This window comes from Plectropomus leopardus, chromosome 6 (genome assembly GCF_008729295.1).
Source record: "Plectropomus leopardus isolate mb chromosome 6, YSFRI_Pleo_2.0, whole genome shotgun sequence".
In the NCBI taxonomy this organism is placed as follows: domain Eukaryota; kingdom Metazoa; phylum Chordata; class Actinopteri; order Perciformes; family Serranidae; genus Plectropomus; species Plectropomus leopardus.
The window spans coordinates 2,290,116-2,362,204 of record NC_056468.1 but is presented as its reverse complement, the minus strand read 5'-3'; the positions used below and the strand labels follow the sequence as shown (position 1 = coordinate 2,362,204).

General features: G+C 39.6%; 2 protein-coding genes across 3 annotated transcripts in view; both read left to right on the top strand.

Annotated features, from left to right (window-relative positions):
• golga1 (golgin A1) overlaps positions 1 to 26,237 on the top strand; it is a 29,344-nt gene extending 3,107 nt beyond the window's left edge. Inside the window, exons 3-24 of one of the 2 annotated variants that reach the window (XM_042488305.1) lie at positions 2,540 to 2,630; positions 5,532 to 5,606; positions 8,127 to 8,224; positions 8,306 to 8,338; positions 9,780 to 9,908; positions 10,217 to 10,386; positions 10,623 to 10,734; positions 10,856 to 10,939; positions 12,033 to 12,158; positions 13,118 to 13,213; positions 13,633 to 13,728; positions 14,102 to 14,197; positions 15,650 to 15,790; positions 16,516 to 16,590; positions 16,910 to 16,999; positions 17,865 to 17,967; positions 19,637 to 19,797; positions 20,559 to 20,717; positions 20,848 to 20,907; positions 22,498 to 22,722; positions 22,870 to 22,956; positions 24,720 to 26,237. In XM_042488305.1, the coding sequence (XP_042344239.1) occupies positions 2,540 to 2,630; positions 5,532 to 5,606; positions 8,127 to 8,224; positions 8,306 to 8,338; positions 9,780 to 9,908; positions 10,217 to 10,386; positions 10,623 to 10,734; positions 10,856 to 10,939; positions 12,033 to 12,158; positions 13,118 to 13,213; positions 13,633 to 13,728; positions 14,102 to 14,197; positions 15,650 to 15,790; positions 16,516 to 16,590; positions 16,910 to 16,999; positions 17,865 to 17,967; positions 19,637 to 19,797; positions 20,559 to 20,717; positions 20,848 to 20,907; positions 22,498 to 22,722; positions 22,870 to 22,956; positions 24,720 to 24,800 (2,388 nt within the window). In that variant the 3' untranslated portion in view covers positions 24,801 to 26,237. The remainder of the gene's footprint in view (positions 1 to 2,539; positions 2,631 to 5,531; positions 5,607 to 8,126; positions 8,225 to 8,305; positions 8,339 to 9,779; positions 9,909 to 10,216; positions 10,387 to 10,622; positions 10,735 to 10,855; positions 10,940 to 12,032; positions 12,159 to 13,117; positions 13,214 to 13,632; positions 13,729 to 14,101; positions 14,198 to 15,649; positions 15,791 to 16,515; positions 16,591 to 16,909; positions 17,000 to 17,864; positions 17,968 to 19,636; positions 19,798 to 20,558; positions 20,718 to 20,847; positions 20,908 to 22,497; positions 22,723 to 22,869; positions 22,957 to 24,719) is intronic. The other variant, XM_042488306.1, reaches the window with a different exon arrangement.
• A 2,787-nt stretch (positions 26,238 to 29,024) lies between these two features.
• Positions 29,025 to 32,787, top strand: rpl35 (ribosomal protein L35). The gene is made up of 4 exons (XM_042489101.1): positions 29,025 to 29,108; positions 29,598 to 29,734; positions 31,713 to 31,794; positions 32,596 to 32,787. The coding sequence occupies exons 1-4, from the start codon at positions 29,106 to 29,108 to the stop codon at positions 32,743 to 32,745; spliced, it is 372 nt and encodes a 123-aa protein (XP_042345035.1). The 5' UTR covers positions 29,025 to 29,105; the 3' UTR covers positions 32,746 to 32,787.
• Positions 32,788 to 72,089: the final 39,302 nt, after the last annotated feature.

The following is a 72,089-nucleotide window of genomic DNA, read 5'->3' as shown; positions in this document are numbered from 1 at the left end:
CACTGCCTGTTTGTAGGTGCTCTGTGTGTCCCCTGGAAGAAGCAGCACTGTGGTATTTGGGACAGGTGTCTCAATGCCAGAGACACTCTGGCGGCTCCTGTTGATGCTGATGGCTGTGGACCAGGGGCATTAGTAATTTCCTCTGTGGCATGGCCCAGTGTGCAACACCACTGCCAAATGTATAGATGTCATCAGTATCACATCTCTCTCAGTGATGTTCACAGAAGAATAATAGCTTTATGATGAGATAAATATTTTAAACTGCAATTCTAAAAATACAATAAAAAATGATATGCTACTACTACTAATAATAATTATGATAGTAATAATAATGACTTTTATTTATATAGCAGCTTTAAAAACACACTTTACAATAAAACAGTAGATGCAACAATAGAAGTTAGTCAATAATACCAAAGTCTTGACAAGAGTTAAGGTAGAATTAAACAGAGGCAGAAACATGTAAGAGAAAATACACAGAATACTAATAAAAATAATAATAAAAAGCAGAATTAAGACAGAATAAAAACACAAGTTAAAAGGTCAATTAAAAGATAAAATTATGAGACGAAAAGATGAGAATGAAGAAGAAGAGAATGAAAAGATGACCTTACATAACAGCATGCCTATAAACATGGGTTTTCAGAAGTGATTTAAAAGAAGTCACTGATTCTGTAGCCTGATGTCCTCGTTCCAGAGCTGAGGGGCTGTGATGGCAAAACCAAGGTCACCTTTAGATTTAAGCTCAACTTTGGAATGACCAGAAGGGCCACGCCTGAGGATCTGAGGCTGCGGACTGGCTCATAAGGGGTTAACATTTCTGTCATGTAGCTTGGGCCCAGACCCAAACAAGCTTTCAAAGTGATCAATGAAATCTTAAAATCAATTCAAAACGGACAGGGAGCCAGTGGAGAGAAGCCAGGATTGCAGTTATGTGATGTCATCTTTATCATCATTATCATCATCATTTCTGTTAAAACCAGCTAATAGCAGCTATTTAAAAATCAACAGAAAAGCCTGAAAGTTGTTATTTTGATAAATTATTTTTTCAGCACACATGGTAAAAAATAATAAAGACAGGAAATTTGAGAGGTTGTCTTGAAAGTCATAGAACGGGTCAGGGAACGGGAAAGTATGAGGTTTTATTTTTTCCCACTGATAGCATTCCACTACTTTCAGTCCAGCCGTAATGGAATATAGACTGAAAATCAATCATTATCAAGGATGGACTTTCTTGTTGTCGCGTTTCTCACGTCATTTGTCACTCTGAGTTAGTTGTTGAAGTCCCAGAAAAGCCCAGGTATATACTGTAAGTTCAGTGCTCTGACTGGAGCCCTGGCTGGCTTAAGAAACTAGCCACCAGTCAGGGCAGTTCTACGTCACAGCTTTTGGGTGTGACTGCCATTGTACTGTATTGATTAGTCTTTAGGCCAGCCAGTCTAACGTGACCCCCGTTCATTAATTTCTCGTGTCACAGCAGGATACACTCACAGCTGACTTTATCTGTGTTTTATTCCTGAGTTTTTCTTCCTTTTCCTTGTGGCTGTTGATTTAACCTGTTTCAGTGGGTTCTGCGGTGCACACAGTGATATTTAGAGGTGTTTTTTCAATCTTTCCCTATATCATTTTCAATAGAAATGTTTTTATGATGGCTTTGTAAAGGAAATCCATATCTGTGGCAAAGCTCTTTTCACTAGCGCTAAAAGGGGAGTCCAATTCCTCACAGGAGAAGCCAGACTCCTGAGGCTGTAGTGCTGTCTCAGTTGCACTTGGCTCAATAATTTAGTGAAGTCACACAGTAGCAATACTGCCAGCTAGCATGTGACACTGTGTTTCTGGTACATTAAATAATTAGAAGTGTGTGTGCTGCAGTTTAGCCAACTTGTTTGCATGGCAATGACTGTTCCAAATTTTTTATTATTCCTGTGCTAACTAGCCAAATAGCAATGACATATAATGCAGATGTATTTGTAGTGAAACAGTAATGTAGTTTAATAATGAATTGACTTTTTGTGAAGTCAAACATCAGGTTTCTGACTTGACATCAGAATCAGAAATACTTTATTGATCCCTATGGGGAAATTGTATTTTGTAACAGTTGCACTGATGTCACCCATAGAGAATTTTAGCGGGTAGAAATAAGTACCAGCATAAGTATATACAAATATAAAAAAGAAATAGTAAACAATTAACACTAGTATGTAAATATTCCAAGAATAAAAGTATGTATAATGTGCTGAGCATGTAAAAATAAGAATAACAAGAATAAATACAATATATACAGTATGTGTCTCATGTTAAATATAGCCTACATTCAAGAGTTGGACGAATATTGAACATTTAAATAATTGCACAGATGAATGCTGTGGTTGAATTATTGCACCAAATATTGTAATTAAGACAGTGAATGTGGACTTAATGTCCAGGGAATTCCTAAAATTTCATATTAGCTTGATGATTTATCACTGTGACAGAGACATTCTAGCTGAATATTTGTGTGTGTCTGTGTGTGTGTGTGTCTGTCTGTCTGTCTCGATAGGCATCTGATGGCAGCAGCTCCAGGGACGACCTCCCCGCACAGCTTCTCAGGAGGAATGATCAGATCCGTAAGCTGGAGGCCAAACTATCAGGTAGGACATGTAAGACTGTGGTTAAGCAGCTGGAGAAATTCAGCCTGTAGCTCTCAGGAGAGATCAGTACTCATGTACAGCTTGTACAGCACAGGACTGTAAGTAATAGATCCTATCAAAGCTTTGTGATGCTGACCTAACCTCAGATTACTTGGCCAGCTCTGAATGACTGAGGCTGATGCACAAAAAAAATCATTGCAGTGTTGATTGATATTTCACTATGTATTATTTTCACCTGCAAATGAAGTCATCAGTTATCAGTTTATTACTGTCAGGACATGAGAATACTGACCACCTGACTACATGAAGCACCCCCTGACACAAACATTGCTCACATAACTGACAAAATATTAGAGCTGTAATCAACCGAAGAAACTCTTGGTTGACTGAAATTCTACCTCTGATTAGTAATTGGGGGAAAAATCTGCACATTATCTCTTGATCAACTAAATCACCACATGTCACTGACTGCACTCTACGTGGTGGCATTGTGTATCCACCAAAGCGTTTTTTTCCACAGGGCTTGACATCAACACTTGCCCAGGCCAAGGTAACTGTGGTCAGGCAAGTGGAATGCCTCAAGAGAAAAAATAAATGCGAACTCCAGCCTGATATTATCTGAAAATTAACTGTGTTCTGTCACATGAGCTTTTCCAGCTGAGCTGCGCGTGAGTCCATCTCACCACTAATCATTGAATAGGACTGAATGAGAAAAATTGGACATACTGGACACCGTGGAAGATAACTCTGTGGTTGACAATGTCATATTCAACATAACGTTGGTAGCGTTAGTAGCGTTAGTAATGTTAAATATATCTCTAACACAGCATGAGAGAGAGACCAACAAGAGCTCTGGTGTGATTGTTTCCCTCTCAGAGGCTTTGTAATCCAGCCTTGAACTGCAATGTGTTTTTGGAGACTTCGCATAATAAAACCATAGTGATTAATCGGACACACATTGTCTTCTGTGATTATTTATCCATTTTTTCTATTAAAAATGAGACTTGAAAATTGTTTAACTTCGTATAAAATGCTGCGCTTGTCACTGTCAACAGCCTTCCAATCACAGTGGAGAAGGGGCGGGACATATACCGCAAAGACTGACAGGACAAATACAAGTCCTGCACAGCAAAAGTTGTCATGTTTCAGCTAGGAAAAGACACGCTTTGGTGGACACAGGGTCTCATTAAAGTAACATCAGCGATTGTCCGACCAAATTCTCATTTGTTGGTCAAGAGCATAACAACCAACCAATTGACCAGCCGGCCAGAAGTTTACAGCCCTACAGTAAAATACAACATCAAAAAACAACGCCAACTTGGCGACTTTGTCTGTATTTGGCGACGTTTCAGGCCTTCTTAGCAACTTTACGTATAAAAATGCAACCAACGACAAAATTAGAAACATATTCAGATCATCAACAAAAAGAGAGAAATACAGTATATTTGTTTTTGTGTTACTATGCATGCTACTGAGAGTTATTGCAGTCCACAGCTGCTTCACCATCAGTGTGGGGGCTCCACGCGTCCCTCCTCTCGTGCTGTGCAGTCAGTGTGTGACAGGCACGAGGAGAGGAGACTCCACTGGCTGTGGGAGCTCGGTTGTAGTGAGTTTCTGTAGTTATGGTGAAGCTCTTGTTCTGTGGATTGGAAGTGCGGTAAAGTGTTGCACTGTAGTAAACTGCAATAGCTCTCATGCCATTAAAATGTTTTGTTAAGGATTTTCTGTTTTGCCAAATTTAATGCTTCCATTAATGATGATGTTGTTAACAATAAGGAAATTAGCATATGAACATCATCTAGAGAATTTTAGCAACTTTTGGAGCTAGTGCTACCTACTTTCATTGAAAAAGTGTTGCCACCTCTGGATAAAACACTGGTCTTGGCAGTGAAACTTGAATGCTGCATATCTATTAGACCTGCACCAGCAGCTCAAACAAACTGTCTTTGCCTAAAGAATATGACTAGATCCTGCCAGGAGCCAGTTTGAAAACCTGGAATATGTTAATGCTCTTGTCAGTCTTGTGGTGCAATACAAATTACAGTTGAAAATCCAACCTCTGTTATTAAATAGTCAGTTATGAGTGCCTTAATCTTGGCATAGCACATCTATAAACACTTAATGAGCATGACTGCGTCACTTTCAGCTGAGTAAAGTTCAGTTCATTTAACATAGTGTCTTTTGGCCAGAGATCCAGATTCTAATCTTGAATGTTTCCATTTGGCAGGAAGGTGGTGGCAGTTTATCAGAAATGATGCCACGCTTATTAAACATCAACATGTCAATGCCAGATGAATTTTAAAAGTGTCACTTCCTCAACCATTTAAATGTGCCACAAAGTTTGGAATAAAACCTGCTTGGTGTGGAAAAACAGCCCTCTCCCTGTTTTTCATCTAAAAGCGTATCTCTCTGTAAACGTGACCCATGCAGCACAGAGGGTGCTAGCCATGCTGGCAATTATCTTGTTTATACTGATGATTTTAATGTCTGCGAATCAATATGATCATGTATTACAGTTTTAATGTTTGCTTGGTGTATATTCAATGAGACACAATAGTGAAGTTTTAGGCATTTTCGCCTCTATTAATAGCTCATTCTGAAGTGACATTGCACCCTTTGGAAAACGTTAAGGGTCACACATTCTCATGTAGCCTTTTAACCAGTATGGTTTTCTCAGATAAGAAAATCATTAATAGTTTTACCTTCCATTATTTCTCAATCATGTTTTCCCTTTTTGCTTTCTCCCTCTCCTTTTGTTCACTCTCTCTCCTGCCTCTCTCTTTACCGTCATCTGCCTGTTCCTCTTCTTTGTTTGTGTTTTGTGTGTGCGGCTGTGTGTGTGTGCGCGCGCGTGTATGTGCTGTTGGTACCCCATCCCATCATCCTACTTCCCAACACTAGACTACGCTGAGCAGCTACGAATTATGCAGAAGACGAAGGAGAAGCTTGAAATTGCATTAGAAAAGCATCAGGATTGTACGTACCTCTACTCTCCTCCCAATGAGCTTCCTTTGTCTCATCTGTCTGTCCGCAGTAATGACCATCACCTAGCATACCATCACTTCCTTCCATGACGATTTTTTTTCCCTGCAGCTATTATCATTGGCTTTAGACCTTTGCTTTGGAAGCGCTGAATGCCTTTTCCTTTAAACCAAGTTATTTATTTTAGATAAGTGTATGTGTTGTCTGTCAAGATGTCAGTGTACCCACTTTCTCTGAATTTACCTCACACAACTACTTTGGTTAATGGTTTCTGAGATTTCCTACCATGCATGAAAACAGCTCCTGAAGAGGTGATTTGACCCTGTCGCTTTTAGTTGGATTTATGATTATAAGAAACACAGACTGCATGATGGAAGTGTTGCTCACTAGCTTTACTAGCTGTGGTTAATAGCATTAGGATGATGATTGCAGCCACACCCATTATTCAATTATTACCACGTCTGGTGGCTGTGCTGAATTCTGTCTGGCTGCTTGCCAGTGGAGAAACTGGTATATTTGCCTGTTGATGGATTTGTCCATCTACTTTTGATTCTTTTTGTGACATCAGTTGAAGTACATGTCCAACATTGTCGATATTTGTTGTCCTGAGGATGATTACTAATAATTTTGGTGACCTTTCCACTTGGCTGAAATAGGGCTGTGCGATATGACAAAATATATTGTCTGATAAAAAGAAAACGTTGATCGTTTCATTTTATGCTCTGATAACGCTCTGCGTCTGTCTGCATGGCCGAGGGGACGCCTACAATGCACGGCACCAAGAAAAAGGACAGTCTAACTTAATGAGTAGTAGTGGGGATAGTGTGAGCAGGTGAGGCTTTGTTTTTTCCTATCTGCAGAGCTTCGATCGCGACTGTTTAGTTACATTTTGTGACCACAGAGCACCAGTGTGACTTGGAAATCTTTGCAATCTCTGAACCGGAGAGCTGTTAGTTTGTTTCCAGCTCGCAGTGGATGAATCCTTATACCACAGTTGCAGTGTAACTTTCTGCTAATGCTAACATCCTACTGCTGACCAGAAACTTCAAACCCACAGCAAAACCATCAACACAGCCCAAGAGGAGCCAGGTCCTTCAAAATAGAAGCACTATGGGTTCTGCTTTGATTTATATAATTACAATAATACTTCATTTTACTTTACTGTAACAGTACTTCATTTAACTTTATACTTTATTTAACATTATAGCAGTATTTTATTTAACTTTATGCTTAACTTTATCTAACATTATAACAGTACTTTATTTAACTTTATGCTTTATATACCATTATATCAGTGTTTTATTTAACTTTATGCTTTGTTTACCATTATAGCAGTAGTTTATTTTGTGGTAGTAGTCACTTAATTTGCAACTGTAGTTCATTTTATAAATTTGTATTTTAATAGTTTACAGTATTTTAGAGGAGATTTCAAAATATGGAGATATATATCATGTATCGCAATATAGCTCTAAAATATTGTGATATTACTTTAAAGCCATATCGCCCAGCCCTAGGCTGAAATTTGGATTTCTGCACAAGAAACACACAATTTAACCCCTGATGTCCACTGGATGCAGTTCTGCCATGTTGCAGCTGTCATGGCCTCTGGGGAAGATCAGATAGCAATCGTCTAAGTGAGTGAGCCGAGCCTCTCACTCTCAGGTCTTTTATCTGATTCACTGACTATGCAATTTAGGTTTATTTTTGCCAGCACACATCTCTGAAGTGTGACACTGATGACCATTTAACATTAAATTCATGTCATGTTACGTCATGTCTCATCACTTTTTCCAAAACCCAGTGCTGACAGATTAACTCTTAATTTCATTTGAAATGTGGCTGCTCAAGAACAATTTGGTTGAAGATTCTCTTTTTCTGAAACTCTTCCAGTGCACATTGAAACTACAGAGAGGTAGCACAGAAGAGAGCGACATAGCTGCATCTATCGGAAATGTGGGGTTTCCGGGAGGTTGCTATGTTATTTACAGAGCACATTCATGTTCTTTTATTTTCATGTTGGGTACTCCACAAGTTCCTAGTGCCACCATCAGCCCAAGTTGTCAGCTTTTCTCAGCAAATAGGCATAAACCTTTTGAATTGAAGGACCATGGAGCTCTTTCCCCAGCACCCTCTCAGAGCTGACTGAAAAGATAGTTAAAACTCCTAGAATAGTAAAACCTTATGTTTGTTGTTGGTTCTGTGTGGAGTTGTGAATTGCAATAGGAAGTGCAGCTTCAATAAGTAATATTCTTTTCTCAGTTCCCACACAACTAAGATGCAGTGTTAGGTTTAATAAAGTGTGTTTGAATTTTCGTCAGCTGCCATGCATCGCTTGTCTTTGCCTGTCTTTGCTTTTGGGATGAACACACTTCTTAATCTAACTCTAACTTTTCACAGCTACTAACAGTGCCACTGTCTGTGCTATTTAGGATTTCTGTTCTCTTTGGTTGCATACAAACCTCTCTGGTTTCCATCTTTCCCTTTCTGTTTCTCTATCTCACTTTCACTGCCCAGCATCTATAAAGAAACTCCAAGAGCAGAATGATGCTCACCAGGCCAGCAGAGCCAAAATGGCAGAGGGGATGGCTCTAGCACTGGAAAAGAAGGATCAGGTAAAGGCCATTCTGTCTCACTTGCCGCACAGTCCTGATTTGTGGCTTGGGGACTTATATTTTACTGTCTTTTACCTGCAGGAATGGATGGAGAAGATAAGTGATGTGGAAAAGGTAAGTCTTTTAATCTGTCCTTGTTGACTTTCAAATAATACACTAAGTATGATCATATATAAAATCTTTAAATGTGAAAACTAAATAAATAGCTTGAGTATTTCAGAAATAGTGCAATATTCAAATACTGTGCTTTCACACCTGTTTAATATAATTCAGTTTAACTTGCAGTCAGTACATTTGCCCGTTAACTTCTCCTTGCTTGACTAAATAACTGGATTAAGACTAGGCTTGGTGGGATACAATATTTCATACCTTCATGAAAATTCACTGGGGTATACGGTATATGACGATATATGTGTGCAACCCCAACAACCCGCCACTTACTTTCAACTTTTCAGACTAGTAAATACACAAAATGAAACCCACAAACTTTTAAGAAAGGTAATGCACCCTTTTCCTTATTAGACAGAAAAATACAACTACACCTTTTGAATTCAACTTTCTCTTTGTCACAGAAGACTGATGAGGCTTGATTGCCCTGTTAATTCATCAAAAAACTTCCTTTAAACTCAACAGAAACAAATTAAAGCTCACCCAAACCATCTTGGTTACTCTTATTAGTAATCTAGTTAGTATGTCCACTGTTCCAACAATTACCAGCTCTGGTTTGGTCCAAATAAATCTTTAATTTACCAAGTTAGATGTAAAAAATGTACCGTGATTCCCCATACTCTCTCTCTGCCTGCTGGGCACTAGCTGTTTACAGTCCTGTAACTTCTATCTCTAACACTAGGTGGTTTGTCGGAGGTGTTTTTCACCTCAGCTGCCTTTTCCACCAGTAGAGACAGCAGAATAAACTCCGGTGGTGCGTGCTGTGCACTACATATGATGAATTTACGAGCATCATCACATGATATAAAGTGGAAAGAAGTTAAACCAGGAGAGTGAGCTTGTCTTCTACTCCATCTATTTAAAGAATGTGAAATGAGTGACCAAAGCTAAAGGGAAAGCCAAAATATCACAGATACAGCTGCTGCAATCAAGTGCTGGTAACATAATTTGGAGCCAGAGTCGTCTCAGTAGCAATATGTGCAGTCATGGAGTTCTCACCCATACGTCCCACTGATTGCGAGCAGCACTATTAATTGCAAGCACAGCAACTGGCACACAACGGTCGCTCATGATGTCAAATCTGAACGTCAGACCTACCTTTAATGACAGAAACCATCTTTGGAAAAATGTGTTTGAGTTTTTAGTTTGGCCCATGTCCCGTTGACTTCATGGAGGTGCCGGAGTATATGACCTATGCTCCAGACAGCCAATAGGGGGCGATCCAGATATTTTGGCCTCACTTTTTGGTGGCTGTCATGTCATCCATTTTTATTTTACAGTCTGTGGCTGGACCAAACAAACTGCAGGTGTGAAAGCACACTTGAATTTGGTTTGTTGAAACCTGCTCATACACGTGTCCGCTGGTATAACCGTTGTGTGTGTTTAGGAGAGGGCTTCCTTGTCAGCTCGACTTGAGGAGATGATGGAGCAAAGCTTAGCACTCTTCCAGAAAAGGGATGACCTGGATGAACTGGAGGGCTTTCAGCAGCAGGAACTCGCTAAAGTTAAACACATGGTGCGTACATGTGTGGTGGGATGGTGGATTTGCAGCATTACTTCCAAACAGTAATGTCTGCCGCCATCTTATTTTCATTTAGCGATTACATCAAAAATCGGAGAAGGACAAGATTTTCTGTCTTTTGAAGAACTTAACTTTTTAAATCAATGTACTCTGTGAGCCTCAGTGCAGGATGGAGAGTCAGTGTTTAAAAAGCACTTAGTTTGTTGAGGTGTGATTGAATTTCACATGGTTTCATAGCAACCCTTTCTTTAGTGCATCGAGTGTTTGTTTATTATAATTTGTTTCACATTTATGTCCATCAGTTGCTGAAGAAGGAGGAGCAGCTGAACCAGCAGGATCAGGAGCTCAAGCAAAAGGAGGCTGAAGTTCACTTGGCAAAGCGAGGGCTGTCCGAGGCTCGAGGAAGATTCCAGACTCTGAAACAGCAGCATGAGGAGAGCTGCAGACTCAACTCTGAGCTGGAAATAGAACGGTGAGAGGAAATGCAACAGGCAGCAGTATGGGATCTAAATGCTCTTCTCAAAATATTTAGTTTGGTGTTTTGGTCAAGCAATCAGACAAAGAATTAGATGTATAGCCAGACAGCTAAGCTTTACTTGACGATCAGAAAATCTATTAGAAATAAAAAGCGTTTTCTCAGGTGTATAACATTCTCTATAACGTATTGGTTTACATTTGATGTTGAACTCAACTCTCTTTTTGTTGTAGAGAGGAGCTGCTGCTGCTCAGAGAGGAGGCAGACAAGAAGGTCAGTGAGCTGGATGGACGATGCAAGGAGCTGCAGTCAGTCATCCAGCAGGTCTCTGAAGACTTCCAGAAGGTCGGTCCTGATCACAAGCTGCACACGCTACACATGACTACTTCTTTACTGATGTGACTGACCTTGATTTTTTCAAGGCAGCTCTATCTGTGAATGAGTTTGTGAAATGTTTGTTTTTCAGTCGCAGAGGATGGTGTCGACCTTAGAGACATCCCTGCAGGAATTACAGGTTGAACATGACGCCCTAAAACTGCAACAACAAAAGGTCAGAATAACTGAGGATTAACCATCACATTGTGAATGACTTGTGTTTGAGAGAGTCAGGGAACAGCACAAGTTTGGCTGTCACTTTGAGAGAAGTAAGGTTTAAATAGATGAGGACTAAAAGAAGACGTACCATTGTGGTAGATTGACATTGTTCCACTTAGCTTTACCTTTATACATTATTTTGCCATCCGTGTTGTAGAATTCAAACTATATTGTCACATGCTGGTTTTAACATGCCTGGTGTTGTGGTTACATCTGGAACACACTGCATGCATTAGCAGCATGTGAGGGCCAGAGAAGTGGGGGTACTGGAAAATAAGAAAAGAGCAGGAGTAATTACAACAGGCTGCATGCATGTTGCAGTCACACTGATTGAAAATGGTGTTTTGATAATTGTATTGACTCTATGACACCTGCTACCACAGTTTCAATGTCTTCATCTGTCTGGAAGAAAACAAGGACACACAGACTGACAGTGAAGTCAAAACTTCACTAAGCATACAGTATATGCTACTGTAAAAATACAGGTGATGTTGCTATACCAACCGCTGGCAGGCTTACAGTACATCATATTTGCGGTGAGAGTGCTATCAGAAAAAAGTCCTTGATGGTATGTAGCTCTCAGGAAATCACACAGTGGGCTCTTCGTCTCAAAGAGTACCCAGAACTATTTTGACTGAAAATACCTAAAATAAACGAAGTCAAACAGTGTGGTGTGACTGTAGACTCGGTTAGAATTTTTTTGATATAAAATTGACAGCCCCAGTACAAAATAGCCGTCATATTACAGTATCGAACATGTGCAGTTGACAGTAAGCAATCATCATCATATCAGGTTTTTGAGGAACTCCTCAAGCATCAAATAATTCAGACTGAAAATGTTTTTAAGGCAGGGAAATTCAGGGACATTTCCTCTCTTTACTGGAGCTGACAGGAAATAGAAGGGCATAACTGAATATGACAGGTTTTTCAGTTAGTTTCAAATATCTAATTAGGCTTTTGGAATAACAATATTTACAGTCCAGGTTTTAAAACTGAGTTAAGAAGAAGTTGTTGAAGGCCTGTTTTATGTCTTCCCTTGACACCATCAGGCTGCTGTAACTGAGGAGGACAAGGAGCGCTTGTTAGTGGAGCTTCAGAAGAAAGTGACGTCTCTGGAGAGACGGCTACAGGGAAACCTGAGCCAGGACGAGCATCTACAGGAGCTTCTCCAGGAGGTGAAGAACACTGAGAGCAGGGCCTAGTTTAAGCTTCACATTTTATGTGGCAGACTCGTGGAGATTCCCTCCACTCTGTTTCAAAACAGAGTGTGTTTCAAAACACATTATAAATGTTGGAAACTGATTGTTGAACACCTGTTACAAAGACCTCTTACTATATAGTACTGAATTTGGAGTTTGTTTTTTCACCATTGTCCTGTTTTAAGATTTTTTGGGCGGGCCTAAAACCATCGCTCGATGACACACTGGAGCTATACTCAGCATAACCCCACCCCTGACAGTGTAGCAGTATAAAAATAAGACTGACAGTCTCAGACTGTCAGCAGCAAAAAAAATCTACTTTGTATGTAGCATATTGAAAATAATTCATCAACATTTTTAAATTTATGGATATTTTATATTTATGATAAAGAGTAACGAAGGTTGAAAAATCAAATCTGTAAAAATAGAGAATAATATTAATGTATAATATTTTTTAAGCTTGATTTTGAAAAGTGCATTTTGTGCGCAGTGATACGAGTGTGTGTAATATTAAAGCATCAATTATCATTCATTAAAATAAAATGGATTAGATGCAGGATTAAGTCAAAGCCCATTTGTATTCTTGACCATAAATTACAGGTAGGTTTATGTAATGATGAAAAAAGAGCATTATGTATATTATGTTTGGTTAGCTTATGGTAACAGAAATTATTGGCGGCTATGTTTACACACAGTCACACAGTCACCTGAAAATATTCACATCATACATTCACTTGTCTGTTTTTGGTCTTTTCATCAAAAGAATTATTAGTCTCTTTCTAGAAGCTTCCAGAACTCTTTTCATCTGATGGATTTTTAGAACTTGTTGTGCATTAAAACTAATAGATATAATGTTATGCTCATCTTTAATGTATTAGGGAATGATATGTAGGATCCAAACCGCCTGCTTATCAGTCCTGTTGTTGCCTTTTCAGAAGTCCAGCCTGGAGCAGAGTCTGGATGAGAGCAGAGCAGAGCTGCTGCATGTTCGGACTAACCATGCTGATACTGTCAGCTCCTTGGAAACACAGGTAAAACCACTGCACCTCTTCACTGGGGCCAGACCCATGCTAAAGCCCCTGAATCCATCAGATATGCAAGCCCATGATAACAGATACATTTTTTTTGTGGATTACTTAGATTGCTAACTGCTGTAATATCTCCTCATTGGGCTAAAGTCACAGATATAGGTCACCCAACAGTTTGCACTATTGTAGCTTAAAAAGAGTGCACCTTTATTTATTCCTGTTTCCACAAACATGACTTTAGTAATTTTCAATCTGGGCTTAAATTCGGCTTCAGTCCCAATGAAATGTTGACTTTGACAATCTTCTGCAGGACACAATATATGGCTTTTCCAACTTTCATACTTAGAACATGCTGTCTTCGCAAGGTGATAAATCATTGTGAAAGAATGGCCCTCCAGCTGTGTGTTTTCTGTCTGGTCTAGGTATCCAGAATGAGCTGCAGCATTACTGAGCTTCAGACCCTGCTCCGACATAAAGACGACTCCTCCAGAGCCTACAGAGAGAGAACAGACACGCAAGTAAGCAAACAGACACAGTACTGCAAGAACCACAGATAACCAAGTTATTAAATTACCCAAAGCACCTTGAGGTTCCTTTTGAAGCATTTTTCATTTACAAAATCACATGGTTATGGGGACAAGAAAGCATCCAGTAAAGACTGTCTGATGACAGCTGACAAAAGAGAAACATTAGGCAACTGACAGGTGGCCAGACTTACTTATAATATGTATAAGATACTTATATGTGTGGGTCTTCAGATTAATGGGAAATACATGGATGTCTGCTGAATGGCCAGTGACCACTGACCTTCTTATTGGTAGACGACCGCTCTACCTCCGGAGCCACAGGCAACCTGGTCACAATCACTTATTGTACCTCTTTCTGTTTCAGATAGCTAATTTAGAGCAGCAAGTCCTAGAGAGCACTGAGAGACTGACGAGTGCAGAGCAGCAATACACAGACAAACAGCAGCACATGGAAAAACTGGTGAGTACCACAACAGTCAATGACACAAAATGAGTCTCTTTACTAAAGAAATGGGCTTGATATTTCCCAAAGTTGGCTGATGGAGGAGACCGATTTATCATTCATTCATTCATTCAGCCATCCTCCGTAACCGCTTGTCCTCGCAAGGGTCGCAGGGGGCTGGAGCCAATCCCAGCTGTCATCGGACGGAAGGCGGGGTACACCCTGGACAGGTTGCAAGACTATCGCAGGGCCGACACATATAGACAGACAACCATACACACTCACAGTCACACCTAAGGTCAATTTAGAGTCACCAATCAACCTGAGCTGCATGTCTTTGGACTGTGGGAGGAAGCCGGAGACCCCGAAGAGAAGCCACGCAGACACGGGGAGAACATGCACACTCCGCACAGAAGGGCCCCCGCCCACGGACCGAACCCTGTTCCAACCCGGGTTCGAACCAGGGATCCTCTTGCTGTGAGGCAGCAGTGCTAACCACGACGATTTATCATTGTACCTCTAAACTTCTAATCGCATGAAACTCTCAGCCTTTGTTAGGTATAATTCTCAGCAAACTGAGAAGACAGGCCCACGAAAGTAAAGCAGAGCTCCACTCACCAAATATAGAATACAAGAGGAAGTTATGAGGCAAACTTTAAGCACTCTATCAATTATTGGACAGTGATCAAAAATAGTTAATCAGTAAATGCATATTAAATATAAATGCTTAGTTTCAATTACAAATTCACGCAAGTAAATGTTTTGAATTAAAAATTATATGAAAGCAAAAATTGCTGCTCCTGCTCCACATCACTCCTCAACAAATGGTCAAACAAAAGTCAAACTATTGCAACTGCAGTGTGAGATTTTAAAAAAACCTTCACTTTGGGGCCATCTGGTGGTAATATCAAGAATGTGTCATGTGTTTTTAGACCTGCAAATAAGGTTTTTGTTTGTTTTGTTTTTATTTACATCATAATAGTGTTCTGTTGTCAGTAAACACAGTTTGTATCGGTTATAATGAGTTTTAATTCAGATTCAGGTAGTAAAATGTTGAAAATTGTAACTCCTGGTTGCAATTTCCACAATATCTTAATTTTGCTTCTCTATACATCAATATTTTGAAATTGACCATATTCACTTTAAGTGTTGTCGATTGTATTAAATAAATTTAAAATCAGCTGCGAGTGTGCAGTCATAATATACTGCCTATTAAGAAATATAATAAGCTATAGATCTGCAACCTGTACCCATTTGTAATATATATATTCATATATACAAATACAACAAGATATATTTCTAAAAAACTGAAAAAAAACCCTGAAAAAACCTGAAAAAACTGAAATTGTTCATGTACTTTAAAGTCCTTTTTAAGGGACAGTATTTGACTTCAATCTGTTTGTAATCTAGTTAAAGTTGGTTTTTATATGCACATGTTAAACCATGCGTTTGTTTGTGTGTTTTGTTCAGCAAGGAGAGTGGAGTGCACAGAAGGCCTTTCTGGAGCAGCAGGTGTGTTTGGTAGAGCAGCAGAGTCAGGAGAAGGCCGGCCGCCTGGAGGAAAGTATCAGCTCTTTACAGACAGAAAGACAGACCCTGCAGGACACCGTGGTATGTTCTGCCTCTCACTGCTAATTCTTACATTTTCAAAGATTTATTTGTGATCTAAAAAAGTGTACAGCAGCAGTGATGCTGTTCCACTGACACTGTTTTAGATCTGGCTTCAACATGCCTCTCGGGTGATCTGATCACAACTGGATAGCACTAAATACAGGTGTGAACAACCATCAAGACACATTTTTGATCACTCAATCCACTTGCCGAGGTGGCTTGCGACGCATTTGACCACATATATTTGTAGTATAAATGCTAACGCTGTCTTGATGCATCTCTGACAAAAACTGCATCATCAGTGCAAGACTTCTTATGCTGAGTTGGATGAAGTGTTACATAACCATCCATTCTTTTGTTTTACAGAAGGAGATGTGTTGAATTCTGCTCACAGTGAGCTCTCCAACTGTGCCGACAAAGCAAAATATGAGTACCAATCATGCTACAGAGCGGCTAGCAAAAGTAACTGTGGGACAGTAATAAAATAAAAATCTGAATATGTGCTCATCTGAAGATGTATGATAGACACAGATGTTATGGGCGATGTGTCTTGACTGTCCACTTGCATTCAGATCACAGAAATGCATACTAATACCAGGTCTAAACAGGCTCGGAGAGACGTGGGTTTACAAATTCATCATTTTTCTAAATGTATGTATGCAGAGAAGAGAGAACGGCGTTTGCTATATGATGACTGACACTTTACCTTTTCTGTTGTGTGCTAGGCTGACCTTGAAAGGCAGAGGGTGGAGGTAAACTCCACTTTGAGCCAGCAGACAGAGGAGCTGGAACAGTGCAGAGTAAGATCAACTACAACACACAGAGTTTAGATTCATGACTGATACTCAGGCTTTATATGGGACATGTAATGGAAAAGTTCATCAGATCAAAGTTTGTAAATGTATGGAGAGATAAAAAAGTCTGTTGCTCAGACACTAAACAAACATTTTATCCAGTTGTAGTCTTCACATAATGTGATACAGCCTCACTGCTTTACAGCAACATATTACAAAGCCAAAAGCTGTTGAAATGTAGAGGTCTACAGACTCAAAGGAGGCCATTTTCATGAAGGAAAGCAAATTGTATTAGTAGTTCTCTTTTCCTGGTGTGTTCCCTCAGGCAGAGTTGAGCAGTCGGCACACAGTGAGCACGGAAATTGCCAAAGCTCTAGAAGAAACCAGACGACAGAAGGAGGATCTGCAAACACTGGTCTGTGGGCAAAGACACATCACACAGTATTCACAGTAATAGAAGTGCAACAGCTAAAGCCTCATTTCCACAGCACAAAACAACAGCTAACACCTGCTAATACCTTTTTAATGCAATGAGAATGGAAATGATCAGCATTCACACCAGGGTCAAATGACTATACAGCAGTCATGAGGTTTTATTGCCTCCCGCTCCGATGTTCTTGGTGAGAACACAACACCAAGGTGAACCTGCTAATATCAGCTCCTTAACTGGTAAGATGCAATGATGTGCTGTCTCTAATTACTGTCTATCTCCTCCCAAGCTGCACTCAAACATCGATCCAAATTAGTCCACACAGAGTTTGAAAGAGAGATTGCATAAATACGAGGTACATGAAGATAAGAAACCACTGAAAAGTTTTCAGAGACCTCTGTTCCTGCTGCTGTCTACTGTTTGCCTGTTCCCCGGCCTGCCTGTGATGTTGCACGGACACACCAACAAAACACCCCCCCACCACCACCCCCAACACACACACACACACACACACACATAAACATACACACGCAAGCTGACAGAAAGGCAGACTCGCAGCGGTGTGTTCACTTGTATATTAATGGGGTTTGCCATGTTGGAAAAACCCGGAAGCGGTATAAGATGTGGTCCCCTTAAATGATGTAGCCTTCTCCCTACAGAGCAGTCGCAAACACTGGTATTTCTGTTGAGGAACAGAAGAAGTGTTATTCAATCGACTTTACCTTTATTTGATCACAAACTGATATTAAGATGATGTGAATGAAATTCAATAATGGTTGTCATTGTGTGTGTGTGAGTGTGAAAGCATGTACAGTGTGATGAAAAGTGTTTGGTTTTTGCTTGTTGTCAGGTTGGAGAGCTGAGCACATCTCTACAGAGCTCACAGCAGGACCTATCCACAGTCACAGAGAAGCTAGCACTGAGAGAGGAGGACATGAAGACACTCCAGAATGGTACTCACACACAAACATACACACTTCAGAACCTTTAAACATGTACGTATCTCTTTAAACAGATTTTGCAGATGTATGCAGAATTTTTAGGCAAGAGGACAAGACTTTGGTATCGATGGCATTCTAGTTTCTGTTTTTGGTTATAGTAGTGTTGACCAATCATGTTTGAGCAGCAGGCAAATAGTTCACGTGGAGAGGTGGAAGGAACTGTACAAAATGCAATCTCAAAACCCATTAGCCATCATCTGATGATGATATCACTTTATATTAGTTTTTAAAGATTTATCTTCTGGGGTCGACCAGTGTTTGTTTTTCAGAGCTGATACCGATACTGAAAATTAGTTGTTAATGAGACCCATTACTGATTTGGAACCAATATGCATTTACAGTAAAAATGAAAATCTTTCTGTCAATATTTAGAATTTGGAACTTAACAAACTGCGACACAGTACTTTGTTTAAATTCCTTTAGCAAATGTTTAATCAAAACTGCAACGCTCAAGATCACATACAGCAAGTTCCCTGCAACTTTTTTGTTATAAAGCCATAATCTGTCGGCCCCTACTGCAATCATATGCAGATATCTGTTTCTAGAAATGTTCTGAAATGACCACAGTATGGAGGAGAAAGTCTGAGCTTGAATTTGGCTCCACCAGATCAGTCAGAAATATTGGCGCTCACCTCCAGATGCGTTATTGTTGTCAGATGATAGCCAAAGAGATTTACCATAACCTGAAGTTCCTGTGCTTTTAACATGACGTTGGGTTAATATTTTTTCTTATGTCTCAACAGTGTGATTCACCACCATGAACAGGGATGTGATTAGGGATGCACAACAATATCGACACGTCAGGGATATGGACAGATATTGGCATTAAAATAAAATACCGGAATCAGTCAAAATGCTGATCTGTGATGATATCACAAACCTTTTTTTATTGATAAAGTATTGATAAAGCATGTACATAACATCAACCCTAAGTTGAACTTTTTTCTTATTTTGCACACTCAGATTTTACATTCACTGAAGAGCATTGTATTGTACGTCTCCATCTGCTGGACGATAAGAGTATGCAGAATATGATGTTGATGCCACTACAGAAGAGGCTTGATGATCACTAACATAAGTTGGGAAAAAAATTGAATATATTGATTTTAGTATCGGTTGGTGGCCAAATGGGCTGTTATATCAGCAGATATCTGCAAAAAAAAAACAAAAAACATTTCTTGTCATCCCTGGTTGTGATAGCTTTTAATTATTTTTTTAGCATTTTATTTAATTAAGATTAATTTCTGTTGCAGGCCTTAGTGTGCAGATTCCACATAAAATTGCATTTAATTCTGATTGTGGAATTAAAAGAATAGAACACACTGTGAGGCTTTCAGCAGAGAGATTTAACATGATGGTCGCAATGTTGTTTTAAAGGCTTTCATCCCTGACTTGAATGAACATACTGGTGAAAATTCAAGACTGAATTTTGCCAGCTGTTGGCATCTTTGATCTAAAAATTGTGAAACTGGCATTTGGAAATCGAACATCCACACTGAAGGTAGCCAAAACAGGAGAAGGGGACACAAATGTTGCAACTTTTTCATATAGTAGTTGATTTTGTCCACCCTGTACTATATGATTTTTGGCATGAAAACAATGGTTTATGTGTGTGTTACAGAGGTGCAGTGTCGGCAGGCATCCCTGGTCCAGCTGCAGGAGGAGGTGCAGCAGCAGCGAGCCCAGCTAGAGCAGATGGAGCTGGACAAAGACTCCCAGCTGAACAGCCTGAGGGAGGAGCTGCTCAGCCAGACACAGCAGCTGGATACCTGCCAGGCGCGGGTCAGTCACAGTTACCTACATACATACATGCTCTTTTCTGCTACTCTGGTATGTTGGGGATTTTAAGTCTTCTTTAAGAGTCAACTCCATTGCTTAGATCGAGCATACAAATGTAAGTATTTAAACTATTGTCAGTGTGGACATGCTACACAGTAGGCAGGTTTCCTTTAATCCTCAAATTGTGCAAATGGAAGTTACAAATATAAAATATGCCTAATGGGAACACGTCAATTTAGAAAAAACTCCCATTTATCACAAAAAAGTGTTTACGCTTGCATGAGTTGGTATTTCAGGTGATTTCAAAAAGCCATATTTCACAAAATTACGATGGAAATACTTTTTTGGCTTTTATAGGTTGCCAGTTTCTACCGACAACCATGTAGCCATAGTATCATGTGACCTACAGTATTGCAGTTTTTTCCAAATTAACATGTTTCCATGAGGTATATTTTACATTTGCAATTTCATTTTGCCCATGGAAGGGTTAATGGAAACCCGCCTAGTGATAGTCTCAAGATATTTTTAAGATGCCACATATTGCATTATTTGGCCTTTAATGGTTGTGACATCATGATCATTTTATTGTTCTGGAGCAGACTTACAATAACAGAGTCAAGCCCAGGCTATTCAATTTCATGGTGTTCTGATTCTAATTTTCTCATTAATTTAGGACCTATTTTCTGGTACAGCATCTCTACCAAGAGCCAGCTGTCACTAATGGATGAATTAATGGTCAGTGTGGTTTGATATATGTCGTCCAGATCTCGTACCTGGAGGTGGAGGTAGAAACCTTGACAGAGCAGCTTCACAGCCCTGAAGTGTGTGAGGAGGATCAGAATGGCAGTGTGACGGTGGATGATCTGGATCACATTCAGAGGGTCAACAGAGAGCTGGAGCAGCAGCTCAGCGACAAGAACAGGGTCAGATACCTTCATACTCCCATCAAATAAAGTGTCAGTATCAGCTGAGAGCAGATGCATCCTGCAGATACATATACAGCAGCAGAAACAACCATCACCAAACATGAAATGTACTGACATTGTTTTGCAGACCATAAAGCAGCTGCAGCAGAGACTGGCAGAACTGAAGAGGACTCTGCAGAAAGAACTGGTGAGACAAACACAAACACAAACACACACACACACACACAGATTTCGTTTGTTCTGAAATTATGTCTACAAACTGAATATTTCTTGATAAGGGAGCTACTTCATTCTGATCTTTAGAACAGGGCAAAACAAAACGAAGACATGTGATGCAGCTTAGAGATGGTCATTACATGTATGACTAAATCTTATCATATATATGATATTTTCAAAGTGAGCTCACTCTGCTCTCCCCAAATCAGTATTTTTTAGCAGTGGAGCTCCTCAAGTGGTGACTGAGTCAGTCGCAGTCAGTGCTGAATGTTGCAGTGATACAAATGGTGATGAGACTGCTTTGCTCAGGAAAGAGAATAAACTACATAGTGACTACAAATCATGAACCCAACTGATCAAAGTCAATTAATATTAGTAGATGCTTGTGATTTTCACCTTTAATCTGGAGGATGTCATCATTCTTTTCTGGTTTAAGGGAAAGTTCAGTCGAGAGTTACATAAACATATTTCCCCTCTTACATGTACTGCTATTTATCAGTCCAGATGGTTCTGGTGTGACCAAAATCGTCTGGACTGATAAATAGCAGTACAGGTATGAGGAAAAATATGTATTTTTGTGAACTGTCCCTTTATGATTAATGTCAAGCCAAAGTCAATTCAAGTCATTTTTATTTATAAAGCCCATTATTCCAAATCACAAGTCCAAATCACAACTCAGAGGGCTTCACAGCATACAACATCCCTCTGTCCTTAGCCCCTCACATCGTCTAAGAAAAAAACTCACAAAAAAAAACTTATAATGAGGAAAAAATGATAGAAACATCAGGAAGGGCGACTGAGGAGAGATCTGTCTTCCAGGACGGACAGACGTGCAAAAGATGTCGTTAAAAACAATAAAATTACAGCAGATGACAAAATTATATATAGGAAAGAGAAAGAGAGAAAAAGAGAAAGAGAGGGAGGAAGAGAGCAGGAGAGATGCACAGCAACAGTAATGGTAAAAATAACAAAATCTAACAATATTGATAGACAGAAATTAATAAAGGAAATTTATCATAGCATGTAATATTACATGCAAATATTACAGTTTATGTAGGTGGCAATAACAGTCATATGTGTATATTAATAGTGGAGGCATGAGTAATAATTATGGCAGTAGATGATGGCGTCGAGTAGAATCACGGCACAGGCGCAGCCACAGACAGGACCACAGCAACAGCTGCTAGCAATTCCAGTTCCAGCTTTACCGGCAGAAGTCATTTCAACATAAATACAATGTAAAAATTGCAAATGACTCACTGACGTTGAAAAGTTAATCTGACAGGTAGAAACTTGCAGCGATTAATTAATTGCGCTGCAGCAGCTCATCATTCTGTCATGACGAAAATGTAAATGAAGCAGTAAAAGTAAAAAGTCTGAACACTGAATGTCAGTGTAGTATTTCAGTTTTTCCTTTTAATACATTTCAGAAAATTCTAAAAAAAAAAAGTTGGTCTAAACAATGGATTTCAGGTCGAGGCTGCAAGATTAATGTGTAGAAATGAAGAGATCTGAATTCCTCCTGGATGCACTGCGTTGTTTTCTTTTTTATGCTCTGTAGAAGCTGAAGTCTGAGCCAGAAGCTGAAGGGAAGGAGAAGGTTCCAGAGAGCAGAGGAGAAAAACAGGAGAAGGTTTGTCCAGACCCCCCGCCAGCCTCCATGCCGAGCCCCCCGACCTCCACCACCACGGTGACCAACACCTCAGACCTCAACGACTCACGAGAAATCAACTTTGAGTATCTCAAACACGTCGTGCTCAAATTTATGTCATGTAGAGAGGCTGAGGTGAGTCTTTTCTGCTAATTTTAAGAATAATTTCAAACACAGAAGTGGGTTGAAATAAACAAATAAAGTGTGTGTTTGCAGCTGTTTAGTGACTGAATGGCTGCTCCTGGTTCTGTTAGTCTGACTGTGTGTGTCTCGCTCTGTCAGGCATTCCAGCTAATACGAGCTGTGTCTGTACTGCTTAACTTCACTCGTGAGGAAGAGGACATGTTAAAACAAACTCTGGAATACAAGGTTGGTATGAGTTTTCAAACAGATCGCTGCTCTAAGACATCCAGAATGCTTCAGGAGAAAACTGAAAAGCCACTGATACTTTTTACCTTGAATGTTTGTGTTAATATCCCTTTTTTTTTCTTAAACCAAGTTTCAGGTGTTATGTGATCAGGGAGGAGTTGGACATACTTCTGTCAATAAATGGATTCTGCCCTGGTGCTTGTACACTGGGACAAGGACAATAGTCCAGTCAAATGGCCAAATCGAGCTATGATCTCAGCTCCACCAAACTGTTCATGTAAACGTACCAAGTAAATGTTTCATACTTAAAAAGTGTTAAATTTAACTTTGAGAACCCTGGGGGTACCCTGAAACATTTGGGTGACCATTATGTTAAAGGTCACATGTCAGAAACCTCCTCATAAACAGGTGATATGCATTAAATTAAAACTGTCAAAATAGTTTGCTGAATCCATCTTGGAACCCTCACATGAGCAAAGCTCACACCCAGTATTCCCGCTGAGCCTTACAGAGTTTTTATATGTACTGAATCCACTAATCTAAAAAGAAAGTCCTTAGTTGGCATTAAAATGTCTTGAATAAATCTTTCAAAAGTCTTAAAAATATTTACAGATTGGAGGTGGGTTCTCTGTGGATCTGTCTGACTTTGCATAGGAAAAGCTCAAAAATAATCGGTAACTTAAATAATAATAATTCATCCATTTTCTTCTGCTTATCCGGGGTCGGGTCGCGGGGGCAGCAGCCTAAATGGTGTTCCCAGGCCAGCTGAGAGACATAGTCTCTCCAGCGTGTCCTGGGTCTCCTACCGGTAGGACGTGCCCTGAACACCTCATCAGGGAGGCGTCTGGGAGGCATCCTAGTTAGAAGGCCAAGCCACCTCATCTGGCTCTTATCAATGCAGAGCAGCAGCGGCTCTACTCTGAGCTCCTACTGGATGACAGAGCTTCTCACCCTATCTCTGAGGGAGAGCCCAGCCACCCTACAGAGGAAGCTCATTTCGCCCGCTTGTACCCGCTATCTTGTTCTTTTGGTCACTACCCAAAGCTCGTGACCACAGGTGAGGGTAGGAACGAAGATGGACAGGAAAATCGAGAGCTTTGCCTTTCGGCTCAGCTCCCTCTTCACCACGACAGCCTGTCGATCTCCCGCTCCATCCTTCCCTCACTTGTGAACAAGATCCCGAGGTACCATGGCCTTGGATCTCGAGGTGCTAATTCTCATCCCGGCCACTTCACACTCGGCTGTGAACCGATCCAGTGAGAGCTGGAGGTCACAGCCTGATGAAGCCAACAGGACCACATCATCTGCAAAAAGCAGCATCCCAATCCTGAGGTCACAAACTGGACCCCCTCAACACCCTGGCTGTGCCTAGAAATTCTGTCCATAAAAGTTAACAGAATCGGGGACAAAGGGCAGCCCTTGCAGAATCCAACCCTCACCTTAATGATAAAAATACGTTATCAAAGTCTTTGCATTAACGAGTCATGTTTCTGTAACAATAAATAGCTGAAAAATAAAATAAAATTCCCCATAACCTTTAATAATTGATGCTGGTAGATGTTTTTTACTTTAATATTGCCATTGCAAAATTGGTCTTAAAATTAATTAAAAGTGGCTGTTAAAAGGTCTCAAAAATCTTAAATCCCACTTGCCTCAAGCTATAGGAACCCTGCTCACACCATATTCTTTAGAATAGATATTAATTTGAGTTATTTTCATCGTAGCCTCACCCTCTGACCGACTGCCATGTTTGTATGTTGTAGATGTCCTGGTTTGGATCCAAGCCTTCTCCAAAGGGCGCCATCCGCCCATCCATCTCAGGCACCTCAGCTCACTGGAGCTGATGAGCAGCAGAAGGAGCTGAAGCGATGGAGAGAAAGGAACCAAAGGACCACCTCCGGGAGGAAGAGTCCTGCCGCTGTGGCTCCCACCACTGAGCAGGACTCTAGCTTTAAACTCTGAACAGCCTCCCACAGTTTTCTGGCTCTGTGTGGGAAGGACTGTTGTTTTCTGCTCTGTGGGGACCCAGAAGGGCTGCACAGAGTGCTCATAATCAGTTGCTGATTTTTAAATGACATTTCCCTGTCAGCAGGCAGATGGATGTTTGACCGTATGTCTGACACACATCATCACACTGGAGTTCCTCCCTGATGTCACACAGATCTGGTGGTTTCTATTCTGTGAAAACAGCAAAAAATGAGTCAGAAAATGAGACACAACAGAGGGAAATAACATGACTGTTATCTTATGAGCTGCATCATTTCTACCCAGAATCAAACCACACAAGTCCCATCTGTTTGAGTGGGAACAAAACCAATGTGACTTGATGGTCCTGTCTTCACTGGACAAATGGTGCAGCCTTTATTTCTGAAGGACCTTTTAGCCTGGTTAATTATCTGAAATCTCTCACAGAGGGGTGCATAATTGAAATGTATTGTTTAATTTGACAGGTAGAGGTACTAATGTTGATTTCTCTTCAGTATCAGAGAGGGTTTATTTAAAAGTAAATGGTTCACATTTGTGTCAAAGGATATAAATTTGTCTGCATGTAGAGTTTGAGGCCCTTTAACTGAATTTGTTCTAAAGTATGCCTTTCTCTCTACTGGAATAGCAGTGAATGTGTTGTCATTATCAGCAGAGATATTAATGTCAGCATTGAAAGGAGCATTACTGTGTTCTGACTGCCCAGAAATGCAGTTGGTGTAAGACTACTTAAAACTCAAAATTAAGCTAGGCCTGTATCTTTTATCAAAACATCCTTGCTCTCATTTCTCTTTAAAATGTCATTTTCATCACTTTTTTAATTCACTGTCACTGACATCACCATTACAAGATGGTCAGAGCTACAGCCTAGCTGGCTCTGACTTTTTAAGATCTGTAACAGTGTAGTATATACATAGTTAAAATATCTGTTAATAGTATGTCTACTTCACCAGCAAAATGACTATTTGTGTATCCATTACTTAGAGAAGACCAAAAAAAGGGGAAAAAACAAAGACTGCAAACTAGATTATGCTCCCATAAATATTTAAATCAATTATGACAGAAGTGACATTTCAATTGATGAAGAGCATGTAGCTCAAAACTTCACCTTGGTCGTAATCAAAAAAAATATGTATGGGAGCATCATCTAGTGTGTGGACTTTGTTTATTCTTTTTCTTCTCTTGCATTATCACTTGTTCAGCACCTGGTTTCTGTCACCTGGGTGTGTGTGCTTTTGCGAACTTTTTATATCCATTACTCACCCTGCATAATGTCGAATTTGTGAAAAAAACAACTAGTTTTTTCCTCATGCCTCCACAGTTAACAAATAATCCAAAAAGATGAACATTCTTCATGAGTTGACCACATTTAACAACAGCAAAACTATAACAAAACTTCCATTTTTACACTCTCACGCAACTTGTGCAGTATGTAATCCAAGTCTCATGCATGAGAGTGTTGGTACTGATGTGTTTTATCTCCTAACATTTTGTGTGATTGATGAGTTATGAACATATGACTGGATAAATGACACTTGGATTATACTGTGCGAGTTGTGTGAGAGGTAGTAAACTTAACATATAGTTAAATGATGATGACATAGTTTTGCTGTTGTTACACAAAGCCCCATTTTACTACAATTTGAAGACTGTTCACCTTTTTTGGATTCTCCATTCACAGTGAAGAATGTGAGAAAAACAAAGTTTTCTTCACAAATTTAAGGAAACGTGGTGAGTAAATGAGATACAAAACGGTCATTTTGAGAGTGATTTTTTTTTGCTATGATAGGGATCTCCTAAATTTGGTCAACAAAGAATTGCGACCAAGGAACATATTACACTGTAAAGATTATCTGCCAGTGCTGTCTGATGGATTAAGTTTTGTGTGTGATGACGGTCTGTCAGCATACAGAGAGTACCAGCATACACTGACAATGGCCCCACTGTAGTTCAACAGCTCATTTAAATGGATATAAGAACCTAACTGCTTGGCCATTGGACTGTTATTACTGTGACCCAAGCCTCCCAGCAGACCTTTCACTCAGATCCCACCTTCCCTCTATCATCTATAAGTCATCATCAACCATCTATAAGTTAACCCTTTGAAACCTGGAGCAACATCACTTTTCTTGTGCTGCTTTCAGACGCCTTTCACAAGTATTGAAACCTTTGCAAGCTGAGCAAATTAATATTGTTTCTTTCAAAGACATGGGAAAAATGCAATGAGTAATTTGATAAGAATTTGTTCATAGAATTTCTAGAAATGAGTAGATTTAGATTTTTTTTTTAAAGCTAGTGAAAAATATCTTGTTTTTTTTTTAAGATGGGGAAGAACTGTCAATTACACTCTTAAAATTATGCTACAAATTGTTTTTGGTCATTTCATTTTCTTTTTCTTTACTTGTTCTTTCTTTTCTAAAAACATTAATTCTCAGGTAATTTTCTTTCATGTTTCTTGTGCTTTTTTTTTTTTTTTTACTAATTGTACTTTTTAATAATTTCTTGCTAATTTGTGGGTCATTTCTTCTTTCGTTGCCCATTGCCTTCTTCACATGTTTTAAACCAATGTGCTCAGCTTTCAAAGGGTTAAAACACTTGACCAGTAGAGCCTGTTGTGTGATCATATGTGCAAAGCTTGGAAGTGCTGCGCTGGAGGCTCAGAAGGAAAAAAAAGGTCTGTTTTCTCAATTGCTGCTACTGGAGGAACAAAAATGTCTGCAATGGCTGATGTAATGTGGTAGTCCTTTAACACCAATCTGAATGATTTAGCCCATAGTTTACCGTTTGAATAATATAATAATGTGATGAAAAAAAGTGAATGCTATGTAAATGATGACTGGAGGACATGCTCTACCTTTACCTGCCTTTGCTCATGTAAATCAAAGTACATTCCACATGTCTATTTATATATAGAAACCTGTACATACTGTATGCATTGAGAACTTTATAAATCAGTGGATGTAAGTGGTTTGATGTGACCAGTTTGCGGTATTTATCACCATCATCATCATTATCATTGAGCAGAACCTGTATGTGTTTCTGCCTTGGGTTGTCAGTCAGCCCCACTGCCCATAGCTCTCCTCCTCCTCAGTGTGATGTCACAACATGATGAGTATTTGGACATCAACCCAGGGAAACTGCATGTTTGCTGTTAAGCTGCATTGTTGAGTACCCAAAGTAGCCTGGTCAGTCAGTTTACAATTCTCCTCTTTTCTAAAGGCATTTGCATTCATTCATTCCACTAATATTCTGAAGAAGAAATCCACCAGGGTGCTGTCTGCATATCATCACAGAAAACTGTATTTAAGGTGCGATTGTTGCTTTTCTGGTATCTGAAGTTGTATCTGCTAAATGCATTCTGTGTATATAGGGATGCAGGGGTACATGTTTGAATGCAGAGCTGTCATCATGTTGCTAATGACAGGTAGCAGACTGATGTAGTCACCCACACTCTGCAGGGTTATACAAGTATATCTATCTCCATGAGAATCAAAGGAAATGATGAATGCACTTTTGATTGATTCTGCTGTGTTAAAGCCCTGACACATAACTGTACAATCACTACAGCTTTTCTGTCTTTTGCTTGTTATGATTTAACTTCTGCTGCCACTACAAAGGTTCCCTTTTCCCACATTTATTAAGAATAAATCCTAAATGACAAAAATCAGGCCTTCTGGCTCCAAATCTTTTGTATTTGGTTGTAAACATGTATGGATGAACAAAAAATGCCTTTAATAGGAAAAAAACTAGAAAAATACATTTGTCATTATTACATATTAATGTAATTATGATAATTGTAGTTATTATAGTATTAGAGAGAGAGAGAGAGAAACATTGGTTAAATTTTCCTTGGCCATGGAAACAGCACATTGCAGTTTAGGTGTTGTTGTTCCCTTTTTAAGGTATTGATTCATCAAAATAATATTTTCAAGCTAAAAATGCAAGCAAATAATCAAAAACAGGAAGCTTTATAACAGCTGTGTTTGGTTCTGCAAGGAAACTGGTGTTACATCACCATGGTGGCCTTTTTTCTTCCCGCCTGTCAGTAGCGCTGTCTGCATTCCGTCAAAGTGAACCTCCGGCCGACGAAGAAGAAATTCTCCGGAAGCTACTTTTTGTGAGCACGCGGTACGTCCGGCCTTTCCAACAGGGCAGCGAGAGAGAACATGGTGAGGAGCGCGACACTCGTCCATTAACTAAGATTTTAATACTTTTAACTCGACTAAAGCCCAATAAATGTGCGTTATATGGGCGCATAAGCTTCCCGTGTATGTGTTGATGCATGTATTGGTGAGCAGGCTGCTACCGGAGCGGAATAAAATGTTATTTTGTGGAGCGCTGCTACTGACTGACTGCGCTAAGCTACGCTGCTAGCCATACGCTAACAGAAACATGTCTGGCTAATGATAGCCTGCTAGCTGAAACGGTTGTAGGATGTTAACGGATAACGTTCAGACAGTGTGTCCTTGTTACAGATGGTCGCACAGAGTTTGGACAGACTATGTTTGGGCACACGGAACAATAATATAAAGGGCAAATGTTCATTTTAACGGTAATAAGGAGCTGCGTTAGCTGGGCTGACTCGTGTTGGTGAAAGGAGCTCTCTAAGACCAACATGGTGCTGTGAACTTACTAATGTCTGTTCTGTCGGTGTCCAGGCCAAGATCAAGGCAAGAGACCTGCGGGGCAAGAAGAAGGAGGAGCTGCTCAAGCAGCTGGACGACCTGAAGAATGAACTGTCCCAGCTCCGTGTGGCCAAGGTTACCGGAGGAGCCGCTTCCAAGCTCTCCAAGATGTACGTACTGTCTGAAAATGAACAACAGCACTTACACGTAGTGGACCGGGCTGGTCCAGACTTCACATGACTGCCCCGGGCTTTAAGGACGTGGCTTTAGGGTGCTGTCAGTGATGTCTGTATCTGTAGTTTGGCTGAGGAACTGTTGAAGTCAGGAGGATATTGTAAGGGTGTCATTGATTTTCTGCAAAGATATTTACTAGACTAGGGTTGCAACAGCATGAGATTTTCAGATATGAGAACACAGAAGTTAATTTTGGTTAAACAAACACTTTGTTACTGTATTTGAAAAATCTTTTTTTGTAATGGAAATATGTCTTAAATGTCTCTCTTTAAATTAACTAAAGGGTAGGGTTCTTCATCCAGTTGACCCCCCCCCCCAAAAAAAATTGTTAATAAGCAAATGTATCACAGTATAGCCGTCAACTTTCACATCACGGTATGATGTAGAATCGGTACATATCGCAACAACCCTATTTACTTTTCCTACACTTGTCAGGTTCAATAAATCTGTAGCTTTTAGCTTTTGATTCTCTGAACTCCAAACTGTCGCCTCAGATTGAGAAAGAAAATGTACAACTGGCAGTATTTTAAAATAGGCAGGTCCTTAGTCAGTGACGCGTGTGTAGACCAACTACTCAGTGTAGACAATGTTGTTGTCATGGAGGCTTAATTAAATTGTAAGTGTGTAGCTGCATTTTCTGAAACAAATGTACTTTGAAACCAAAATCTGTTGTTGCCAAACAGCATCTTACATTCAGTGAATACACAGGCATGAAGAGTTCTCTCTTTGCTTCTCTGGTCGAAGATGATACTTGTGAGCTGATGTTTTGCTGATGCATTCACAACTGCTTACCAAAAGACTGAGACTTGAGATGACATGAGTGTTCTTTATGATCCGTGACTGTTTACATGAACTGAATTTCTTCTGATGAGGATATTACATTGATTAAGTTTTAAACTGGGGTTGCTACTTAAGCTTTAAATAATAGCAATCTTAATAATAACTTAAATTACATAGCATCTGTCATACAGGAAATGCAGAGCAAAGTGCTTTACAGTCAGGGCATTATAAGCACAGAGTTCGTCACACGAGAAGAGACTGAGTGAACTTCAAACAGGCCAAACAATGCACTTCAGTATAAAATGACATTTAAAAAAAGTTTTAAACAAAAATCTGGGGATTTAACATTTTCCAGCTGTTTTGAGATCGTATTAATCCAAATCTCAGAACACTATTTCTGCACTTTTTAGGCCTCTAATGTGAGCAGCAATCTGAGCCCATAATTTCCAACTGACACAGACTCACCAACATATATCGATTAACCGAAATAAGCGTCCGTCAGTTTACCCCCACAATTTCTTCCCAGACATTGTCTGTGCTGGGTGCAGCCCTCAGCTGCCCCAAAAGTGTTGCACTACCTATCACATTGAAGGAAGAAGACCCAGTCAGTGACTCATCAAAACAAAATATATGAAAATCCTGAACCTCACTGTTCAGCTGTAACGAGTTAAGTATGGAAGTATAGTATATCTCAGCCAAACCTTTCTAGGTCATGACAACAGCTAGAGATCAACCTTTTCCTGTCCTTTACTTTTGTCACGTTTAAGTAAAATATTTTTCAAGAAATACTTTGGATAAGTGTCAGTGTAATGCTTCAGAACTAAACATGTTACTACTTAAACATGCTACCGTTTTAATAAATCATTGTGGTTTCTGGTTAATATTCTCTGAAGTCTAGACTGTCACCACAGACTGAGCAAGAAAGCGATAAAAATGGCAGCGTTTTAAAATCCTCAAGTGGTTTGAGTCAGTGACGTGTGCAGACTAACCTCTGTGTCTAAGTTTTATAAATTATTGTTTTATGGTGACTTAATATAATTATTAGTGTAAAGCTATATTTTCTGTAACTACTTGACTTAAGCCAAAATGTGCTGTGCCATAACAGCCTCTAACTTTTGTGTTTTTTCATTGCAGCCGTGTTGTTCGCAAATCCATCGCCAGAGTCCTGACCGTAATCAACCAGACACAGAAGGAGAACCTGAGGAAGTTCTACAAGGTGAGAGCAAACAGCTGACTCACACTGTAGCAACACCGTGCGCACACACACACACACACACACACACACACACACACACACACACACACACACACACACACACACACACACACACCAAGGCACGCCTGTATGGAACGTCTGTCTTTGCTTCTCTGGTCGAAGATGATATTTGTGAGCTGATGTTTTGCTGATGCATTCACAACTGCTTACCAAAAGACTGAGACTTGAGATGACACGAGTGTTCCTCATAGTCTGACTGTTTACATGGACTGAGGTCATTCTTATTCATTGATTATTCTGAGTTGGCTGTTCTCTGGCATTGCTAATTTAGCTCTTGTACTGTTATCACACTGTAGCAAAACAGCCCAATTTATAAAATGAGACGGCTCCTTCAAACGATTCAACATCACATTTCCTACAACATCAAGGAACGTCCAGCTGTCATTTACCTACTTGTTCTATGGAACTGTTCACATGGATTTTTTGTTTATATTTTATTTTATTTTATTGAGGAGTATGGCAGTATTCTCTTGATTAACTACTTGTTAGAGCAATTGAAAAGAAAAAATGAAAAAATGGATCGAAATAAATCTCCCTAATCAACAGTATGAAGTTGAGGTTATTTACTCTTACAAAACATACAGCATATTTATCCCATTATCTATGTATTTTCAACGTTCAACAAACCTCTCTAGATCTTGACAACAGTTGCAAATTAAAGCTTTTCCTGTCACTTTTGTCACATTCCATTTTGATAAAATATGTCTTTTCAGCTCAACTGAAAGTTGTCATCTCTTTCAGGGTAAGAAGTACAAGCCCTTGGATCTGAGACCCAAGAAGACCAGAGCTCTGCGCCGCCGGCTCAACAAGCACGAAGAGAGTCTGCGCACCAAGAAACAGCAGAGGAAAGACCTCCTCTACTCCATCCGCAAATTTGCAGTCAAAGCTTAGAGGCTTTTTCTATTGACAAAATAAAATCTGTGGAAAAGACAAGAAGTGTCTACTTGGTAGTTTTTTCCCACAAACATCACGCTTAAACTTTGGTCACTCTTGAACCGCTCATGCATTTCCACTGAGGCAAATATGATCAGTGACAGTGCATGAAGGAATATCCAGATCAATGGCCCTGCAGGTGCAGCAGCCCCCCAAAATAACGGAGTTATTGAGGCGTCTTGGTTCTGGCATCTTCAATTCGTTTTTGTTCATTTGTGACTTAAACTCAGTGACTGAGGCTTTAAACTGTGAATGTGCCCAGATGCTTTGAAATAATCATGTAACTCTCATTAGATTTTTATTTTTTGTATGAAGTTGGGAGGATAATGATTAATCGGTGGTTCAAAAATCGGTTAATTCGATCAAACGTGATGTTGAATCCATCAATTGATAGGCTATGCAAAGCTGTCAGAGTACATGTGAAATGTTGCTGTGAGCAAAGTTTTTATGGTGTTTAAGAAATCATAATTGATCGATTGATAATTTTACCAAAAAACAGTTAAGGACAGTTATTATTTGCAACCCTGTAAAGTTACATGTATGTGCTCAGTAAGACCTCTGAAAATATAACATGTTTAATATCTTTGAAAAGCCAAATAGGTTCTATAATATCTGAATTTGTCTTCCATGTGTTTAACTCTAAAAACGACTTTTTTTCAGCATTTGACATATAATCTAACTTCACTGTACCAAAAAATGTGAAGCTTTGTGCTAGAATAATTATGTATATAACTCCCAGTGGCATTGAATAAGTATTGAAAGTTCTTGGATCTACCTTGCCGTAGCTAGAGGAGCCCTCTTTTTCATTAACCCTTTGAAACCTGGATTGCCATCAGTTTTCTTGTGCCGCTTGTTGATGTCTTTCACAAACGTTAAACCTTTGAGACCTGACCTTTGATTTCCTTAAAAAAATCAATGTCCTAAATGAAATGAAAATATTAAAAGAAAATTAGTTAAAAGGAGGAAAAAATGTCCAGAAAGTTATCTTTAAAATTATTAGAATTACATATATATCTTTTTAAAATGGATACTTTATATTCTTTTTTTTTTTTGGTACTTTTTACTTTTCTTTTTTGTGCTAATTTTCACTTTTTGCTACCTTTTTACTAATAACTTGTTAATATTTGGGTCATTTCTCATTATGTTTCTCATTGCCTTCTTTCCATGTGTCTTTTGAAAGAAATCAAGTCATTTTTCACAGGTATCAAACAGTGTAGTGACTCAAAAATGTGCTCTCCAAAACAGATGAGCAAAATGTTTGTCTGTATTTCTCCTGTTACAATGCTGCTGAATGAAATTGTGTTTGAGAGCAAAATGACATTTGTAAAACTCAGTTGCAGTGTGTGTGTGCGTGCTGCTTCCTGTGGACAGTGGACAGTCCTCAGCCTCTGTCCTGCCTGCTGTTATTGTTGCACACTTGTGTTTTGCTGTTTTTGACTCTGATCTGTGAGCTCTGTGGGCTGCAGGAATGCTCAGAGTGGCATCACCTTTATTCTAATTACTTTCATCACCAAGCTGTCAGCTGCTCTTTGGTTACCCAACAGCCCACAGCGTGTCTCTGTCCCGTGCACTGGTGCACACTGTCACCATGATCCTCCACACTGTCTTCATCACACTCTCACTGTGTTTGAACATGTTCTCCTCGTCTCTCTCCCCTCGTCCGGCCCCGGCCAGGAAGTCAGGCTGCTTCAAAGTCAACAACTGCAAATGCATCATGAAGGACGGCAGCGGGGTGATAAACCTGAGAGCCATGGGGGATGCAGAGGGCTTCCTGGGGCGTCTGAGGCCGCTGGCAGCAGAGAGCCCGGCAGAGAGCGCAGAGGTCCTGCTGTCCTTCAGCCCCTGCCTGCCCTTCTCTCAGCCAGACGACTTGACAGCAGCCCAGTGCACCAACGTCGCCGCATGCCTCATTGTCAGGTACAGCAGACACCTCACAGTGTGACCATGTACCTATACTAACCTTTAACCCTTTGATACCTGTGCAAATTGGCTTGATTTCTTTCAAGAACATGGGAGGAGAGCAAGTAGCAACTTAACAATTAATGGCTCAAAAAAATAGCAAGAAACTGGTACAAAATTTACAAAAAATGACCTGAAAACCCTCAAGAAAGTACATTTTTCATTTTCCTGTATCATGATTTAAAGTATCTTATTGAGAGAATTCAAAACATAGTTTACTGGACTTTTTTTCTTACCATTTTTTTCTTTTCATTTCATTAATTTCACTTTTTAGGTGTTTTTTTTGTTGTTTTTTGCAGCTTGCAAAGTTGCTCATTACAAGGTACAAGGTAGATGTATTAGTTATTTTTTAAACATAGTTTTAAAAATGAAATTAAAATTTGTCCTTGATTCTGCTACATCTTTTGGAGGTTGAATGAGGATTTTAAGATTCTCACATTACTTTTTCCCTGTGTTTCTGAAAGAAATTTAAAAAACAACAGCAATTTTCTCAGATTTCACAGGGATAAATGCTTGTGTCTCAATGCGGCACAAGAAAACTGATGTCCAGATATCAAAGGGTTCAAAGACTATTTGAACATGTAGTGTTGCAGATCTCTCAACGCTGCATACAGCCGCACATTTTCATCCATTCGCATGTTTTCATGTCCTCCTCTCTCTATTGTTTAGGGCGTTGACATTGTCTCATTTTCCACTTTCTTATTCTTTTGAAGAAGAGAAAAAAGCCAATTTGCTCAGATTTCTAAGGGTTAATGTCCACACCCAGTTCTCACCAAATTTGATGCACACAGTGGTGTAATGGAACAAAGTCATAATACTTGTGTATTTTATGGGAGTATCTGTACTTTACTTGAGTTGTTATATTCCTTTCAACATTTTACTTTTATTCCTCTAAATTTCCCCTGAGCATTTTGGTTACTGACCAATAGGGAAGGACAGAAGAAGGGGAGGACGGGTGAATGAAGGAATGGAAGTGAAAAGAAAAGTGGATTTTATTCTTTAAATCCTTTAAGTTGTAAAAAAAAAAGACCTTATTTTTCTTCAAGGGTCCATTTTTAAGGTGCTATATGTTACAAAGACTAACATCAGTCCTAATCATGAATATCAAATATTCATTAATATTCCGAATTTTAACATTTTAAATGACAGGTTTTTGTCATGATGCCACTGTGTTTTTAGAGGATTGCTTTTTTTTTTTTTTGCTTTTATTTATTTATTTAGTTTTGCTTGTTTCCAGGTAATTCTGTTGTAAATGTTTAGTAATTCTGCTCATTTTTGGGCCATGTTTTATGAGGTTTCCCATTGCCTTCTCTCAATAATTTTGAAAGAAATGAAAACAGTTTGCTCAGGTTTCAAAGGGTTAAACAATGCATTGTGTTTTATAAACTCATCATATCTTTATTCTTTTTACCCTAATATGAAAAGTAACCTGTAACTACCGCAGTCAATTAGAAATCAGTGAGAAAATAGGACTAGTATTAGTTTTTATATTACTACTAGCATTAGTATTTTCTTTGATATTGTTGCAGAGGAGAACCATGGCAACACATTTCTGAAAGTAATGTGGATGAAGTTAGATTAGACTCACTGAATAATTTATCAAATGTTATTTTAATCTGTGCAATTAATTTAGATCTTTGATTTTATTTTTATTTATTTGAAATGTTTCACTCCTCTTGAAGTGTCAGCAGCTGTTGAGCAGGCAGAGGCCACCAGAGAGCGCTCAAACACACACACTGAGACTGAGAGGAGCAGTGAGGTTTCCATAGAAACCTTACTGCACTGATGTGACTGGTTACTGCACTAACTGTGGTGATTCTGGGCATATCTGACGCACTGAAAAGCAAAAAGTGAAAACTTCTCCCCTTAAGGCCCTAAAAGAGCCTGGCCTCTGGCCCTCATGCTTGATATGATGGCAACTGCAGTTTTTTGGATTGAAATGTTCTGATCAGTTGTTCAGTGATATTTTTATTTATTTTTGTTGTTGTTGTTGTTGTTGTTGTTGTTAACAGGTACCACAGGCTCAACCAACACATCAGCCGCTACATCAGCTACGGTAGACATGAAGGCAATGAATTCCACTACAACAACACCCTGAAGACACTGTCTGTCTCATACTTTGGTGAGCTCAAACACCAACACTACATATCAGAGATGGAGGAAGTCACACATGTGCAGGTCACAAACGAGTCTCAATTATTAACCTTTAAGTCTCAAGCAAGTCCCAAGTCACTGTGGTCAGAATCAAACAGGTGAAGCCAAGTCCCTGCTACTATATGGCAAGCAAGTCAAATCAGCGCTCAGGTCAAGTTCAGTCACAAGTCAAGTTTTATGAAGTCTTGACAATCTGTTAGCTTATTGTTGGCTAAGTGTTAATTTAACCCTTTGAAACCCTGATTTCTTGAAAAAAAAAACATAGGAAGAAGGCGATAAGCAGCTTAAAAGAAATGACCCCAAAAATAATATGAAGTAAGTAAAACGTTTTAACCTCAAAATTAGCACAAAAAACCCATAACAAAATTAAATAATAATAATAATAATAATACTAATAATAATAATAATAATAATAATAATAATGATAATAATAATAAATAATAAAAGAAGAATAAATGTTTCTTAAATTAATAGAGTGAAAATTATTTTTTAAAACAGTTAGGAAAAATGTCTAGTGAAAAAAATCTAGAAAAATTACATCTATAATCAATATAATTAAATATATAAAATTATTTTACAAAATGATTATAAAATTTTTTAAGCACACTTTCCAGGTCATTTCTATTTCTATAGTCATTTTGTGTGTGTGTGTGTGTGTGTGTGTGTGTGTGTGTGTGTATGTGTGTGTGTGTGTGTGTGTGTGTGTGTGTGTGTTCGTTTTTTTTTTTTTTTTTTTGCTTTTTCTTAGAAAGGAATGTTCCACAAACTGCAAGAAATCAGTTGATTTAGAGAAAAATTATATTTATAATTATAAGTATGGTTCATAATTATGATATTGTTAAGCCTTTCTTCCAGGTCATTTCCTTTTAAAAAAAAAAAATCATAAAAAACAAACAAACCAAAAAACATATAATAATAATAATGATAATGATAATAATAATAATAATAATAATAATAATAATAATAATAATAATAATAATAATAATATTATAATTTTATTATTATCATCATTATTTCCATATTATTTTCATCTAGTCGTCTGTTTCAAGTCATAGTCAAGTCTTTAATCAGTGCTAGTCAAGCAAGTCTCAAGCCCACTATTTGCGAGTCCAGTCTGACTTGGGTCAAGTCCTGTGACTGGAGTCCCTGACCTCTGTCACCATGACTCATGATTCATGTCACTGATGGTTTGATTGACAATCTTGACAATCTTGTCCTCCTCCTGTCCCAGTGGATGAGGAGCGGCCGCTGACCGTGGTGCATTACCACTGCAATCCAAACCAGTCCACCTCCTTCATCCAGGACCAGAGTCTGAGCCCTGAGGAGCCCCTGCAAATCTGGGTGGAGAGCCCCTGTGCCTGTCCAAACGCCTGTGCCATGGGAGACCTGGGCCTAGGCACCATCTTTCTCATCATCCTCTCCCTCAGTGCTGCTGCATACTTTATCATCGGTAATACCTAAGCAATATCACACGAGAGGGAGTGATGCTCATATATCATCACGGTTGTGATACGGTCACCGAAGATAATCACAGCCGTGATGATATACAGCACAACACACGATCTCCAGTGTGATATTGCTTTATACTCGCTTTATACAACAGTTCTACAAGCGTCTTTTTTTTATTAATAGTAACAAGCGACAACTGATTATGATTTGTTTGTTTAATTATGATTTTTTTTGGCTCCGCCGACACAAATAGTGCCGCAACCACTGGACGTGAACAGCTGTTGCCTAGCAACACATAAACATTTTCCTGCACGCTGCTTGCTAATCTGTGTTAGCTCGGTCTTCATGTTATGCATAGACCAGCTGCTTTTTTTCATGAACATGTATTTCTGTGTTTTCAGTAAATTCAGAGTCTGTTAACAGACACTTTGGTGGCCTGTGAGATTCAGATGAGTTAGTTTGATCAGACAGTTCGTCGCTGCAGTGTGTGTCCACGGTGTCTCTCAGGCTGCGGCTAGTGTCAGACGAGTGTGTCCCTATCTAAGTGCACATCCTTGTAACATCTGTAACAGCTGGTTTACTCCCAGTGAACTGCGGTTTACCAAAACCCGTCTGTCACAGCTGCCCCAATCCCGGGCTTCCTCATAACTTTAAGTAACTCCAATGCTATGTGAACAGTGCCAACTCGCTCTATGAACCTGTGCTCACACCATACTATAAACACATCTCACTTTTAAAACATATCCCACTTTCACTCTTACACTAATTAACAGATTTTTAACAGCCTCGAAGTGGAGTGATACATGCAGAGTTAAACGTTACCAGTCCTAGTGATGTTGTACTCCTATATCAGCACTCATGGAATGCCTCTCAACCAATCAAATTGCTTGGTCGGAACTAACTTGTCTAATTTTTGTGAACTCCTTATGCTACAACAGTCAGAGGCTGTTTACTTTGACTCTTGAAAATGTTCACCTTTTTTTTTTCTTCACAAGTTGTATGTAACCAATGGTGTATAATAGATATTCAAACGCTCATTTTGCTGGTGAACACAGTTTTATGAATGTTTTTATTTCTCTGTGACCTCCATGCTTCCTGCGATGTGCCGACAGGGTCCTGTGCTCTGAGGCCTTTCCGCAGCAGCAGCGGGGTCCAGCTCTCTCCGGAGCACAGTGTGTGGTGTATGATCTGCTACCTGTGCACCGAGAGCCGGCCGGCAAGAAGACACTACACAGACATGACACACTGAACAATAAGCAGCTGCACACCTCTGGAACACCGCAACATGTCTCCATGTGTCACATGGTTTGCCCTGATGGTGTCATGTCCCATAAAGGGCATGTTGTGCAGAACAATCACTGTTTTTTGTTTGAATATATTCAATACATTTTGAAATATTGAAGGTATTTGTTACATTATGTAAAAAAAAAAGTCCTTTTTGGAGATAAAAATAATCAATTATCAATCAATAAGCGTTTGTTGGCCTCTGCAAACCAGTCAAGTAGCAGTTCCAGTTTATGTTTGTCAGACTCATATGTACAATTACTGTTTATTTAATCTCCAGCAGTGAAATACTGTATTCAAGGGAGTACAATGTAATGCTGTAGTACTCGAGATCAGTCAGACCACTTTTAGAGGGTCTCGGTCTCGTCTTGGTGTCGAACGCATTTTAACTCCATCTTGTCTGTCTGACATAGTATTCAGATTTATTTGTTTACATAATTACTGTGATTAGATAAAAAACCTCCATGTTCATATCCAGTAACTAGTAAAATGTAGGGTATATCATATATACACTCATATTTGCTGTGCATTGTGAGTATTTTATAGTGCACTATGGATGAAATTAACCGCTGAGAATTTGAACACTTATACAAAATGCAGAACACACTATATAGCGCAATATTTCCGTGATAAGGAACAGTTTTCAACACAGCTAATGTGTTTCCCTGATTAGTTTTACCTGTCTTGTATCAGTCCCGTTTGTCCTCTGTCAGTCTTCCCTGCTCACCTGTTGTGTTCTCGTCTTGTTTTCTAAACCCTTGTGTTCCTGCCGCACCTTCAATATTCAGCCAATCCCTGTGTTTCCCTCCTTTTTCTCTGTGTCCACCTCCCCCAGCTGTGTCTCCATGTCCTGATTAGCTCTCTGTGTATATACGCCTGTGTGTCTCCTTTGTCCCTCTTCAGTTTGTCTGTTATCCTTCCTGTGGTCCTCTGTTGTTTGCTGCTGTCTTCACCCAAGTCTTTCCTTGGGGGGTTTCAGTTTAGTTTGATTTATGTTGGTTACTGGCTTGTTTTTCTGCACATTATCATCAGCATTAAAGCTCACTTTTGTTCATGCACCTGTCTGGTCTTTTTGTCATCCTAATGGAGGCAGTTCTTTGGCTGGTTTGTTAAATAAATAAAAAAGATCTCTAGAAGACTTATTATTTTTTCTTTGAGTTACAAAAAAAATGTGTGACCTGTAGCCAACAAAGCTGACATCTTGCAAAGTCCATGAAGAAGCAGACTGATTTTTTTTTTTTTTTTTAAAGAAAATGGTATTCTTAACTTTAACCCCTCTGCAGGGACATCACTTTTACTGCAAGTATTTAAACCTTTTGTGCTCTGAGCAAATTTGTTTGATTTCTTTCTTGCAAATTGCAAGAAATTTGTAGATTTATAAATTATTATAAAAAAAATGTGATTTCCTTTTTTGTTTGTTTAGTGCTGATTTTCAGATAAAATTCTTATACTTTTTTACTTGTTTCTTGCAATTTTCATGTCTTCTAAAGTTGTTCATGGCCTTCTTCCCATGTTTTTTTTTTTTTTTTTTTTTTTTTTTAAGAAATCAAGCTAAGTTGCCCAGGTTTCAAAGGGTTAAATGTAACCTCACACAAAAAAACTTTGGCTATATAAGTCTATATAACTTGCAGAATCTGACGAATAGAGGCTTTACGGTTCTAAATGAAAGCTGCTGTGGTAACTCATGATTACCCTGGCACACTGTCCACCATAACAGGCTAAATCCCAAATTTATTGCAATGTTTTCTTTGAGTTTCTCCTGTGTGGCCCTATCATGTGACTTTTATTTAGACACAAACACAGAGAAAGTCAATTTTGTTGTACCAGCAGTTCACAGGCATCTTTGTTTGATCAGTTGATCCAGCAGCACATAATCTTATTTTCCTATGTGGGGTAGTTTTTATTTTGGGCAGACGTGTCATTATGGAGCCCGTGTTTTTAAGAGTGTGGGTCCTCCAACCATCCATCCATCCATCCAGCTGCAGATCTTATCAGCAAAGGCCTGTTTTCACATCATTGCCCTCTGCCCTGCCCACATGGAGTTTCTTTCAGGGCAAATGGTCTCAGTGTGTTATCTGTTCTGAGCTCGGCCCTCCTCCGTCCTGCGCTCTGATGTCATCAGCAGGTGTGCTGCGGAGACCCCACTCTGGAGTCAGGCTGCTTCTGACTGCTGTGTGAAGGGCTGAGAAGCAGTGGAGGGTTTGCATTGTTTGGTTTGACCTCAGATTCCTGCGTGTTAGTCTCCTCTGCTGAAGTCCTGCGAGGAGCACACAAACAGAACACAGTGATGCACTGTGGTAGTCGAGGTCCTAAACACCAGCAGACCTCTGACAGCTGCTTCCAGTCTGATCTGAATCATCCACAGAGCTGTCTCTGTACAGGACAGGACAGCTTCTGACTATCAGACACTAAACCAGAGGAGTTCCCAAAATGTTGCACGTTCCTTTAAACTAAGTTTCATCATATGAAACTTGGAAAAACATTGAACAAAAGTTTATGATGTTCTGTCACTGTTTTATCCAGAATTGTCACCGTAATATCCCCCCTGGATGGTAAAGCATCCACATGAGCTGTTTCAACCAAAGTTGTGTCTTTATATTTGTAAATTTGTGTTTATTTATGAACTAAAAAGTATGAAGTTATCATCTGTAGTTTGTGTCATGCCACTGACACCACTGTGTTTACTGGACAACAGTGGTGCAACAAAAAACAACAAAAAACGTCCAAAACACAAGATTCCATGATGTTAGAGGTGTTTGTGACATCACGAGAGATACAAAATAAGTAAAGTCTCATGATGCCACAGTTTCTATTTTCATCATGAATTTGTATGTTATGTTTTAATATGTAGCATTATAGAGAAAAATAGTGTAGTTTTGATAGTAAATTTACTGCATCCTTTCAGATTTTAATATGTTAAGCCAGTCATGCCAGCATTTATTTTTCTGTTGAGTGGGTTGGTCTGTGTCAGCTTCTACACTGATGCTTCACAGGACTTTCTTTAACAGAGAATCCTGTAACTTCATCCTCTCTGGCTTATTTGTTGCATGGAATGATTCCCTGAATTTAACAAATCCCATTTCGACCCAGTGGGCATGCCTTACATGCACTGCAGTTGTTCTAATTGCTTGGGAAAATATTTTTTGTTTCCCCACCCTCTGACTGACATCACTGCTGAGACCTGTTTTGGAGCTCTGCTCCACATTCTAGAAAGGAGGGTGAAAACCACAGATGTGACGTGGAAGATATTATCTAAGGAACAGCTCATGAAAATGAAGCAGATGGCCATTCTCCTATGACTCGCCACGGCCTCCACACCCCAAACACCACCACCGACAGCTCATACCTCATCTCCTCTGCCTTAGCGTCCTGCTCCTCATCATCACAGACCGATGAAGGCAGGTACAGATGGAGCTCTGAAACCTTTGCGGCGCCAGGATGTCCGTGACCACCCTGCCTCTCGCTGTCGCAGGGGGTTGTGGGAGTTTCTGGGAGGAGAATGTTTCAAAGAGTGTGTCAATGGTCAGAGACGCAGCTTTGAATTCAGTCACATTCATGCTGCAGATGTCATTCAACGCGAGCCAGCAGTCCAAACACTCCGATCTGGGCCTGGCTGATGGATCCAGCATATCTGACACTCTGCGTCTGCTTCTCACTAGAGGATATCCAAAGGCAATTACCCAAACTGCAGCAAAAACATACACTGCCCTCAATACAAATAGTACTACAAGAATGCAAAACAGAGAAACTTTCATGTCAATTGGCAATGAAATTGGATTATTTGTTGGAGTCACCAGAAATGAGCCCAGCTGCTCCCTTCCAAAGCCAGAGGAAGGCTTTATGTGTGCAAGTCGCCTGGTTATGATTATGGAGATTTACAGGCAGATGCAAGCTGTTGTGTTTGTGTGTGTGTGCTGATCAAAAGGCCTTTCAAGTGGTCAGCAGTGTGAGTAAACAGCAGCTTTAGTCCCCATTACGGAATTTTAGAGTCCATATCAATACAGCATAGAGTCAGACAGCAAATATATAATTTATCTTTTAAATCAGACATCAGATCTGGTTTTCAGGGCTCCAGCACCGATCGCAAGCGGGCTCTGCTAAAATTGAGGAAAATTATTATTTTCTCTTGTGACTGACCTTTTTTGAACGCTCAAAAACTCATGAATATTTGCATACATATCAGAACTGGGGGAAAATGATGGTATTTTATGGGTCTTTTGCTTAGGTGTGAGAAAAAGCCTTTATAGAGTCCTCTACAAAATTTCAATGAAGGAGCCTCCGCAGCTGCTCCCACCAACATGTATGAAAATTGGTATGCACATGTAACATCACTAGATGAACAAAAAAGTCACTTGGAGCAATATCCTAAACTCAACAGGAAGTTGGCCATTTTGAATTTAATGCGCAATTTTGGGATATTTTGGGTCATTTTTAGGAGTTATGCTTTTCAAACTCCTAGAGATTTCATCCAACTGACCTCAAACTTTGTCTGTAGAATCTAAAGACCTTTGACATGCAAAGTTCTCAAAAGCTTGACTTTTTGTCATGCTGTGTGACCGTGGCGAGACATCAAACTTCCATGTTTGGCCATGAAACAGGGAGTGGTTTTTAACTCCAAGGTACATTGTCCAATGTGCCCCAAGATTCATGTTTAAAGACATTCTAGCCTTGAAGGAATGTTTTTGAAGGAAATCAAGCAAATTTGCTCAGGTTTCAAAGGGTTGAAATTATGGAAAAGAAAACAAACCCAACTAACAAAAACAAGCCAAAACAAAGCAACAATGTGCGCACTCCCTGCACTAGTGTTTTCAGGCTGTTTTCATATATAATCTCCATTGACTCTACAAATGCCATTGCAACAGGAAAATATTTCAAATATTCCTCGTAGTTTATTTATGCATTTATTATATTCAGCTGTACATTAACATAATTTAACAAAATTCTTTGAAACACTGTCTTAACTGTGCAATAATTTGTGCAATAATTACAACAATATTCTGAGCAATATTCCTAATTTATTTCAACTTGTTTTCTACAAACACCAATACAGTGTTTTATATCTCTGAACTCATGATTTAAGTGTTTTCATTCACATGTTTTTCTATTTCTATTGTTAATCAACTAAACAAGCATAAAACAGAGGTCTGATTCACAGATGCTACATGTTAACACAACTCATTTGTGGCTGCATGAAGACACTAAATCACTGTTTTATGATCATGAAATCATTTGACAAAATAGAGGTTAGAGGGGAGGTAAAGCTTGTGATTATACCCTTGCCCTTTCTGTATTTATTGCTATGTATTTTTATATGATGTCAGTATATAATGAAATCATAAATTAAAATAAAACAAATGGGAGGCTGACATTAACAAAAAGCACTATTTATCATGAAAAGATCATGAAAGATAGGAATGGAAGGCCAACATGGAAGGAATATATATGGATATTATCAAATATTGTCTTGTGGTATCTTCAGTGAAAGGTGTCAGTAACAGGCTGAGGATGCAGCACTGGGTAACACCTCAGGTATCGATTTATGCAACAAAAGTTAAAGTCATGGATATATGAAGATATTATTCACTCACCTGCTGTTTCACTGACTGGATCTCTGTGATGGCAGTCAGTGGGAGCTCCACCTTCTGGAGGTCTGCTCCCAGTACTGGACCTTGACGCAGGTTTTGCCCCTCTGCCCTTGAGACTGCTCAGTGTCAGACTCCCATCTCCTCCCCCTCTGCTCTGTGGTGTCACCCTGTGTGTCACCCTTCCACTGCTGGGCCTCTGCTGAAGGGGACAGCCAAATCCCTGCACTACAACAGGAAAAATGACAAGACGGCACCAATTTATTAATTATTTTATTTTATTTCATTTTTTATTTTTTTTATTTATAATGACCTTAGTTTGGTTCTTAAACCTGCAGTGCTAGTACTGACAACATGAACATGCAAAGATGAAGTGTCAAAATATTATTAAAGTACATGAAGGTAAATATCCCAAAGTGGCATGACACATCACCAAATGAAGTGACACAACATAACACAACACAACATGACACAAGATAAAACTACACAAAATGAAATTATATAGCTCAAAATGACATAAGAAAAGATGAGCTGTTGTTTACATCAATAGAAATAATACAACACAAAAAAATATAAAATGAAATGCATCCCAATAACCAGAAAGACTTGTGTGTTTCTACAAAGCAGGAAAATGTTACATTTGCACGTTATTATGTACATGTTGAAACTTGACGTTGTAACAATGGCTGTGGTTAACGTGGTTATATTTAGGCACAGAAACCACTTGATTATGGTTAGGTAAAGATCTTGTTTCGGCTAGAAACACCTGGTTTTGGAGGCACAATCCCCGCTGGAATGGTGCCATGCTATTTTTCTGACAACCAATAATTCACAACATTAAATGGCAAGGCTTGAAATGACACAACACAGCCCAACATGTTCTCACTCAGAACTTGTCGCATGATACCGCTCTGTCAGTGAACTTCTGCGTCTACTCATGACGTATACTATTGTGTCAGCTGTTTATGCTCTGGGATGCTGTTACTATGATGTCAACACATGCACATTGTGGGATGATGTAGAATGGCCCATATGTTTGCACAACAGTGCGGACTGTCACGATGGTTACATTCAGGCAAAGATGGTTAGGTTTAGGCAAAAGAGGCACATGGTAAAGTGTAGGAAAAAAATGGCTGCGTTATTACCTGACGCTGTGTTTCATGCGCATGCAATGGTTCTGTCCTGATGCGTTTTCAAGTGACGCTGCCTGTGTGTTTTGCATGTTGGCATGCCCGGTGCCATATAATATTGGCAGCACATGTAGATGCAGCAGTCTGTAGCTCCTCAAACCCTTGCTACGTCTTTGCTGTATTTTTCTATTTTTTCGACTCCATGGCCCCTTCTGCTGAAGCACGGCTTTTCTATGATAGAGATGGACCTATCAAGTTGTGTGGGGTTTGGACTGAATGCAGCAGACCGCAAGAGCATACCCACCAACGACATATGTCAAGCTGCCAGTCAGACCTAGGGGAGAAATAAAACCGAAAGCATCAGACGAAGAGAGGGAGGAGAGCCTTCTATTGGCTAATGTATGTTCGCAGGAGAATAAAGTGGATGAGATGCGACTGAGGCTCACTCAGCAATGGGAAATCAGAGACTGCTCTGTGCACATCTTCACAGAGACATGGTTAACTCCTAACATCCCGGATCAAGCTGTTGCACTGGATGGGTGGACCTTGTTTAGAGCAGATAGGACACAAGACTCTGATGCAAATTTAAAAAATGCACTGCAGGAATTATATGACACCATCAGCAGCTACATGCCCAAGCAACCAGATAGAATTTTTCACAGTAACTGGTGATTTTAATCAACTCATCCTTCAACTCCAAAGATGTAGCAGGATCAAGGACAAAAAATGACTAATAAATCTACTCAGTACCTTGTATCTTGTCTGCCTGCATCTAATAACAATGAGTTCTGTCCAAGTGCATTCTAATCTGACGCCATCCAGCCACATGGACTCCGGGAAGTTGGCTTTTGGCATAATGCTTGTATGCCAAAAGCACTGACAGAGCAGCACTTTTTGATGAATTCTGCACATCCTGACATGACGTGACTTTAAATGAATGATACAACATTAAATGCAATGATATGACACAATATTATGGAGTAATATAACTTTATGCTATGTCATGTAATCTAAGGGTGTAGTGACAGACAGCATGTAGTCACCTTGAAGGCCCAGCAGCTCTGAGTCTCTGGAGGACAGCCCCGCGTCTCTGTAGGACCGCCGTCTTGGTGGAAGCATTGTGAACACTGGGCTGTCATGGAAGGGTTTAGACTGGAAGTTCCTCCTCTGCCCACTGTGGACGTACATGCTTTCACCTGCGCCACACTCTGCTTGATGCTTCCTCCTGCCATTGATCACATCCAACATATTTAACTGCAAATGCAGATGGTGTACAGTCAGTATAGAGCCAATAAGCAATACTGCGTGACTCACAGTACACACATTTAATGACTCTGTTTGCTTTGTTGAAAACTCAGTTTTATAGGCCTTGGTATGGAGTTCAAAGATACAGATGATGACAGTTTATAAATGGGCCTTCTCTGCGCTGTTATATTGTGTAATATGGGATGAATGTATTACATAAACAAAAATTCTTCAAAGTATCTGTTCCGAATCTGCATTGAATTTATTGTTATAGAGCTGAAACATTCCAAAAAGAATTGGCTCTGTTTTGGATTCAATATGTTCAAGTAATGTGTCAACCACATGGGCTGTTCTAACTTTTCATTACGCTGCATACAGGAAGCTTTTCTGGGTATTCTGCAATCTGTACAACTTTCTTATACAGATGTGTGACAAAAGATGAAAGGGACAAAAAACTAAAATAGCATTTTAGTAATAGGTGTTGTGTCCCCATGAGCCTCCAGAAGAGTGCTGTTTGTCATAAAGTTTTCCATTCTCTATTGCAGTGATGAACAGCATTCTTCCAAAAGATATTTCCTTATTTGGGGTTTTGATAATGATGATGGCGGTTTTTAACCCCTTGAATTCTGCAACAGAAATGGTAGTGTCATTTCTTGGAGTATCTTCAAATGCTTCATATCCCTAAAATCTGTACAACTAATCTTGAAGGTTATGTAAGTCAGTTAACCAAAATAATTGAAAAAAAGTATTGAAATTGTATCATTTCAAAAATATACAAAAATCAAACAAAATATACAAAAATCAAACAAAATACAAAATAAAAACACAAAACGAGGATCTAAAAGATTTTCAAATGTAGAAACATAACCAAATATTTCCTAACACTGCCCTAAGTTACTTGTACTATATACTATACATATACAATCTTTTTACATTTTTTTAGATATGCTTATTTTTATGAACAGACTGCAAAAGGCATTGTGATGGATTCATCACTCATTTCTCAGGTGCCACCATGCGTTTTTGCACAGCATACTGTGGTGTAATGACATCAATACTTGTGTACAATGTGATGAAATGGAAGACAAAAACCTTAGCTTTCTACAGCAAAATAATGACTGTTCTAGCTATTATGGTTTTCATTTTAGGGTATATACAGGACTGTGGAAACAGCGTTCTCACATGGCCACTACTGAGAAATACTAGCAAAATTACGGCAAAGTACTATGTTTGTACCACACCTAAGGTAGGTACTATAAGGTCATAAGGAAGATAGCATCCTTACCTTTCTGCTGCAAAAAGAATGCATGCTCTAGCTATTATGGTTCTTATTTTATATCTGTTTACACAGGATCATGCAAACAACAACCTCCTGTGGCCTTCAGTGGGAGGTCTGTTTTCAAAGGGTTTTAATGGGTTAGCAGCTGATATGATTCACAGCATTTCCATTCTCATCAAATGTCAGCCAATAATGTATCAATATAGAGATGCGTTGATAATCACAATTGCTGATCTTTTTTCTCTAATAAATTACATTTCTTGGTTAGCATGTTGTGCGTTGACGATGAACCGCTATGCCCTCCCAGTCTGGGTCTGTCCTTTGGGACCTTTGCTGCATGTCAGTCCCCATCTCTCCTCCTGTCATCTCTCTACCGCTGGAATCTTTATGATAAAATCAAGTCTTCACAAACACTACATTTAGAAATCTAACGTTAACACATGTGCTTTAGTCATTTTACAGTAACACCACATTGGTTACAATTTTGCACTGTGGGCAGCTTGCAGAACTTTATGGCAGATGCAATTTACAGTATATTTGGGTGAGGGAAGGTCAATCTGAACTTTTTTTTAAACCCTGTACTGCAGCTGCACAGACTGATTACCTCAGTTTTCTCATAAGAGGTGGATGGTTGTATTTTTAAAAAAAGAAAGAAAAACTGCCACACCACATAATTCTTAGGGCAGTGAATACAATTTTCACTGAGGAGGATAGGGGTAAATGAGGCCATGTGACTGAGAACAGCATGTACAGACTCGAGGACATTTGCCATAAGTAATCTGGTGTGTGTTGTTTTGTTTGCATACCATGAGAACACCAGATTTATGTCTGTTTCTTGTTATGAATTACAGCTTGAACTGGCCATTTTTTGCATTTCCATCTAAACAAATACCATTTCTCACAGGCATTCTGCAATCAAAGTCATTCAAAATGTGTAGGTAAGGAGTGATCACATTGAACACATGCAGTGGTGCAGTAATTTTCATTATGTGCCTCACTGATGCTTAGTGCAAAGAATACACTCCTGACAACCCCAGTTAACAGAAGAAATGTTGGCATTGTACATTTCTGCAAACCATGAATATATGAAACCTGTACATTTCCTATGTAGTGGATATGCTGAAACTTAATGTTCTTAATCTTCAATTTTATGCTGTGACAGTGCTGTAATTAATGTGTGGTTGGGTTTAAGCACAAAAACACTTGGTTAGTTTTAGGAAAAAAAACATGTTTTGCTATTAAAATACAGAGTTTTGTTTTATCAAACACAGCAGACACGGAAGGATATGGCCTGGAGCATATATGTAGATGCAGAGTTCCCGTGCAAAGTGGCAATATGTGACAACTATGCGTCTGCTCTTTACATTCTGGGATCTCACTACTGTGATGACAACACAAGCACATGGTCGATTACACTGCATGTGGTTATGTTTAGGCAACAAAAGCACATGGCAACTAACATCGAGATGTCAACAAACGTACATGCTGCCACGGATAGTTAGGGTTAGGAGAAAGAGGCACATGGTAATGTGTTTAAAAAAAATCACATTATGATGGGAACGGAACACTGGACTCCCACATGGACCCATCCAACGCCCCTCCCATCCACCCTATAGGCATCCTCATGCTTTTTTATTATGTTGTTACTGGCAGCATTTCAACCTGACGCTGTTCTGTGGGGTATTGTGACAGTTTCCGTCTGGCCCCTGGCCTCACTCTCAAGTGCTGCTGCCCGTCTGTGTATCAGGTGCCATCCAGCCGTTCAGTGGCGTCTAGTAACGCTGCGACCGGTTCATTCCGGCCACATTCTCAGCTGATACCATCTAGGGGCATATCATGCAGATGTAAAGGGTGACTTTTGGCATGGGGACTGTACACTGAAAGCCCTGTCAAAGGAGTGGAACTTGACGACTTTGAAATGATAAAGGGCTGTTCTTTCTTATAAAATGAGTTTTGCATCCATTGAAGTCTAAAAACAAGGCACCTTCATGGAAAAAAAGAAAAGGCATTGTCACCAAACTGCTATCAAAAATCTTTCAAACAATGAGAATGAAGCCCAAAGACTGCCTAACTAAATCTCCACTAACTGAGTTAGTCACACTGTCAGCATAGTGTTTGACTGATTTATTGACTGATTGGAGATTAACTCTGTGTTTAGTCAAAGAGGATATGGCAGACGTTTCCTTCTGTCCTGGGACAGCACTGTTCCACAGTTCACACAGCCAGCACTTTTTACAAGCCCATTTTAATGGCCAGACACATTTGAAAGAAAAACAGAATTCACACACCTCTGGAACAAATTCGACCGTTTAGTTTCAGTGACTTGGACAAGCAGGGTTATCAGCAGCATTTTAACAGAAAGCATGTGTGTGTGGTTTGGACTATAGGGTTACAGTTCATTACAGAGTCTTTCACCAACTCTCCCACAGTGATAAAAGTTTTCTTACCTGCTCTTATTCAGACTGTCACGTCTTTCAGCAGAGCTCCCTCAGGAATCATATATGTAGAGTCTGAATGAAATCCCATTTTGTCATGTTTCTCTGAATCCACACCCTAACACTGATTTTCCTAGCAGGGCTGTTACTGTAGATCCCCTCAGCCGTTGCTAAGGGACTGTGAGCTCACTATCTGGGTTTGTTTGTGGTTGGTAGGGGTGTTGGGGGGTAGTTGCTATAATTCACCGCTGTAGTTACAAGCTTTGGTTTGTGAGACACAATGGCTTTAGGTTGATATTTCAACAGAGTTGTCAGATAATGTAACCTGCTCCCTGGTTACTGTGTCAAAGATCTACTGTTGCAGCTCAACAGCAGGCTAAAAACAGCTGATGGTGTTAGTCACTGTGGGTTCACATCCAGCACGAGTGGTTTATTTGACCTCTGCTGTGTGTCCTCCCTTTCCTTGGGTCATTTGGTGTGAACAGAGCTGTTGGAACGCGGCAGTAGCAAATAAACACATTGAAACACTGTCAGGCGTCTGCCAAGAGAGCTGTGGTACAAGCTGTTAAAGAGTAAGAGTGGAATCCAAACCGACTGCAGTAAACTACCCTCAAGTGCAAAGTCTTATGGGTAATAAGGAGAAGGATGCAGTAACCCAAGCAAGTCAGGCATTGCAAAACAAAGTGGATCCTATCTGACAGAAACACTAGAGAAGAAGAATTATACAAGGGCTGGACTAAGATATGTTTGTACTAAAATCTCCACAGTTTACAAGCTGCTTTAGTTTAATAGAAAAATTAGCAGGCCAAATTCAAATATGCAACAAATTAACATTCAATTCAACGCTGTAGGCTAGATCTAGAACGTGTCAGCCCAATAGACATGGCTTATTTCTGTGCTGTTGCTGACTTTCATGGCTGAAACATGGCTGGTCCATTCACTAACAAGATTAGTAGCTGCATTTACATGCGCACACCTAAAACTGTGGAAAAAAAGTATATATGTGGGAAATGATTACTGATTTAAATTCTCCTAAAGAAAGCAATGGGACAGCTACAGTGTAGAATATTTTATGATTATTAAACATCATATCTGTTGTCTGTAAAATAGTCAAGTTTGTTTTTTTTCAATCTAAAAATGATATCTTCTGAAATATATATTTAATATTACAAATGTTGAGGCACTTACTTTCTCTGCCAGGCCAACACATTCTCAACCCAACTCAGATATTGCTGTTTGGTCAGTGCCGTCCACATCTAGCAAAATTTTATGAGCTAGGCATCTTCTTGCATTTGTTGTTGACGTTAAGGGACGGCATGTCAATTTACATCTGTGCAGGAATTAACCCTTTAACACCTGGATTGACATCAGTTCCCTCATGCTGCATTCAGACACCTTTAACAAGCATTTTTAATCTCTGAAAACAGAAAAAATTGGTTTGATTTCTTTGGAAAACATGGGGGAAAAAACAGTATGAGCAATGTGTCAAGTAATGTCAAAATCACAAATAACAAGACCTTAAAAATAAAAAACCTATATTTATAATTAGATGTTAGATTTTTTAAAATCATTGTTAAGGTCTTTTTTTTTAAACCATTTTAAAACCTGTTTTTAGGTCATTTTCTTGTATTTTTCTCTATTTTATTGTCTGTGTTTTTTTGGCTTATTTTTAAGGTAATTTTCTTGTAACCTTTTACTTATTTCTTGCTTATTTTTGGGTAATTTCTTGTTAAGTTGCTTGTTGCCTTCTTCCCACATTTTTGAAAGAAATTAAGCCAATTTGCTCAGGTTTTAAAGGGTTAAAGGATTTGTTTTCTCAGTTCAGTTGTGCTTATTGTTGTTATTTCCACTTTTGTTGGGTTGTAGCCCTCAGACAAAGTTAACACAGGTCAAAGTCCAGCTAAGACCGACAGGGATCATAGATTTATGGCTGTGTTTCAGTTATTAAAAATACATTCTTCTTCATAATGACATTATAATGCCTTGGGGAGATCTCTGCTGAGCGCACCCCTCAGTCTATTTTCATTTGAACTTTGTTTATTCCAGTAGAGGATGATAGTCATTCTGATTGAATGTCTGATTACTTAAAGTATTAAGACACTGTCCTATTAATACAAACCAAACATCCAGGCTCCACAGTGGCTCCGGCTGTTGCAAGGACATGTGTGAAGCAACTGCAAAGCCTCCACAGCAGAGAGTCTATAAACCCGCTGATCCATGTGCGCTCTCTTGCACTGTGGACAGCAAGAGGCTGCCTTATGGATCCAGCTGCTATCAGCCTCTGGTAATAATTTAAAAGGTGAGTGACTAGAATAAAAGGTCATGCGTGAGGAGTCATCTTCACATTACTCAGTGGATTTGCGACTCCCATGTGATGCTTTTATCACCACGTCATACTGATTGAAGTTAAAAGGAGGACAGGTGCAGAAAGAATTCATAGAGTCTGCACTGCGTCTGTCTTCACTTTCACCTTCACTTGGGACTGAGCCCAGCAGAGGCTTTTGTGGCTTTCAGGGGCTGTCTGTTTTCATTTACACACCATCGGCAGCATGGAGCTCGCTTTTTTGATGGTATACAGGTGAGACCAGGTGCAGAACACAGAAGCTGAGCCAAGAGTGAAGTCACCATCATCCATGAGCTGGGTTCATTTTCTGATATGTTTTACTCCATTTACAATTAACTAATCAGGAGCCCGTCTACTAAGGCACTGTGGGAGCTGCATCCTCTTTGAGCTCTCTCTTTCTTAAACCCATTTCACTTTTCTTTTCTTTTTTTTGGCTAACATAACATTCATGGTATCAATCCCAAAAAGCATGAAGAGCAAATTGGAAAATGTCTGTAGCTGTGAATGTGAGCATGAACCATTACTGTTTATGTCCCTGAGTCTTTTTCAGGTGCACCCAGCCTATTCTCACACCAAAGTTGTCAAATACGTCGTGCGTATAATACGTGCTCTGTCCGTGATTTCAGAGTACGAGTGATGCCAATAGCCACCTTCTACATCCAACCAGAACGTGGCTATAATAATATGCATAATATAAGGAGTGCGAGTGCGGTGGGCAGATGGGGATGTTGCCTCCCGTGTGGAAGTGTTTTTTTTTTGCTACACCTTACCATGTTGTGTAAACAAAAGGACTGTGCTGTGTCATCCCATCATGTGCATTTGTTGACATTCTGGTAATGGCATCCCGGAGCATATACAGCTGACGCAGACGGATACCTAAAACATCATAGGTAGAAGCAGAAGGTCACTGACAGTGTGGCACCGTGTGACGCGCTGGGATGAGCAACTACCTTTCCAAGTTCTCGCAACTCCTCAAATATGACTACTCCCATTGGAGGTGAGAAAACAAGCTCTTTGTCAAGATAAACTGTATATGTAAAATTTGTTATTTTTCACTCTACAATTCTTTTTTTTGCAAGAATATTGGTGATACATTATTTTGTAAAATAAAATAATAATAATATTTTTTGCTGATATTTTTAAAATGGGAAGATGACACATGCTTCATATTGTGATGGTGTCTTGTAATAGCATATGGGATAGGCCAGACTAACTTATTAACTTTAGTAGGCTCTGAGACCAGTAAAATGATCAGTAAGTTCATTGTATGTTGTACAGTGTGGTGTAATAAACATTGCAGCCTCATGGCGGTGTGTGTGTGTCCGTAGTCTTTAATCTTATTTTGCTAAAAACAGAGCACATGCAGTTCTGGAACTGATTCAATAAGGATGTTTATGTTTAGCACATCAGAAAATCAGCCACATCTACAAGATTATAATAGAAAGCATGTGTGTGTGCTTTCCACAGGCCTTTGGGGACAATGTTTCACATGACCTTTCACCACTGCTGCCACAAGCAGAAAGCTCTGCAGTGTTTCTTACCTGCTGTTAACTGGTTCAGGCAACTGGATGTTGAGCAGCTCCTCTGGAGCAACAGCTGAGATAAATGCTCAGTAAAACTGCCCAATAACAGTTACTGAAGGGTAGGATGGCATTACAAACCATCAATCTTTTGATTATTTCTGTAACCACAATTTTATCTGTCACTATAAGAGGAATCTTAAATTGTCCCTGTGGGAGTATTGGGTTGCTGCAGTAATAAACAGTATCAACAAGCTGTTTTCCCTCATTTCTTTCTTCCTCCTCCACCAGCCTCCCCGACCCACACAATCACAAAGCCAAAAGAGCTCGATCTCGGCGTATGAAATTACCCGGATGATTGGTGCTGCTTTCCCATCACTGGGGCCACAAAGCAGGCACACTGGCTGGCTACTTCCACTTTAGCGCTCTACTAACTTTAATGAGGATAAAATGATTCAGTCTTGCAGCTCTTCTAGACTTTCCAGATGTTATAGATCAAATTGGTTAAACCCTGATAGGCAAATGAGTCAATTCATAGTGGTTGTGAGACTCAAAAAATATATCAACTGATTTCCAGACATCTCATCACTTGGTGCTGCTCTGTCAGTGACCCTCTATGTCTGCTTAAGATGTTTTAGATATTCTTCTGCATCAGCTGTTTATGCTGTGGGATGCCGTTACAATGATCGTGATAGTGGGTTGATGTCATGATGGGGTGACACATCCCGTTTCCGTGATGTCAACAAAGGGACATGGTGGGATGACACAGCACAGTCCTATGTTAACACAACAGCACATTGCAACCAACACAGACTGTCACAATGGTTAGGATTAGGCAACAAAGTTACAGATGGTAAGATTTAGGCAAGAGGCACATGGTAAGGTGTTGAAAAAAAAACCTCACGTCCACGTGGGAAGCAAACTCTGGACTCCTGCACGAAAGACAGTTGTTTGTGGGACCCGTCCACCTCCACACCCACAGGTGGGTTTCGGGTCCTGCCCTATAAGAGTACTCATACTTCTTATATATTGTGTTGTTACCTGTATAGAGCCAGATCAGGGCCAAATGATTTGTTGATTTGAAAAAAAAATTGGATTGAAAAAAATAAATTTAGACTAAAATAAAACTTTTAGTTTTTCATATTTTTCATATTTTCTTTTCACATTCAAATGTCATTTTTTTGGTTCAGGTGTTTGTTTTTTTTCACTTTCAGATGTTGTTTAACAACAGTTTTTTTCTTTTTTAGTTTAAGAGTTCTGGGCCTGGGTGGTATAGTGGTGTCGTGGTTAGCACTGTTGCCTCACAGCAAGAGGGTCCTTGGCTCGATCCCGGGTTGAAACAGGGTTCGGGCTGTGGGCGGGGGTGGGCCTTCTCCCTGTGGGCATGTTCTCCCTGTGTCCCTGTGTATGATCTGGGGTCTTAATGTGGGGATTTTGTCAAGGTTGTAAGATAAGCATAAGGTTAGCATTAACTAGCGTCATGCTGTTAGTTGCTGTTAATGAATGTTATGCTCTTTAAAATGACAAACTTATGTTAGGGCTACAAAGTTAATTGCAATGAAAATAACAATATGGCTAAGTGCAGTTGTATCACTGTGCCAGTCTTCGGTGTGGTCATCAGCTTTGAGCTTGACCAGTCGAGTTGTGACATGAAGTAACGCGCTAAGTGCTAATGGAAAACACAGTGGCTGCCGCATTCACAGCTACTGCTGACCTTGTTGGGGACCTATGTCTTGTGCCTTTTTCAAGGCGATGGTTGGCAGGCAAGAAAATAAATAATAACCAGAGGAAGACCTACATCTAACCTGGACGGGTTTACTAAGGCTAGCAAAGGCTTTGTGCAGCACTTCACCCAGAGCAATTACTTTATGACAGCTCTGAGTGGCTAACAGTTAGCATAGCGGAAGCTATTTTGCTGGCAGTGAATACAGTTTTAGTTTTTCAAGTTTTAGGATGTCACAGATATAAAAAAAACAAGCTCACAATCTGGCTGCTTCAGTGCTTCAAGTTTTGAATAGTTAAGATTGCAAAACAAAGTCAGTAGCTCATGATGGAGCTGCCCCAAGCTTCCCTTATTGTATCTGATGCAATGGAGTAGTCCTACCATACTCTGTTCACTGTTATGTATGGGTCAACAGACTATAGGCCTGGCCAGTTATTGGCCCATATTTGGCATTTTGCTGATTATGCATTGGTGTTTTATTTAAATGATTGCCGCTAAAATTAATAGTACAAAGTAAATGACAGCATGAGGGGAACTTTTCTTTTACTTTGTGAAACCTCAGGGAGATATTTATTTTTATTCATTTCTTTATCTAAATTTTCATTTGACATTATAAAAAAAGATGCTTGGAACTTGCTGTGATTAGTTTCACATCTGATTTAACATTTGCTAAAGGCATTTAAATAAAGTTTTGTGCTGAAGTTTGTTATATTCCAAATTCTAAATATTGATAGAAAGATTTTAATTTTTTATTATAAATGTATATTGGTTTTCAAACATCTGTTATTGGTCTCATTCGGCTCCTCCCATGCTGACACTTTATTTGCACTTTGTAAGTAATCGGTTTTATCAGGAATAATTAAAATAAAACGCTGATACAGATAATTGGCAAAATGCCAAATATTGGCCCAATAATCGTCAAGGCCCGATAATCTGTCTACCCCTAAATTTTGCCAGAGCTTTAAAATTGAGCGGGGAAAATGTCATGTCATGTTTGACAGTCGGTGGAGGCCGTGGTACAGTCAAGTGCACCCAGAGGAAGACCAGACCCTTGCACACACCACATAGACCTACACACCACTGTGATCAAAGGCATCTTTTCACAAATTAAGAATTGTTTTGAGGATCACAAGAGGCTGCTGTTTGTTGCATTGCTGGATTCACAACTGCTCCCACAGCTGAAGCAGACATTTCCTGAGTCAGAACTCAGGAGCCTGATAGAGAGCTATGAGCACAGTTTGACCTTGCCAGACTCAGAGTTGAACTCACAGTGATGTATAACATGACAAACTTTCAGGGGAAGAGCCCAAGTGATCTATTGACTTTTCTGAGGACCATGGGGCTTGCAGACAGTATGTCACGACCTTATGCCCTCACATGATTGATTGTAACAATCCTAGTGTCCACAGCCCCAGTTGAGCAATGTTTCTCAGCTCTCAAACACATTTAAACATATACAAGGAATACAAGTGGACAAAGGACTGTCGGCACTGGCTTCTTTCTCCATAGAAAAGGAGCTGCTCATTAATCTAAAGCAGAAGGCGCAACTGCACGAGGAGGTCATATAACATTTCATCAGAAAGGCGCAAAGGATGGATTTTATTTAGAAGTCATGGGTGAGTGAGTTACGTTTTTTTCTCACTTAAAGTATTAAATGGTGGTTTATAAAACATTGTGCTTTGTTAAGGTTGTGTCTGATAAGTATTGAACTGAAAGTCGTGCAGTGATAATGTGATAATATTTATTGTGTGGAAAGTGGTTTTTCTGTCATGTGGTGTTGGTGTGCAATCTGGTTGCTGAGAGAAATGCAGGTAGATGTGTTGGTGATGCTGCAATCACTGCTAGTGGTGTGCATGTGTGTTCTGGTTGTTAAAGATCAGCTCTGGTGTTGGTGTTGATGCTGTGGTGCATATAGTGCATGTGTGATGATGTGTTTTGTATGTGGCAGTGTTGGCATTCACTGCTGTAAGGAAGTGGGGTTGCAGTTCTTTACTAAAGGCCCTGACTGAAACCCTGTGGTACGCTAATGGAAAAAATCTCCTTCCACTGTCAGTAATAAGAAGTGAGGACCCATCATTTCCATCCGTACTCATCCACCCACTGTCAGACTGACAGATCCTCTGCTTAGCTCATATGGATTGCACTGTTCAGTTCAAAGCATGGTGTGTTTTCTGTTTTTACTGTCACACTGTAATGCTTATATATTATTACCACGCTGCCAGTGCATGAAAGCTATTATAATTGGAGCATATTATTACAAAAGTACATATAGAATTCACATGTAAAATTGCCTTATTTATTTGGGAACTATACTTCATGAACATAATACTGAGCTTTTCTCCTCCCTTTCACACCCTTCTCCCTGCTGTCCCAGGGAACCAGAGTGGCATATATAGGGGGAAGCTAGTTAAATGTGCGCTACACATACATTGCTGGATACTGTTTGTTTACATGAGCCTATTGCCAGCAAAACTGAAAGCCAACCTCGAGAACGACCCTAATAAAAACAGAAAAGTCTTTCTTTTGCATTCTTAAAAAAGTCTGCATTCATATAACAAAATTGTGAAAACAGTCTTTGTGTTCATGGATCTGCGAAAAACAACTGAAAATGTTGTAGTATGTATGCCAGGCCAGTAGTTGGTGGTGTAACTTTGTAATGACACACCATAGAAGAACACCTTGCGCCTGCACATAAAGGCGTTTTTCTACAGAGTGCAGAGTGTAAACAAACAAGAAGACGATGGTGAACATGCGCAGGAGAACTGACAGCGTTATTAATCTCAGTGGAGTCAGCAGCACAAACACAGCTCGACAGTCCACCATTGTTGTTGTTGTTGTCCTCCTACTTGTGCATGGCTGTTCGTCTGAAACGTAATGAGCATGTACAAAGTGCTCGCCTGATGTCACTGTTCTCACACAATCTGCGAATTGCCAGTTTACACGGGGACAGAAGGGGTGGAGTTTTCAAAAAATTACACTCTGGATTTCAATAGTTTGCATTTTCAGGCCCCCCAAAACACCATTTGCTGTGTGAATGAAAGACCAAACCACAACAGAGGTTTACCATTTCATGTGAGAACCTGTTGACACGTAAATGGCCCCTCAGTTTCATTTTGGAGCAAGCTTTGTCCACTTGCCATTTCCTCTTGCTATATTTACATTATTTTCTGTGCAGTGTCCGTGTTTTTTTATCTGGCCTTCTCTTGGATGTGTCTAGGGCTGGGGCGACGCGTCGACGTGATGTCGTAATCGTTTACGTGAATACATCGATTCACGTAACGTGCGTCAACGTGTCACACCGTTTCACATAGTGCACTAGAATAAACAAGGGCTCTGGTTTCACACAGCACGCGTCATGAGAGCATGTTTTTTGTTTTGGCGCTCATGTTATCAAGTTAGAGTGTGCACACTGCCCGCCTGAGCAGCACTTGTCAGACGCGTCTAACCTGTGTATCAGCTGCAGCACATTTAGAGAGATGGTGGCTTGACGCTTTTTTATGCGTGACACTTGCGCTTGTTGACTCTGTACCACTTTATACTGGAGTTTAAAGTCTCTCTCTCTCTCACAGACATAAGGAAATACAAAGATGTTTGTTTTACTTCAACCTCCTTGCTTCCCATTCAAAACAAAAGCTATCTGACTGTGTCTCTGGACAGAATGCCATCAGTTGCTGATACAATGCATTTTATTTTGAAACATTTACAGGACGGGGTTGTCAGCTGTGCAGGAGCTTGTATAACTTCATAAATGAGTGGAATATGTGCTTATAAATATGAAAATACAGCACTCATATCAGCAGGCAGCGATATGCCGTAAGGCCCAGTTAAGGTTGGACTATTTTGATGCAGAAAGAATGTACTAGGTATAATTATTTCTGTTAGAAAAAAGTTATAGTGTTATTTAAATTGCATTAATTTTACTGTAAGATGTTTTGTTGGACTGCTGGATTTGAGGTTTGTTACTGTAACAAAGATTAAATGTTTTGATACTCATCATAAAAGTGACTTGTATTTTACATTGTTTTGTTTATTTTGCTGTTGGATTGCTAAATGTAAATTGCACTACATTCCTTTTACTTGAGTGGAACAAGCCCTTGCATTAATTATACTTTGGAGAGACTTTACATCAGACAGTAAAACACAGATTACCAGTTAAGACTGGGCTATTTTTTGTTGGGGAATTATGCCCTGCAGTGTATGACAAGTTTTAAAATGTTATTTTCGGTAAATTTGTTGTTAGATTAATTGAGTGATAAAAAAAAATTAAAACAAGAAAAAAAAGAATTGATAGATTAATCAATAACTTGAAAAAATAATCGATAGATTAATTGATAAAAAAAATAATTGTTAGGTGCAGGCCTACATGTGTCACCTCACTTTAGTGCTGGGATCTGGAACGTCCCGCAAAATAAAAAAAGAAAATTTTTCTTTTTTTTTTTTTTTTTTAGGAAAAACCTGTTTAGTGCACCTTTAATCAGGACAATAATGTCCTTATCACACTGGACAAAAAACCTACTAACACCCACTAATGTCTGCCTTTTGTCTTTTGTATGGGAAAGGTTTCATGGATCATGAGTTAATGTCTGTATAAAATTTCATGGCAATCCATTCAGTAGTTGTCATTGATTTTTCAGTCTAGACCAAAATAATAGACTGTCAGATACATCACAAATGACAACTCAAATACCAAAAGTAGTCAAGCTAAAACTACATGAGAATTTTTTGAGGAGGCATTGTAGCTGCATTGAATGTACTGACTCCTAAAACCCCCCAAAAGAGAGGAAAATATTCCAGAAACAGAAAAGGTAATGAGTGATTCATAGTGCAACTCCCAAACAAACAGCTGCATCTTCACTGTGTATCATGTCTTGTGTCAGTGGACAGTCAGAGGTCATCAGTGGAGGCTTATAAATGTCGCCTCCCTCAGTATTTGTCTAGACTTTGGAAATGTAACCACATTTCCCACTGACACAAAGATGCTTGGCAACAACATTTTCCCCAAAACAGATCCATGATGCAATGCCCTCTCCAAATGCCATGTCAGCTGCAGTGCTGGAGACATTTCCATCGAAGCAACTTTGACCTGTTTTTTGGCCATTTCGATTTAGAGTTTTATCGGATAACTGCCGCAGTGGGTGCACCAGTGATCCAACCAGTGGAACAGATTATGTCACTAAATTCCAAATGAATCCTCATTGATCTCATTTTTGACACGGATCCCATTGACCAAATTCTCCCCATCTTCCCCTCTCTCTGAGGGGTCCCCTCTGTGAAAGGAGCCACAGTGTGAGCTGATGAGTGTGAATGTGGAAATGTTTCACCACACTGATGCCCTTGTCTAAAGGATCTCAATGCTATGTCCCTTTCAACATAATTTGGGGGTTTTCCTGCTCTGAACCATGATATCACACTTTTCTCAGACTCAGCACATTAATGGTCAGGACTCCCACCCATCCCACTTGGATCCCCACAGCACTGATGAGGTGTTTAATTACATCTCTTGTGAGCTTGTGAACATGTAACTGGGAGAAGCGATTCATTGTTACACCCTCTCAGCTGCTGCAGGTTCAGGATAATGAAGCAGCAACACCGCAGCACTATGAAATCTGCTGTTGGCCTGCATCATTTGGCCCTCATCATGGCGAAATGTGGTCCTGATGACACCAACTGTAGCGGGAACTACAACAGAAAGTGTTTTGAGTACTTTGCAGGTTGTTTATATCTGTGGACAACCCAATAATGTCACAAATATACAAGTTGCAGTCTTAAAGCTTTACAGGTGTGTAGCTGAGATCACAATAAAAGCTTGGTTTGAAGATGGATGTGGTCCAACCAGGAGGTCAGGGAGATAGGCAGTAGGAAAAGGGTCATTGCTCCCCCACTTTACACTCCTGGCTAAAGGAACTTTACGAGTGTGTGGTTGAGATTACAATGATGGTGGAGTTTAAAAAACGGGTGTGGTCCAAAAAAAAAGCAATGGTATAATTGGGTACACTTTACTCCGCCTGTATTTCATTTCATGTTGTGGATTGCTGTATCGTGCCTGAAATGATCCTTTCCCAAGATGGTCTCTAGTTTTTATTTGTGTATTAACTCAAAAGGGACACAGAATATTAATGGACGTCAGTATAAAATGCAAATGTAAATATGAGTTAGCAGGTTTGCTAATTTACATCCATAGTCCCTTTGCAGGCAACAGACAATAGAAATAAAGAACAAAATAAAAAGAAAAGAAAGAAAGAAAGAAAAACAATATACAACACAAAATGGGTACACCAGACAATATAGTAATTCATATGGAGGACAAAAGTGCAGGTATAGTAGCAATGTAATCTGTGTGGAATAAAGTACATGGTATAAAGTGCATGATGCAAGATGCCTTATCCATGTGCAAAGTGCAAAATTCAACACGTGTTGGCAGTTCATCGTTGATCATTGGACAACAGGACAAGGACTCACGGTTCTTGCATGAAAACGTAAAACTTTCATTGTGGTTTGTCTTTTCGTTCACATGATGTTATTTTGGGGGCCTGAAAAAAACAACTTTTATAATCAGGTTCCAGAGTGCAATTTTTTTTTAAAATGCCACCGTGTAAACTGGGAATGCTTGGATCCTGTGAGAACAGTGATGTCATGGCCGCACTTTACGCATTTGCATTATGTTTCAGACAAATAGCAATGCGCGAGAGGAAGGACCACAATAACTGCTGTGTAGAGGAACATCTTTATGCACAGGTGTGAGGTGCTCTTCTGTGGTGTGTCATTATAAAGTTACACGTCCAACTACTGGGCTGGCATGCATACTACAGCATTTTTGTTGTTTTTGCGGCTCCATGTACATGGGGATCCTTTTCACAAAGTTATTTTATCAAAACGTGGCCTCCAGTGGCATAGTGTTGCTCTACGTCACGTTAGTCATGTCACATGTCACATATTAGTCATAGCAAGTTTATCAGACAACATCAGAGCTGTATGTCTGTCAGCTTGAGTTTACCTGCCTCTTAATGGCAAAAAAAAAGCTAATTCAGCATTAAAACTAGGGTTGTCAGCATTAACTAGTTAATCGTGATGCGATTAATGTCTGTAATTAATGTGTTATGTTTCCTATCTTTAAGAGGATTTCCCGGGCTGAGTGTGTCCAAGCATGATGTTACTTGGAAATGTTACTGGCGGGTATTAATAAAATCTTTTTCGCAGTAACCCTGTTATTGACTGCATACATGTGACACGTTTAGTGGTGCACACCAGAAAATTGGGTTCCCCCGAAAGCCACTGTGTACTTTGAACCATGTGCATATGTGTGTGTCACATTGAAACTGATCTCATGGCAATGTTGCATGGCGTCACTATGACAACCAGCTACACTGAGGCGGTTCTGTTTTGTAATGGTAAACAACCTCCAGAAAAGTACCTGATACCAAGGGTCAGTAGTGTAGAGTAAGAGTAGAGCCGCTACCATGTAGTGGAAATGCACCATAAGAGGGCTGAATAACACTCCAATGTTAGGCTAAATTTTGGGGATGGAAAAACAGCATGGCCATTAGTGTTCTCAACTACACACCTGCAAAGTCTCATGACTTAATCACAAAAATCTGTCCACAAAAGGACACACAGACAAATAACAACTGGCAAAGTACTCAAAACGGCTTCACTGCAGCATGTGTCACTAGGACCACGTAAAGCTAAGATGACACAAACACACACAGAGTCACATGGTGAAAACATTGCCAACCAGAAACAAAGCCACAACAACACACTGTACACATGATATACTATGCTGTATAATCTATTTCTGCTCCTTAGCTGTGGAACACTGTCTGCAAATGAAGTGTTGCTTCATGTTGCAAGTCTTGAATTTAAATGAACTGTAATTTTGACGATGTTTACAAAAACAGAAGTTGACAGGAGGTTGCATTAAGACACAGGAGGAAGATATATTTGTTAAGAAATGAACAGAAAAACAAGTTTTATTAAGCCTCACTATGAGGCCACCCACAATAAAGTCTGTCAAGGAGTTGGAACTGGAGGTAATCCTGCTGAAGTTTAATATTTCCTCTTTACAAGTAGAAATTGTGGCGTGATGGAAGCGCCACAGGAAAGGTCCTACTGTCCAAAATGTCTAAAGGATGGATGGACCAGTGGCAGCACTGCTGACCATAGTGATCAAGTTACCATCACCAGCTGCAAATGGGGCAAAAGTGCTTTAAATCATAACTCACTTAAATGACACTACTAAGAAGCTTTCCCAGGATGTAGTCACCCAACCTTTTTGACCTTTGACCCCTGAATTGTATTTTCACAAGACCTCATCATTTCCACCTTTGACCCCTGAATTGTATTTTTACAAGACCTCATCATTTCCACCAGCTGCAACCAGTTACACCAAAGAGTAATTTTTCTTTCTAACATGTTTTTTTTATCTAATTAATTTCCAAGGTCAGATTCACAGTAACTTGCAAAGATAAGCTAATAGAAAAATCTGTATATATATGTATATATAAAAAACACTGAACAAAAAAGTAGCAAAATTCTTTCTTTTTTCCACTTTCCTATTCTGTTTATGTTTTCATGATTGATCCTACAACCCTTTTGAGGGGTCCCAACCTCGACATTGAGAAGCACTGATGTAGTTTAACACCAGACTCTACAGTGCTGGTTTAACCCTTTGAAACCTGGAGTGACATGACTTTCCTTGTGCTGCTTTCAGATGCCTTCACAACTATTTAAACCTTAGAACTCTGAGCAAATTGTTGCAATGTCTTTCAAAATCATGGGAAAAAGGCAAACACAACATGCTAACAAAAAAAAAAGCCTGAGAAACTACATTTAATTATTATCATAATTACATATTTAAAATTATACTTTTGTGACACACACACACACACAAAATTTCATGTAATTTTTCTGTAACATTTTTACAAATTTCTTGCAAATTTTTGGGTCATTCTGTCTTTTGTTGGTATTTACCTTCTTCCCATGTTTTTGAAAGAAATGCTGAGATTTCAAAGGGTTAACTGCAGCTATTAACATTGCTCCTCAACTCTTCTCATAACACACTGCGAATGTTTGGTAAGAATGTGACGCAAGAAAAGTTCTACAAGCATAGATGCTCCAGTTAGCCATGAAGTAAATGTTTGGTTTTATAATCAGCATGTTACATGACCAGTAGAGTGTGTTTTGGCTGTAGTACTTGGCCAGAGAGCTCGAAGCGCTTGGGAGGAAGCATGTTGATGGAAGCTGTGGGAATGTGAGATTGCTCAGGCCTCCTGGTGTTACCTGCACTCACTGAGGACAGATTGAAGTTTTTATCAGATCTCCTGGGAGGAGCATTTCCACACATTCTTACCAGCGTGAACAGTATCAGTGTTATAAAACCCCTGAAGTGCTCTGACCCCGGATGAGTTTCACATAAAAACCGTGTTTCCATGCAGTGCTTTTTGGAGAGGAAGCCGTTGCACATGACGCGCTAACTCTGAGAAAATAACCTTTTGCATAGAGCAGTCCTACATTCCAAATCCAGTTTCAGAGTCTCGACCATTTCTGATGGTGAGGTCAGTTCTCCTGGGAAAGCAGGGTCCTGCTTCCTGACGGTGAGCCAAGTGATCACTGCAGCAGAGGAATGTTTGTTTGTGTCTCACTGGAATCCTAAACAAACTGCTCATGTCCCACTGTACCACTGCTGTGGTCTATAAAGTGGACACACGCACACACATGCACACTTATGTCATATTTAGAGTTTAAACCCTGAAAGTGAGCTGGTTTATTATTATTATTATATTGTTATCTACATGCCATCGCTCAATTTGCTTTGAGCTGAAATGAGCCACAGAAACAAAACTTTACCATAAGTGGAAACGCTTCACATAAAATATGATCTCTAAAACTCTGAGTCGGACTGACTTAAAATTTGAAACACATAACCAGCTAAACCAACGCTATGGAAAAAAAAAAGCTACAATGGACTTTATGCTAATTTGCATGACGATAAAACAGTAATATGATATTTACCAGGGTTGGAAATTAGCACCAGCCATCAGCCAAACGCTATTTAAATATGCAAGTGGCAGCTAGATTTGCTTCATTCACCAGCCTAAATCACAATGATAATTTATTGAGTGTCTGGTAGATTTTTGAATTCACTAGCCTTGGTGGCAGGTGGACAAAAGAGTTAATTTCATACCCTTTTTGGATTTCGACTGTATCAGCACCAACTTGGGTTTGTTGTCGTGTGGGACTAAGATACACCATACACTATAACAGGGCAAGACTGGTTCAAAACACAGGGCTGCCATCAATCAAAGCACTTCTGTCCAGTCATCCAACACATTCTCCTCCCAACTATCAATAATCGCTGCTTGGTCAGTGGCCATTCATTGAGGCAATATCACGAGAGAGGGAGTGATGTTGTACTGTATATCATCACGGCTGTGATTCCATCACAGAAGATAAAAGGTTTATAACAACTCAAAAAGATGGCAAAATGTGTCCCTCAGTAAGTGTATTTCATTTAACTGTGTTCTGGTGGTTCCTTAGAGATAATATAACAAAATAAAAATATACAAATTAACAGTTAAAGTGCTAAATCGCAAACAAAAAAAGCAAAGTTGTTAAAAAAAAAGAAAGAAAGACAAACAGTTCAAAGGATAAAAAAGAAGCATTTTTTAAAAACAAGTTTTTTTTAATGAACAAGGTTCACAGAGGCAGAACATTTCAGCCTCTTATTCTTCATCCTATAAAACCTCCTCAAGCATTCCTTATGGTGCAAGGCCTCTTGGTCTGGTCCATCGATGGTCACCAGTCATTCACAAGATCAGACTCCCTCTCCTTCAGTCTTAGGAGCTGCTCTGCCAGTCTCATCATCTCCACCTCCCCACACGCTGCATTTTTTGTCAGAATCTATCTGAGAGAGAACTCACCGAAGATAGATAAACTGCCGATGTTCCAGGAACCAGCTCTCGATTTTCTCAGTCAGTGCACACAGAAACGGCTCCATCACCTGTAAAAAGATTTGAACAAAGTTCAGTAGTTTCAATAAAACATTTGAGTCCAGATTAACTACTTAAATAAATTCACACTTGGAGTATGTTATATACAATATTTACAGAGTTTGTGAATCTGTCCAACACATCTATTCTGAAGTATGCAGGGATCTCTTCCTGCAGAGGCTTCAGACCAGCATCAGATTGGGAGAAGAAAAGATTTCTTTACTTGAAAACCAAAAATTGCCAGTGGATCTTTTCATGTACCAACAGGTATCAGGCAAAGGGTATGGGGAAGGAACTGGTCCTTGGAAAAGGAATATAGACCTTGAGCTGTTGGCTCATTTGGGGCTTGGAATGAAAGGTCTGTGATGAGAGCAGGCAGATTATAGCGCATCACATCTGTAGCCTCCTTGTTTGTCCCCTACCCGGAAGCTAGTATTTCTTCCCTAGAAAATAAATTGATGAAGATAATACATGCAGAAAAGGTAAATATGAATATATATATATAAAAGTGTATCTGAATAATCTGACACTGAATGCCGCTAACTTGCAGTTTGATTTGACTGCACTCAAAAAGTCTCTCCATTTCTTTGAGACTGCTGGTCCTGTTTGTGGAGGCCTGGTAGAACCAGAAGATTGTTCCCATAGTCCTTGCATATTAATTCAGTAAGGCACTCCTCTCTGGCCCTTGATGCAGTCTGACACAGCCAGATTGAGGCGATGTGCAACACAGTGGACAGTTATCAGGTAAGGGAATGCATTCTGGAGCCTTTTTCCAACTCCATTTTTTTTCCTAAAAGAAAAGACCCCCATGTTATACTCAAATACCCAAACTAAACTAAAGGGAAAAGCCAAAAAAAACCCAACTCACCACTCATCACCGAAGCTCTGTCACTGGTCACTGCTTGTTTGTAGGTAGTCTCTTGTCGTCCTAAATGACTCTCAGTATGGTATCATATAACGTTGCAGAGATCCCCATCAGACACCTCACCCAAATGCAGGACTGTGGTTTTTACAACAGTGCATCCCACTCTGTCGGGACCCAAAAAGCTATAAAAAATATTTTAAATTCTATTTAAGTAATCTCACTTTACAACAAGACCCAGTTGCATGGTGACAGAAATCAGTAGTCAGTAGTCTTATCAATCATTAACCCCCACACTGGGGATTTAAATATATATATATGTATATATATATATATATATGTATATATATATATATATATATATATATATATATATATTTATATATATATATATATATATATATATATATATACTATATTATTATATACAAAAAGACAACAACAACAGACAGACAAAAGTTACAACATTGGGTGATTGTAACAATCCCATTTCTCCCATATTTATCCCCCTTCTCTTTTGTGTAGTCTAAGGGAGAAAGTCTTTTTTCCCATTAAACAAATGGAATTAACTATGTTGACAAAAAGGACAATAAAGGGGGAGGTCCTCTGCAGCTAGAATTTTGTCATTGTGACATATCAGTTGCCAAATCCAGAACCCTTGATACTAAATGGTCCACTCCTTCCCCCAAAAAACCTTACTATAGACCTTACTAAGACCAGAAGATTCGCACTCCCTCCAGCATGGCTGTAGAAACCTGTTGAATTTGTGTTTTTGACTGGGAATAACAAAGAGCCACATCACATTTTTCACAAATCTCTAAAAAACAAGGAGTTAGTGGAGGTAGACTGTTTCCAATAGTTGAAGCCATGATTTTTCTGATATTTCTGCATTGGCTTCCTTTTCCCAAAACTGTTATATATAATTAGTTACATTTAAATTCATTAAGGAGAAGCCCCTGTATAATTCACCTGTAGTACCATGAGTAATCTTCAAAAAATAAGAATCAATGAAAAACTGAGTTATTTTGGAAGGGTCAAAGGGTTAAATGTGTAAATCAGTTGATCAAAAGACTTGGCAGTTGGCTGTGTTGAGAGCAGTTCCAGTGAAACAGACCTGCTGACTGAGATCATTGGGCCCATTTCCCTCCCACTGTTGATTCGCGCTGGGTTATTAACTCATCATTTAAGACTTGTTAGATATGGAAAGTGGAAACACTCCAAAAACACGATGAAACATGTCCTCAGTGGACATCATACTCAACATTACAATACAAACAAATAAAGCCTTAATTTCCCTCAGACAGAAATATTTCAGGAGAAGAAGAGAATGCTGCCTGTTATTGTTATGTTAATATCTAAATGATACTGCATTTCCAGACCTCTCAGAAAGAATTTCCCAGTCATGCTTACGACTATGGTGTCCATAGCAGATGAGACAGGAGGTGCAGAAAAGCAGTGAGGGATCTGTGCCATCATTAAAACCATCTTTACAAGGTCCAGTATTCCTGAGGATGATTCCAGATGTCCTTTGTTAAAAAAAAAAACACCCTTATAAAGTAATTTAATGCAGTACAGACTATGTGGCATTTTTGAGAAATGTCCAAATCATATCCAGAGTAATGAGATCATAGACATCTTTGTTGCACATGTCCATATTTTGGCTTTGACCCCTCAGAGCAGACGCTTCTGTTACCATGTAAAAATAAAAATGTAAAAATCTCCGGTTACTTTAATGATTCTTTTCCTTGAAGAGTTTTGTTTTTCTGGTTAAATCCAACAACAGTTGATTTAGAAATCCCTTTGAAACCCCTTTGTATTAAATATGCATAGTACTGGAATAAGGCTATTGTTATGAACTTTTGACATGCTGCCATGTAGAGACACAAGGTTTCACCCAACAGCCATATTGATTCTGTTTAACAGGAGGGCTGGAGGGAAAGATGGTTGAAGAGCTTGGGGATGGGTGAACAGGGACCACATCATTAACCCATTAATTTGCAGTCCAGCCCTCCTCCCCCTGTTGTCAGGTTACCAGTCTGCTTGTAGCCATTCAGTATGTTTCCATGCACAGTTATGTGGAGCTACGTTTAAAGCTTGATTAGGTCATTTAATTGGACCACCAGTCCACTCTCACTTCGAACTTTTCAAATAGCTCTGCTCTGTCAGTGCTTTTGAGTGTGATGCCAAAAGCAACCTTCAGCGTCCAACTAGACGGCAGCTGGACGGCGCCAGATGACAACGCACCCAGACGGGACCAGTGGCGTTGTTATTATATGCTGGCAGACTGCACTGGGTGCGTTACATGAAATGCACACAGGTGGTGTCACTTGAGAATGCAGCTGGATGAAATTGGTTGCGTGCGCATGAATCGCTGAAGGACAGTGTCAGGTATTAACGCTGCCGATAGCCACATATAAGGTGCTTGAGTGCACTTGTAGGGTGGGCGGGGAGGTGGATGGGTCCCATGAACAACTGACTTTCCCAAACTTTTGTGTGGGAGTCCGCAGTTCGCCTTACCATTTATCACTTTTACCTAAACCTAACCATCCGTGACTTTGTTGCCTAATCCCAACCATGGTGCTGGTCCGTATTGGCTGCCATGTGCTGTAAACATCAACACCATGCTTTTTCATCCCACCATGTGAATTTGTTGACATCACTATAACAGCATCCCAGACCTATTACATGTTGAACAGTGAAAACAAGGATAACTTTTCAGTGCTGCACATTTTGTATGTGCTCTACTAATTTTTGTTGGTACCTCTAAATGTCTTTTTAGACCAATGAGATTGCTTGGTTGATGCATGTATGTGAATTTACACTGTAATAAGTATGTGATTATGTTTGCATCATAGATGTGGCATCCACCCTGATCAGTACTCAGTATCTGATTTCATGTGCTGATTTGGCTGCAGGTTCTCATCCACCCTGCAGACAGCAACATACATTGCTGTCCAAATCAGTGCACGCACAGAGACGTTCTGCTGACATACTATACTGGTCTCCTTCACAGCCACAATGATAGTGCTTCATACTTAAGAGTTTATTTTTATCACTCTTTTTTCTCCTCTGCACAGTAAAAAATACATTTTACATTTAGTTCAATTCTGTGGAACAACTCTGCACAAATGCATCACTCTGGAAAGGTCTGCATCCTGCATTCCAGCAGTCTGTTGCATTTTCAATGACATCAAACGATTCTTTCTGCATGGTATGTGCAAATCTAAATTTAGCTCACTGAAAGTGGTATTGATTCATTTAGGTGGGATTTTCTTAGGTTTTTGGCTTTGCTCCTTCCTTAATAAATGTTATTACAGGTGGCGCCTTGCTCTTGAGTTCACATTTCCTGAT

What these genes read in the sequence shown, in the direction of transcription:
- rpl35 (XM_042489101.1), top strand. An exon ending in GCTTCCAAGCTCTCCAAGAT is followed by an intron (nt 29,735 to 31,712) that starts GTACGTACTGTC and finishes TTTTCATTGCAG; the next exon opens with CCGTGTTGTTCGCAAATCCA. An exon ending in ACCTGAGGAAGTTCTACAAG is followed by an intron (nt 31,795 to 32,595) that starts GTGAGAGCAAAC and finishes CATCTCTTTCAG; the next exon opens with GGTAAGAAGTACAAGCCCTT.